Consider the following 66,347-nt stretch of genomic DNA (forward strand, 5'->3'; position numbering starts at 1 on the left):
AACTGATGCTCTGTGGTGTTATGTGCACTGCAGTACTCTGGCAGAGTTGAAGAAGCTGGGTTCAGAGAGTAGAGAGAAATACTTGTCCAGTAAGGTAAGCGTACCCATTAAGCCCACCAAAATCTAAATTTCTTTATTTTTCAATCATCTTCACATATTTTTTGGGTGAAATATTTTGTTAAATAGTAAGATTTACCTCTCTTCTCAATGTTTGTCACTGAGTTGATGGATATTTCAAAGTACAATATGAAGATTTTTTACTAGAAAAGTGAAAAGTCTGAATGGGCTTAAATGGTACCATTGGTACCATTTAAGCCCACTTGTGTTCCAAATAAGCTCATATAGTTATTTCTCTATCAAAATACCTGGTGAGGTGTGTGAATTGAGTTTAAACAGTGGAGCCTACATGGCAAAAATGGTTTCAGACCAAAAATGTAAGATTTGCTCAAAAAATAGTGCATAAAACCTAATTAAATATTACGGCATCTTTTACTTCATATACTTCATAAAATTCTTCATACAAACAGAGAAATGTATTTTTTTCTTATTGATTATTGTTAGTTCATTACATTACGCCTTTTAAACCAACAACTTGGGATTGTACAGCACTTTTTATGTCCCTCAAAGGCATTTTTCATAAGCATGCATGCAAACTTGCATGCATTTCAATGGGTGTACCATTTAAGCCCACCTTGTACCCATTAAGCCCGCCTATACAAAAAGCTATTTTATGGAAATAATCAACTCCACAAAACATTTCATGATGCATTTCTTTAAAGACCAATGCCAAACAAACTGGAATATGCTTAGAATTCATACCTAACCACCTTAAGTCTTACGGTAGAGTAAGATAAAGATGGTGTGTGGTTGTATCAAGAAAATATCGGCGTGTGCTCGCTCATAAAACACATCTTTCCATTTGAAGGGAAATGCTATAATTTAGTAAAACACTGCATGTATATATATAAAAATCATTACATTTACCTCTTAGTTTACTAAATATGAAAGTATTTTCAAAACATTTGACTTAAACTAGCTGATATTCTATGATTTCTGACATGTCCCAAAACAGCAAAGTTTTGAGGCAACTTCTTGTCAGTAGTCCTGAGACTGGATTCACTTGGACGGGAATAACTCGACGATAAAAAATGTGATTTGTTTGCAATAAAAAACATTTGGTCAGTTACTAAACCCTTTAACTCATTGGCTGCCTTAGCCGTCGAATGACGTCATTTCGAATAGTGACGCCCCCTGCCTTAGACGTCGTTCGCCGATAATTGCGTTTTTTTACAGCCACGCCTTGAGGACGGTCTGACCTATGTAGCAGTAACGTGCCCTGGTGTTTATGGCTGGTGAGGCACTGACTTTTCCAATATCAGATTTTCAAATATACAGCTACATTATTATTAAATATTTGCCAAATAGGCCTACCGATAAGTTTCATATGTCATAACATAAGGTATATTTCTTAACATAAGGTAGGCCTACACATAGGCGGCGCTACAGCAAGACTGTTGGGGAAGCTAAAAAAACATTTCCATTGCATTTCCATTGAAATTTCCCATACATTTCCATGCGCAACTGCAACACATATCCATACTGGCTATTATATGTTAAAACGGCTTGCCATATGCTCTTGCCGTGCGCCAATGGAACTCTCAAACGCGACAGGCACACACACACACACACTGAAGGCAGGGGAGGAAGACGGCTAGTTGCCAGACCATGGACTATTATCTCCCAAAAATGTCTCGAGCAATCAAATCATACACACGAATGTCCACAACTTTGTTTCTATTGACATTTTCATGCGCTATGTCACTCTACCTCCATCAGACCAGTATCAAAACTCGCAATCAAACTCGCAAAACTAATGACGAGGCAAAATGCGCACACACCGGGGGGAGACAGGAGAGCAAAGAAGCCAGCTGATTGACCATAGGTACCATGGCCAAAAATATCACATGGGTCTATCATATCCAACAGACATTTCAGATGTCAGTTTTGCAGCCCAAATAATACAAATATGCTGTGATTTTGAATTTCTAGTTGAAGTAGCTTGTAATGATGTAGTTCGCTACATTTTACAGATGGAGCTAGCTTAATATTTCTATTGGATGTAGCTTGTCTAGTGGAGCTAAATGTTAGCTTACTACTAGGTTCTACAAGTAGCTTGCGCAGCCAGACACTGTTCTCGCTGCCTCGCACTGTACACTGTTCACTCCAGTCACACGCAGATGCCCAACAAACACAAGCGAATCTACACACATCACATTAGGCCTACATATGGTAACTAAACCACCCGGGAAGCCCACCATGATTTCAGGAAAGGTGTGCATTTTTGAAAGTGGTGTTAGCTTGGTGACAGGATAGCACAGGTGCTTCCTTCTGAAGTGAGGGCTTGTTAGACGGAAGACAAGTAGACAACATCGATAACAACATTGCCACCAAACTTAGTGCTTCGGCGAGCACATCAGGGGGAAAACGGATGTCCTACCTTATTCTGTCCTGTTAATTCCTGTTACTTGAAGCTCTTAGTTTCGTTATGAAATCCACTTCCATGGTAGCAGTCAAAGTGAACAAACTAGCCAACACTAATGACACGACCGACTGAACTTCAGATTCGCTATGACGTAACTGCCAGCAAGACTCTCAATGCCAGAATGAGATTGCGGCCAGACTGCTGCTGGCCTCACCACTGTATGTTTCAGTGGGCGTTATGCCAAAGCGTTCAGAGTAAAGAAATGATAATCACACGTAGAAAATAGTAAAAAATTATCAGGAAAATGAGGGCACACCATACATATTTCTATTAAGTGTATAAAAACGTTTAATACAATATTACCACAGAACGAGCAAAATGGCGCATGCGCACAAGCTTGTTAACGAGGGATTGCGCAATCCGGCTTGAGGCAAACTAGGAGTTGCCCCAAATTCAGCGTATTGGGAGAAATTTGACATGAAATGTGCAAATATTACGATTTTGGTCACGAAAATGATTGAAAATGATTGAAACTGTTTAACTACTGCACAAATGGTAGTTATATGCTGCAGATGCTCGAAAACAAATTCTTGTTACTATTATTCATATTTACTGCATCTCATCATTCTCATAGGGTTGGTGAGGCACTGCCTCCCCTGCCGTATTGGAGCGCACGTGCCTGCTATGTTGTGTATTAATTTCACGCCTCTAGTCATGTTCTAACTGTTCCTGTAGGTGGCAGAAGTGTCCTAAGGAACAGTCAGGACAGGGCATTAGCTCACATCAAGAGGAAATGTCAAGACAAAAACATCCTTTTTTACTATTATAATCTCAAAAGCAGCATAGCAAAATAATTTTTGAAAGTAAAGCACCTGTGACAGTAGTCTACTTTCTTGCCCTTTGATTTTTTTTAACACAGGTATTCTACTGATTTTAGTGTCAGAGCCTTACAAAAAAAACTTCCTCTCATGACCAAAATACACCCCCCTGTTGCCATCTAGCTAGTAGGCATTGTAACTAGCTTGCCCAAAAATACACCATGTTCAACCAGAGATGATCTGTGTGGCAACCAGGGGCGGAGCTATAGGGAGGGCGAGCAGGGCACTTGCCCCTGGGCCCAGGGCCCTCCCGTATTGGTGGTGGGGGCCCTATTGTGAGCTTGGCAAGCTGTATAGGGGGCCCTATAAGTGTCCTGCCCAGGGGGCCTGTGTGCAATTATTCCGCCACTGGTGGCAACTGTTTCATTTTGGATAATGTGATCAGCCTACACAACATCAGGATGATGCGTGCAAAAGATCATCTAACAGGAAAATGCACAGGATAGTGGTCACCTCAGTTGGGAATGTTTGGCTATTGTTTGCTACGCTAGCTAGCTAGCACGAAATCGCTAACAACTTACAACTAAGCCTAAATAAAGGAGCCTTGGTAAGTCAACTATTTTTACTCATTCTACAGTTGCAGTTATGGATCTGTATAGTATGATCAGCTTACTGTATCATCAAAAAGACAGGGGGGTTGCAGATTCTTGGAACAGAGAAGGCTAGCCTTTGTGTCTGATTGTGTCAGATACATTCAGCTCACATGAGAAAGCATTGCACTTAGCCTCAGACCAGCTAGCCTTCCCCACTCCAATCGGCTTGTGAAATGTTGGATATGTGATCAGTACTTTATCAAAAGAAAATTCATTGAACAATATATGACAAGATCACTATAGCAGAAACATGATGACAGTAATCATCAATCTGCAAATTGTCCGCTCTGCCAAAGAAGCAGCAGTAAGCTAAGTTGTGCTGCCTGCCTGCCTGCCTCCCAGTTCACACGGTACAGGAGGAAACAAATCAGCTGTGATTTGTAACGAGAGGACTACAGGCTAAACAGAGGGACTATATTTAGAGACAGTATTTCTGTGAGTTTAGTATTTCACATGAGTTACATGCACCTGCAGTCATGATCCATTGTGCGCGCCAGCAACAAACCAAAACACTCTTGTTTTCAAGCCCACCCGTTATATTTCAGTACATTATTAGGTTGAAAAGACCATACAAACGATCTTTTGTTCTGGCTACAGATGACAGGAGACTCTGTAATAGCATCTGATAGGTTTGGAGTTGTTAGGACGGTGTCATTATGAGCAAAAACACTTGCAATTATAGGTCAACTTCAAATGGCGTTTTCTCAGCTTTTTGGCTAGAAAGCAGCATTTTGGCGAATTCCACTTATTTTCAACAGATGATTATGAAAGAACGGAAAGGGGTAGAGAGACACCGTTTTTTTCTGATGACAGATGAGCGTCTAATCTGTGTTTTGATAGGTATGGTGTTGACATAGACACAGAACTCAATTTTCTGTGAGCCTCCAAAAAACACCCAAAATGCTGAAAAATCTCTGGCACTCTGGGTTACTCTTTTATGAAAATGGCTGGCAGCCAATGAGTTAATTGCATAGGGTGATGAACAACAAAATCCACATTTTCCCTTTTATTAAGTTGACCTACAAGTTCAAAGTGGGATTAAAGGGTACATGGGCTTAATGGGTACGCTTACCTTATCCCCTTTATTACCATGCCCATTTCAGCCTGCATGGCGTGCTACCACAGGATATCCTGTCTGCTAGTTCAGCCAAGTTCAAGGCGAGAACTGTACAATAACAGTTATTTAGTATGTATAAATGGGAATATGGGTGAAAACGGGTGTATGGGAACGAGGGTAATAAACCCATGCAGAGACTAGTGTGGTATTTTGAGTTATGAAAAAGGCAGCAGTCAGCTGTATACTAGGTGTTGGATCCTTTTCGTGTTAGATATGTGGTCAGTAAACTGAGGGCCTCCGCACACTTGTTCTGACAGCACTGCGGAGCACTATCGGTTATGACAATTTCCGTTAGACCTGTACACTGGTGCAGACATTATGTCAGTGTAATCACAGCACAGCATGGATAAACAAGGGGCAGCTCAGACAAACTAGAGATCTGCTGTAATCGGCAGCTGACATCCGCAGATATTTGGGGACCTCTGCGCTAGTGTGCAGGGTTGTATTGAAAACAGTGGAATCGAACGTTGGCAGAGCAGTGCTCCGCACTTTGTTGGAACTGGTGTGTGGTGGCCCTGACACAGACTGGCGATCTGATGCTGGCATCGGCTGAATATCAATAGATTCCTTGCTAAATACACAATAAAAATGACCCTGTGGCACAACAGGAAATGTAGTGGTAGCAATGAGGCCGCCCTTGCAATCATGGATAATAAGGTGGATACCATCTGCATGGTTGACTTTTACTGTCTTAAGGTGGTAACACAGCTCTATTTATGACCTTTTGGAGTTCTCCGCAAAAAATCTGACGAGCATGTTTTTGAGAGACAATGAACTTGTCTTCTTCACACCTTATAGTCTTTGAGTAGAGCCCAATTACTTGTTTTCATCTCTGCTTCAAACGGAATTTGGTCTTAAATGCATTGTCAAAAGCTGAAACGAGATGCAAAATATACAAATGCTAAAACAATCATTTCAATTGCAAATTAATAGCCTAAAACGGCGTGCGTGTGTGCAATTTGACCATAACAAACATGTTGTTATGTGCGTGTGCAAAGCTATGCCCTGGGCACCTCTCTGCACGTTGAATTTATTTAAACCAGGGGTGAATTTCTCGAATCCAAAGTTGCTTACTACATTAGCTACTTCGTTGCTTTCAATGCATTTTCCCATTGGCAACTACCAAAGTTGCTAACAGGCTAACAACTTCCCTTTTGAGAAACTCACCCCTGGCATGTAGGCTTGGTGAGTGAGTTTTTTTTTTAAAGGATGGAGACCCCCAAAGTTATAGTTCGAACCCGGAGTAGAGGTAGCCTGTGTGTTAACTTGCACACTATTGCAGCTCATATTTTGCAGTACAGCCAAGCAGAGCAGACCTCCCTCTGCTAGCAATACAATATAGGGAAATGTCAGTCAGTGCAGCAGTGGGTTTTAAAAAGCTCCCCTTCCTCCAAAAGCCATCCTACCCCTCCTTATAATGACCTCAGACAATTCCCTTTCACTTAATCAACTGACAACAATGTGTCAGGTTTGTATGTATATGCAGTTTAATTGTTAATAAATGTGTAGTTATCTTTAAGTGAATTATACTGTATCAATCATTACATGTTTGACATGTAAGGTGGTGAGGGCTGTGGCCTAATGTTTAGGAAGTTTGTCTTGGAATTGGAAGATTGCTGTTTCGATTTCCATACCATCTATGGGAGTGAAGTTCCTTTGAGCAAGGCACCTAGTTCCACATTGCTCCAGGGACTGTAAACAAAACACTGTAAAATCTAGAAGTCGCTTTGGATAAGTGCTTCAGCTAAGTGTAATGTAATGTGTAGTGCTCATTGCTGTCTCACTCAGTACATTGTTGACTTGTGTTATGCTCATTACTGAGATGATCATTGTTTGATAGGACATATCATTCTGAATTAACTTCATTTAACTCCAAATAAAACTTAATATTACTTTGAAAACATCGTACTGTATAAGCACTTCACAATTCTTCGGATTTAAAGTTATTTGGAATTAAACTTTATTAGAAGTGGATGGTTTATTCCTCTTAATTCTGAATAACTTTATTCCAGTCGTATACATGTTAATTCCACTTTAAAACAATTCTGGTCGTTAAACGCATGGTCGTTGCTATGAGATGACACAAGAGGCAACGACGCAGGCCCAGACTCAGCACAGGCATCCTCTGTGCAATCAAAATACTTTCAGGTCCCAAGACGTTTATTCAGAATTAAATGAAAGTGCTTCATGCAAACTCTGCAGAGAATAATTTAACTTCCAAACTATTTAATTTGTAATGATTAATCATAAGTAAAACTCAATGTAATAAACAATGTAATAGTATAATAAACATGGCCAATGTTGTGTGTTTTGCAGTGAGGCCTCGGCGGTGTCAACGAAGCGGGCGGTGAGCCCCGCAGCCCCCATGAAGCCCCTGGAGCTGTCTAAAGACCAGCCGTACCTATGATGGCCAAGCCAGTCACTATGGCAACACCCTCCAGCTGTTCCAGTCGTGCTGTTTCTGTAAAGTTATACTATTCCGCTGTAAGATAATAATAAAAGCCACAAATGTATTAGAACGATTGCTTTCTGCTTGCCTTTTTGGTGTGGAACATTTGGTTTGTTCTGTTCTGCTCAGACTATGTGCGAGTTCTTGCCATTCAAATATTTTGAGAACATATTTTTTAAACCTATATGAAATGCATTTTGCAATGCCCAATACAAAAATGACAATTTTCCAAAATGGATAGAGGTACTTTTGCAACAAAGCTCTTCAAATGCAAGTGTCTATAATGGATCTTCATTGTAAATGTAATGTGGCAGGTATGTGTGCTGAGAGGGGGGACAAATGGGTGAGTTGTCCTGGGCCCAAGCAGAGAGGAGGCTCAGGCCACTGTTGGCAGGACATTTGCCGCCTTTCAAGGTCTTTTGGGGAGCCAAGTGTGTAAAGCCCACATCAAATTATTGAGAGAATCAGCCAAGGTCTGCTGATTTTCTAGATTTAGATTGGTTCACAATTAAGTGGAAGTATACAGAACTACAGCTGCACCCCTTTCTCCACTAGAAAACTGACTTGAAATAAGAATATAGAGGATTGGAGAATATAAACACATTTAAACATACTTAAGTGCTGTCTATATAAATTGTTATTGGGGCTTAATGGTTTTTTTTATGCCAAGTCTATTTAATGTTTTTGCCACTGACTGCACGGCACAGCACAAATCCCACAATCCACCAAATGTTCTAAGTAGGAGTGCAAAGTCTTTATGTCCAGCAGGTGAATTAGTACTGTGATAAAGTGACTGGCTGTCCATTTAGCTGGAAAGGATTAAATAGAGGTAGTAACTATGGCTACTAAATACAAAGAATGTATAGCCTATGCAGCAGAGGCGATTCCTCATTGAGTACAAGGGAGGCGCCGCCTCCTGTCCAAAATCACGAGAATAGTATGTAAACTAATGCTTTACACGACTTAATAACATTGCTATTTCAGACCCAGCTCCATATAAAATGCATGTGCTCAATTTAGAGATTTAACCAATCTGTAATAAGATCCCGAGGCTCGCACGAGTTTTTTTCTCCGCTCATGACAACGCAAGCGAGTCGAGTCTCAATGGACTTCAATGGCATGTGGAATTGTACGCATTTTCAATGGCAAAATGCTAAACGGTCATTGGCTATTGCCGTGAACATTTTTTTGATTTTGAGACTGAGCCTCACTGGGAGTGAATGGAGAAGAGAGAGCGGGGGGGAGGGACCGGAGACTGAGGCTCCGACTTGTGATTGGGTGAACCCCGTGTCAGTAGGCTACAGTAGTTGAAAAGCGGATATGTTATTAATTTGACTGAGAAGAAGTTTCGTCGTGGTAACCAGTGAGGAAGCTATTCATTGCGGTGAACTCCAGTTTTGTGTACATATTCTTGTAAACCTAGTGTTGCGAATAAAGTCTTAATAGTGGCAAGTCCTTATCCTTTTTAATCTCCCAATTCAAAAGTTGAGGTTGCCTACTTTTTATTAGAGCTAGCTTGCAAGAAAGCTAGAGAGCTATGCAAAATGCCAAGCATTGTGGATTAAATTCTGGCGAATTCCAGTCGTCCTTATGAGGAGAAAATTAATATCAAGGAGCAGAGCAGAGCACTGCCTAATATTGACTTGGTGAAAAAGGTAGGGAAGAACAACCGTTTCTTTTGAGCTTTCGTGGTGTCTGATCAACTGGTTAACTGTCAAGTCCCGTTTCCTACTGTGTATTGCAGTATTGGCAATGTCTGGTAGCCTAAATAATTAAAGATTTTGCGACCTCTAGTGGTAAGTTAAGCCGTGCACCAAGTAATGAACAACGAAGGCAAACTCAATCACATCATTATGTGGCGGAGGTAGGCCTAATGATGATAATAATAATTAAAAAAAAAAAATCCCTATTTGAATAGGCTACAAGGGGGATAATGATTAATGATTAGCAAATTTGTTTCAACAAGAGTCATTTAGTGTGTGAGGCCATATGTGGCTCAGGACCAATGTAAGATGTGTGTCAAAATTGACACCCCCCCCCCCCCCTTTTTTTTTTTTGCGTTCTGGACATATTGTAATTGAACAGCCTCCCCTGTTTGACAGACTACCAGCCGCCACTGCTATGCAGAAGGTTATGTAAAAGGCAATATTTGAAGAGAGCGCAATTTTTAGAAAAAAAAGTTTAATAGTTACTATTGCCATTTAATGTAATATGTGTATCAACATGAACATTGCACAACTCAGGCATGTGGAATTCATGATGCCCCCCACTGTCATCCCAAGTTCACCTGAGTTCATTTCAGAATCTCAAGTTTCTACGCTCAGCATTACGTCACATAAACGCGCCACCGGCCGCTGTTGCAAAACTGTTATGGTGAAGCATGGGACACCTTGGTACTACTTTCGTACTGATTCATATTTTATCTTGGACCATTTGCAGTGGTAAGGAACCTATCTGTGACTCTGTGTACTCTGTGTGTTCTGCACGTTGTTTCTATAAAAGAGAAGACTATCTTAAAACAGAAAGCTACGTTCATTCATTCAATGGGGTCGACAGCCAACTAGTACACCGACTGATGCTGAGCTCATGTCAAACTGTATTTCATGCTCAGCGTCTGTATTTGATCTAAACGTACCGTACTGTTACTGATCAAGTAGTCTTTCCACAAGACGTAGGGAAATCAATCGTTATTGCTATCAGTGAATGCATCATAGCCGTTGAACTATGAATCTACAGCTAGCATACTAGCGTGCCCTTGACTGCATGTTGCATGCGAGGACCCTCTGGTTGGCTGTCTGTTTTGTTACCACTGACAGTGGTCACCTTCTGATGATGCGTTGTTGTCATAGATAAGAAAATGTCCACTTCTGCTGTGTTTTGCACGTCTGCATGGGTATAGTAGTTATGACCTTGGCGACATGCAAACCTTTGGACTCTGCCCATTGGAAAATATTAGAAGAAACTGGGGCACTTAGATACTGAAATAATTGGTGAAAAACAACACTAGGACATACTCCAGTCCACAAATGCAAATTCCAGTGTGCATTATATTAAGCCCAACCTGAACGGCATGTGAATGGGGATTTTTACCTTTCTTTTTCAAAAATAGGCAGTGACAACCAAACCTGTACAAAGTCGCAGTTCACTTGCACGAGCAAAGAGTGCATCCCACGCATCTGGGTGTGTGACGGCCATCAGGACTGCGAGGACGCCAGCGACGAAACCCTCTGCAGTAAGATGAATAATAAGATTCATAATCATTACTTTGTCTAAAGTAGTATACTTGACAACAGTTAAGCTTTTTTGTAATGCAATCAAATGACTTAAAACGTAAATCACATTGTTTGCATGCAGGTTATTTATTTCACCCCTACTTAAAGTCCCCAAGAAATAATATTTGTTTCAGCATGAGATGTTCTCAAAAACTCCTATGAAAACTTTCTACACACACTGTTTAATTGCTAACAATGACCACTAGGGGGAGGCAAAGTGTGAAAATAACAGCTCATAGTGAAGACCCATGCAACCCAATCATAACTTGCTTCTCCGTTCCCACCCACCCCCTGCAAACTGGAGTACACCAACCAGCCCTAAATCAGCTGGTGACACACAGTTGTTCAAAATGGGACAATCACTACATTTACATGATGTTTTAAATTCCCAATTAGATAGTTCCGTCGAGTTTACTTTGATCTTTCATTTAATTCCGAATTAAGAAGTGTTTACATGACGTTTTCGAAGTGGGAAAGTAGCCACTGATACACAATTCTGACCTTGGCGCTCCATTTTGACCATTGTTATTTTACCTCTACATTTTAAATCAATATATACATTGAAGCTGGGGTTCTTTTTAGAGACCGAATACCCAATGTCATCTATCCCTGAGGTCATTAAATTCTTTGTGTTATCGTCTGGACTTCCTGCAAATCCAGGAAACGGTGAACAACACTGACTGTTCGCTTTTCAGGGATGGGCTTAAGAACAAGTGTGATATCCTCCTAAAGTTTGCAATACGTTTGTGCTCCAGGACACAGGCCATGCTCGGGATTTGTCTGCACAGATGGCCAGTGCGTCACTCTGAGTGCTATGTGCGATGGTCATGACGACTGTGGTGACGGCTCAGATGAGATTCCAGAATCTTGTGGTAAGAATTCAAGACTCTTCTGTAACCATTCTGCAGTCCTGTGGGTAGAACTTTGAAGATTGTTGACATTCTAGAATCTTATGGCAAGTACTTAAATTCCTCTCTGCATTGTTGTAATCACATTCCTCAATCTTGGAACTGTTCAAACTTATTGAACAAGTGCCATAGTACCCCTGATTGATCGAAATTCTGTATATTGCTGTCGAGCATAGACAAACAGTATGTCACTCACCACACATACAAGTTGTTTAATTAGGCCAATGGGGTTTTAATTATTTGGGCATTACACTGTGATGAAATTATATCATACATTTTGTCGATTGACCAAACCTCTATCCTTACGTGTTCTGTCCATACATGATAAATGCTGTTACTAGCATGTGGTGTAGACATCCAGATGAGCCTTTTCATCACAGAACTGATTTAGCTTCCAAATTTCTTACACGACCTTACTGAAAATAGCCTTTCTTATGCTATTGCACATATCTGCCTTCCTCAGGTGGGCCCAAGTGCAAGCATGACGAGTATGTCTGTGCCAATCAGCGCTGTGTGTCCTCCGTTTTCCTCTGTGACAACATGGACGACTGTGGTGACGGGAGCGATGAGGTGTCGTGTGAGGCACCCCACCATGACCCAGCGTCCCCCAGCACCCCCACGCTACGACCCCCTCATGACCTCTGTGCCCCCGCCGAGTTCAGGTGCGGGGACGGGGAGTGCATCCCGCACGCCTTCCGCTGTGATCACTCGGAGGACTGTGGGGATGGGAGCGACGAACGGGACTGTGGTGAGACATCAGTTTGTTAGAAACTTTATTGTCCCCAATGGGGAATTTTTTGTCGGCAAGTGAGGTAAACACCAGGCAAGTTGTATTGCCTGTGACATGAGAACAAAGATTTAACACATTACATTATACATTTACTCAGATATAACAAGACATTTACATGACAATAGGCTGGACAGGACAAACTATTCAACAGTTCCACTCACACTTCACTGGCATCAGTACATAATGACCAAAATGCACTGGTGTGCAAAAACGCTGGCTATGAATCAGTACTCTGAGTGTGTACACTTTGGTGTACATGTGAATCACACTTGCAGACTCACACAAGTAACTGAAGGAAACTATCTTTGACAATAATTATTGGCATCATCCCATCCAGCTGTTCTTGTCTCTTTGAGTGAGGGAAACTCTTAAAAACAAATGTCAATGAAAGAAGATGTAGTACATTATGTTTAAATGAGAAGAAACATTTTTGTTAAGATTTATGTAAAGGATTATATGTCAAATATCCTGTGGTGTGACTGTAACATTAATGAAACCTGGAATATAATATATAAATTAACCAACAACATTTTGAATAATGTATGAAGCATTTGGCATGATTGCATAAATATTAACTTTATATTAAGATACGTGAATGTGAAAAAAAAACTCAAGACAGTAATATTAACTACAAGTTCAATTTCGTAACACAAATTGCGTCCTTTAGGGTGATATGTATGTCAATGTTTGTGAACTGGCAGCTGCAAGGCCAACTACAAAGGTCTTAAAGACAGACTCCTAACCAGTCAGTACCTCAGTTATTGGAGAGTGGTTTGGAAGTTTAAGGTGACTTTTCACCTCTGCAATGTTTCTGTCACGCAATGCTTAGGTTTCATTTTATGGTGTCCTGTGGTGTGACTGCTCTTATAGATGGAATTTTTTTTTTTTTTAAATAAATGAAAACACATATTAAGATTAAACACAATATCATTATCTAGTTAGCATGAGCTCAGAGGTCAATCATGTATGCAAAATTATTAGAATGGCCACAATGCAGTGAATTTCCTGTGGTGTGACTTCATGTCCTGCGGTGTGACATGCTTATGCAATGTGTTACTCAATCCTTACTTGTTTTTCATGTATCATGCAAGGATATAAGGATACCAGGAGGTTTATTTGTCTTTTACATTATTACATTAATGTAATGTAATGTAATTTGTCACATTCACACACTTATTACAAGTAAAACAGTGACACCATGCAGTGAAATCACAGTTGTCTGTAGTACAAAGAGCATGGGGGATATGTTTGTGCTGAATATTAATCATTTTATTGTGTCTTACAGAAATGTCACACCAAGGATGTCACACCACAGGGCACATTTTCCCAAAAATAGCAAAAATTAGGCGAAATTCCATGGACCACTAAGAGCTTTATTTTTTTCCCCAATTTTTTTCCATCATTTTTTTCAGGAATTGGAAAAACTTTTTTTTTTTTTTTGCGTTACGCCCTTAAACATCAACCACCCATCTCCCAAGAACAACCCAGAGTTCTAACTTACCTTATTTCATTGTCTTATATTGCTGTCTGTCTGGCGAGAGCTTGTGGGAATTAATCGTACATGTACTGTACATAGTTCTAAGGTACTACATTTTTAGTATTATTTTTTTTTTTTACTTTATTTATGATAGTATAGTGAAGATTGTGACAGGAAGCGTGTGGGGAGAGAGAGACAGGGAAGGGCCAGCAAAAGACCAGAGCCGGAATCGAAGCTGGGTCAGCCGCATAGCAGTCTAGTGCCCTACCGTTAGGCCATGGTAGGGCTACTACATTACATTTTTTGTTACAATAATTTTCATTATCCTCCTATGCTGCTATTACTGTCTATTTAAGTGAGCAACGGGATACCGTACCTCTCAAGGCACCTCCAACTTGCCTTATTTAATAGCTCATTTGTACACCTGCAATGCAATCTAATTTATTGCATGGTGTTGTACTTGTCATTTCAGTCTCTCCGTGGGGCGCTGTGGCCCAGTGCGCTAAGCCGCCCCCCCCCACTTAGGGCTTACATGTCCATGGTTAAACTCCTGCCTGTGTTCCAAGCTCCACCCCATATCTCTTCCTACTGATTTCATGTCTCCATCTTCAACTCTCCTGTCTCAATGAATGTCTAAAATGCCCCCAAAAACATTTAAATGAAGTCATTTCCATCTCTCCAACAGATAAGAACGAGTGTCTGGAGAATAACGGGGGGTGCTCCCACCTCTGTATAGACCAGCCAATGGGCTTCCTCTGCGACTGCCCACCCGGCATGAGGCTGGTGGCTGATGGGAACTGTGAAGGTGAGTACTCCAGCTGTTTATTTTAAGTCATGGGGATCTAAATGTATCTGGTGACCAGTGAGACCTTTTAGGGTGAAGACTGCTGTTTCTGGAAGGCGTCGTTGCTAGCCAGTTAGCTATTTTATTTTATTTTTATTTTATTTTATTAAAGGATCCCCATTAGCTTATGCCGTAGCAGTTCGCTAGTCTTCCTGGGGTCCTATTCCAAATACATGTAACACATCACATTTCAGATTAATAACAATACAGATAAACATGCCTTGCAAAAAATAAAGAGTCTTTCAAAGATTCAAGTAAAAAACATACAAGAAGATCTCAGAAGGTCAGCAACAAGTCTAGCAAACTAAGCTATGGGATAATGCATTGCAAACAACAAAGTAGCTAACATAGTTTGCAACTATGGTTTCGAGCAATGCACCCCAGTTTTGTGGGGGGTTTTGTAGTTAGAAGAAACGCGCGCATGTAAATGTATCGGCTGGTGACTGGAGAGGGTGTTGCCGGGGGGGGAATGTTTCCTGGGGTGCCAATCATTGTAGGATCTACACTGGGTAGGAAATTGGAAAATGTTTGAGGAGGACTGTGATCTTTTTTCAGTTAGAGAAAGTTGTGTGTGTGTGTGCGTGTGTGTGTGTTAGTGTTAGTGTTGCACCGATACCATATTTTGGCCCCGATACGATACCCGATACCCGATACCGATACCGATACCACTATTTGAAATATATATATATGAAGGGCTGTAATGCATACTACTTAGATGCAAAATTATTGCATGGCTTTGTCAGGTTGCTGCCTACCTTTGTGAAACAAGAAAAGACTAATACAAAGTGAATCCAGCAAAACGTTTTATACTTTTTAAAATACCTCTATGAAATAACTAATTTCAAGGCTGTTTAAGTGTCATACAAGCACCTGTAAATGGTATCGTGCCCTATTTGTTGGTACTCGCCGATACCGATACCACCATTGTAGTGCCGATCTACCGATCCACCGATACTGGTATCGGTGCAACACGTGTGTGTGTGTGTGTGTGTGTGTGTGTGTGTGTGTCCAGTGGGACCTGTTGGGCAGAGGAGTGGATTGCCTCTGAGGCGGTTCATTTACTGAAAAAGTCATATGGCCATGAATGTATCTTTGGGGGCAGGGCCATTGATGAAACAAAAAAGTCAAGCTGATGGTTTGCACATCACCAGCACCTGTGACCTGGAAAGTGGTTGTGCACAGGGAAGCTACTTTTAGTACTGACGGTTTTTCTGTTGTCGTGCTATATATCTCTGAGAAAAACCCAAAACAAAATAAATACACAAATAAATAAGGTGTAATTATGATGTAAGTTCTAGATGTCAAACAGTTAATCAGTAAATATGAGCTGTTCCACTTCCTGTCTGAAGCTCCTTTTATACAGGGTGTGCAGAATTACGAGGCAAGACAAAGCTGCCTAATAATTATGCACACCTGATATTGGGTGTTGGGCCCCTTAGATCGCACCCTCTTTTTTTGTTATACAAATATGCATGACTTGTAATGCTTAAATCCAATAGGTTTTCATGTTTGTACAGGTTGATGCTGGAAAATATGCATGAAATAGACGATGTGGTCAGAAAACTTGTTAACATAACAATTTTGTACATTCTGTCCAGTAATTGAAAAGGAAACAAACTGTCAGTCAACTGTTAAAATGAACATGACCACAAAACCACCAGCTTCCGCTCAGAAGTAGGCCACATTTGTTCACATTGTTGACAATTCACATGAATGATTGAAACTACTCCGAACTATGAACTACCTCTTCAACCAAAAGCGTGAAGCTCAATCTTTTGAAAATCTGCCATTTGGATTGATTTGAATTGAAGGTAGTTAATTTGGTATTTGATGACAACGCTGCGAATGAGGATATTGTGACAAATAAGCATTTCCAGTAGGTGGCAGTATGTGCCAATTGGGGAACAATCAACGGCGGGACAGTTCTATAACACTCAGTTGATTTATGTGCAAAATCAAGTTACAAACCTGGCCATAAAGAGATTTTTGAGCAGCAGTTAAGGCAAATGTTGTACTGAATAGTTTTGTTCCACATATTTCTTGAGACAGTGGGGTGCAGGAATGAAAGCAAGTTGTAGTAGAAAACTGGCCTGCAAATCAAAAGGCAGTAACTGTGCATCGCTGTTAACCCTTTAAATATAATAATTGTGATTTTAATGCCATATATATCAAAATGGAAAGGAAAATAAAATGATTGCTCTACAAAGAATACTGCTCTATAATAAAAGACAGCATTATTACACATGTAAACACTTGGCAGTTTTATCTGTGAAAAATAACAAGACTGTTAAACTGCCTTTGCTTTTTCTTGACTGATGAATTGATATACAGTGGTAATGTGGTAGAATGTGGAAGTACCAAAACTGCCATTTATCAATAATCTGATTAAGTGACTTTATTATTGACTATGCAAGAAGGAAGAACAGAACAATTGTCAATTGTTCTGTTCTTCCTTGTTGCAGTCAGCAATACATTTAATAAAACAATTATTGACCTTCTGTATGCAAATGTGAAGGACAAATACAGTGCCACTTCCCTCCCCTCACCGGGCCTCTCTGACCACAATCTGATCTGTCTTCAGCCACAGTACGTCCCAAAAACACAAAGGCTCCCAGCTACCACATGCACCTTTAGAGAATTGACACCAGAGGCAGAGGAGGCATAGCCTGGCTCTCGCAAGACCCCTAGTGCTTCGTGCATCTTCGTTACACTTCGTGAGCTCGGGGATGAAAATCCATCTGCGTGAGAACCAGGTTAGAGGAGGCACTGGGTGGATTCCAATATGCGGACTCCCATCCTCCCTTGCTCACTTGCCTCCTCGTGATGACGTCACCGACAACAGCGTTGTATTTCATTATCTCAAAAGCTCAATTCTAATGTCATTTTCTCATTTGCGAACACAATGGTGAATGAAGAATAGTCGCCCAAAAATGTTGTGGCTAGGCTAGCAGCGGAGAAACGTAATTGTTTTCTCCAGTTGGACGAGGCGTCAGCGAAATTTTAGGCCACAAGCACAGACCGAGGAAGGAGTTCGCATATTGGAATCCACCTACTGAGAGACTGCTTCGAGACAACAAGATCTTTCCAAAGTCATTGTTCTCAGTTTAGAGCTCTTCATAGTTACTGCAGTTTTACTTTGTAGGACACAGTAGTATACTGCCCTACAAAGGCAAAGTGCATTAACTACGCCAACATGGAAACTGAGAAGAATGTCTTCAAAGCCTTGGTTATTAGGTTGGATATTGACTGCAAAATTGTCAAAGCAATATCTCTAAATCGAGACAAACTTGGATCATAAGATTATGTCACAAGATAAAGGAGGTGTAATGAAGACATTTTCAGTCTAAACTCCAATTTTGACAAAAAATCTAGTTACTGCACTTTTACTTTGTAGGATAGATTAGTACTATAGTAGAAAGGTACAACAGTTTTATATAGATGAATACATTTTCTGTATTGATCCTAAAGAGGGAATAATTTACAGTGACTGCTAACAAGCAGTAATGAATAGGCACCAGTACCATATCAACTTATTGATGAACACCATGCCATTCAAATTCAACCGTTTTTTTTAATTGAGATATGTACAGTTAACTGAATCGTTCTCTTGCAGAAATTGACGAGTGCCTGAGCGGTGACGTGTGCAGTCAGATCTGCGTCCACACCAACGGCACTTTAACGTGTGCGTGCCGGGAAGGATACACACAAGGCCCCCACACAGGGGAGTGCATAGCTGCCGGTAAGATCTTTAAAAAAAAAAAAAAAAAAAACATTTATTACCCAGGCGGGAATCAACCCGTGTTGCCAGCATAGTGGCCCAGCACCCTACCGTTTGGCCCTGGTAGGGGCACCGGTAAGATCTGGTCAAGTCAAGTCAAAGTACCCTTTACTGTCAACTTCTCGGTGGGTGGGTTCTTGTGACTTATCTAAATCAGGACAAAACGTCGCCTATGACCCTAAGCACACAGTGACTTCTGGGAAAGTGACAGCTATGCCAACCACGGATCCATCTAGATCCTGTTTCGTGTCCAGGATTTGGGTTTAGTGCTCATGTTATAACTTGGCTGTGTGTGTCCGTATGTGTGTGCGCGTGATTTTGCACGTGTGTGTCTGTGTGTGTTGGGCGCGCTAAAGTAGAAGGAATGAATGTGGCTCCAACACTAGGGCACTGGGCTGCTACGCTGGTGACTTGGTTTCGTTTCCTGCTCGGGTCATTTGCCATCCTTCCCCATCTCTCTCTCCCCTCACTGGTTTCCTGTCTCTCTTCTTTGTACTATTAAAAATAAAAAGGCTTAAAAAAGAATAACAAAAAAGAGGAATGAATGTGGCCATTTTCACTGACACGCTTCACAGTGGCAGAATTAGGCTACTGGCATATACTGTATATATGTATATTTGTCAAACATGAAAACACTAACAGTTAACATATGAAAACGGTTAAAAAAACCACCAGAATAGGGACAGGAATTAAATTTCAGGAAACGTCGCACACTGATTACTGTTCTTTTTCTTCTTTTTTTCTTGGATTGAACACCCAGTACGTGTGAGGTGGAAAACCCTGAAGAGCAAACCTGAGGATGTATTGGGTGAAACGCATTGTTTGCTTCAAGAAATGAAATAAGAAAAAGAACTGTAATCTGTGTGCGGTGTTTTCTGAACTTTCATGCTTGATCACGTGTTCCTGCCTCACACATACACCTGTATTACTGAAAGCTTGTGCTCAAGGGCTTTGAGGACCATGAACTTAAGACAGATATGAGTCTTCAGCTGTATTTTAAAAAAGTCACAGGGGCAGCAGTGTTTTGAATTGTATTGTAATGTAGTGGTGTGTGTGTGTGTGTGTGTGTGTGTGTGTGTGTGTGCCTGCCTGCCTGCCTGTGCCTGTGTGCATGCGTGTACGTATGCGTGTTTGTGTGTCTGTGCGTGTGTGTGTGTGTGCGTGCATGCGTGTGCATGCCTGTGTGTGTGTGCCTGTGTGTGTGTGTGCACAGGGGATGCAGCTGTGATTGCGTTCAGCAGTTCTGCTGGCCTGCGCTCCATTGACCCATTGGGGCGAGAGTACCGGCAGGTCACTGGATCCCCCTCTGCCCCGGGTCCAGTTGCGGCGCTGGTGGCCAACAGAAGCCTTTACTGGGCTGCCTCCGAGCACGGCGCCATCTACAGGTGGGAGGCTCAAATATCCATTAGCTAAATACATCATATTATATTACAAGACAGTGAAGAAAATTCGGAAGACACGCACACTCTCTCTCTCTAGGTCGTCCTTCCGTTGTTGCTTCCAGTCACCCCGATTCCCGCACACTGCTTACAGTTGTTTTTTCGTGCTTTATTTTTTGGGAGCGAACAACGCGTTTCGCCCAGTGCGTCATCATGTTTGCCCAAAGAGCGAAACTGATGACGCACTGGGCGACACGCGTTGTTCACCACCAAAAAATAAAGTAAGAAAAAACACCAGTAAGCAGTGTGCGGTGTCTTCCTAATTTTCTTCGTTGTTCACCTTTTCCTGCCTCACACCTTCACCTGCATTACTGAAGGCTTGTGCACAAGGGGTGCATTCCAATATGCGACCTTCGTCCTCCACTTGTGCTTGTGGCCTCATAACAGGAAGTAAAACGTCATGATGACATCACTGACAACAGCATTATATTTCAATATCTTACAAAAGCTCAATTGTAAAGTTATTTTCTCATTTGCAAACTGGATGGTGAATGAATAATAGTCCCCCAAAAAAATGTTGTGGCTAGGTTGACAACGGGGAAACTTAATTGTTTTCTCCATGGAGGCAGGGCCAGGAGGCGGAGCGAGGCCACAAGCACAAGTGGAGGACGCAAGGTCACATATTGGGAATGCACCCAAGGACTGTCTTGAACTCTTACATTACAAGACATTGAATTACACACCACAGACACTGATCATGCGGAAACACAATTTGATTTATTATTGTACTACAAAACACTACATCACACATTAGGCATTTTTTTATCCAGAAACAATAATACCACTCTATAATAAAAGACAGCATTATTACACATTGTAAACACTTTTATTTGTGAAAAATAACAAGACTCTGTTAAACTGCCTTTGCTTTTTTTCTTGACCAGTGAATAGATATACAGTTGTAGGATTTATGTTCTGTGCAGGGCTGCTGACAGCTTTGGCTGGGCCCTGGACAAAGTCATCTGAAAGGGCCCCTCAGCCCAATATATATTCTTCCCAATTCTTCCCCCCCTCTCTCCCTGGACTGGGGACAACTGTCCCCTTTGTCCCCCCCTGTCAGCATACCTGGTTCTGTGTATTTGTGTAAGTACTGGTACGCTGGCTGTACACACAGATATTAATGCCCAGTGTGGTTGATGGGATGCTGTGGTAAACAACAGTGTGTGTGTGTGTGTATATGTGTGTGTGTGTGTGTGTGTGTGTGTGTGTGTGTGTGTGTGTATATATATGTGTGTGTGTGTGTGTGTGTGTGTGTGTGCGGGGTTGAGCGTGTGTAATATGTGAAGTGTGCGTCACTGGGAGGGAGGGGCTGCCCCGTCACCCTCTCTTGGGCCCGGTGGGACTCATTAAAACGGCAGAAGGCAACACCCACACATTACCCGCACATCACACCCATCTCATCGCATCGCCTCTTGGGCTCAGTTGTTTTCATTGCTTCAGCTGGCCGAACAGCTCACACAGTTTCATTTAATCAGGCGTCATGCATCTCTCTTTCTCACGCATACATAAAGGGGACATCCGGGTTGGTGGCCACAGTGATCATATCTGTGCATGTGATCATAATTTCAAAAACTTGGTATCACTGGAATCTGTGGGGAGTCGTTCAGGTCATTGCACCCGATAATGTCATTTCCGAGGGATAGATTTTCTCTACACACAATGTTTCACAATTTCTCTTGAAAAGTTGTACACATGATCTTTGGACCACCCCTCACATAAATCTTATGGGGTTTTTTGATTTTCTCATTTGCGGCAGCCCTTTGACAATTTGGAACCAAACTTGGCGCACATGACCATCACTACCTCCAAAGGATGTGATTGTTCACCAAAATTGTTGATATTTGGTCCATATGGGGCACTGTGAATGGCAAAATCGCAATCAAGTTTTGACTGATTACTATCAGTCAAAAGACTACTCAAACAATGTTTCCCAATTTCTCTCAAAGTTGTATACATGATCATTGGACCAAACCTCACATAAATCTCCTGGGTAGGTTATTTATTTATTTAATAAAAAAAAAAAATTATGTTCAATCGTTTGCCCACGGCTGCCAATTGAATGAGGTGGCGAAGGCGCCAAACAGGAAATGAGCTCATATCTCGGCAGGTCTTCAAAGGATTGGAAACAATCCTGGTACACATGTTCAGCATCATCTCCAAAGGATGCACACCAAAGTTGTTGATATTTGGCATACAGGCGGCGCTGTGATCAGAAAAATCTGTTGACTGATCACAACCACTCTTACCACAAATTTTCACCGTTTTCCATTAAACCCGGAGTTCGTTGCAATATGCGACCTTGCCTCCTCCACTTGCTTCTCTCCTCGTACCAGGAAGTAATATGTCATAATGACATCACTGACAACAGCATTATATTTCAATATCTTGCAAAAGCTCAATTGTAGAGTCTTTGCAGTTGGGATGGTGAACGAAAAACAGTCCCTCAAAAATTGTTGTGGCTAGGCTGACAGCTGGGAAACCTTATCGTTTTCTCCACGGAGGAGGGGCCAGGAGTCGGGACGAGGAGACAAGCGCAAGTGGAGGAGTCAAGGTCGCATATTGCAACGCACTCCCGGTATGATATCTCCTTAGAAGGCTTCTCTGTCCATTTCTCTCTGTCTCGCTCTCTCTCTCTCTTTCCGTGTCCTTGATGTAAGGCAGGAAGGAAGAGGGAGGTAACCATTCATGCCTGTACCATACATGTATAGCTGAATGCATACAATACATACAATACGAAACATAAGCAAACGGAAGAGGACATGGGTGAGGTTTCCCTGCTCTGACAATGTAGTTTTGATGTGGTTCATGAGATCGCATGTTTTTTTCCCCCATGTCCTCATTTTTAAATCACTTTGTTACAGTACATTACAGTTAACTTAACAGGCCAATGTACAGTTACAATTACAGTTATCCAATGTGTCTCTACGTGAATAGGACTACGCTGGAAGTGACAAAACAGTGTCATGGTGTGACAGAGTGTACGACCCACTAAGTAAAAACACATTGTCGGGTGTAACCTGGTGTGTCTCTCCTCATCAGGGCTGAAGTGTTATACTGTAAATGGTATTGTGGTGTAAGCAACATTGAGAACAGTAGCATGCAAACAGTATTCTGGAACTTGTTTTAAAGGTGCTCTGTTTAGGATGGTGGCATTGCAACTATGCTGCTCATTGAAACGGTAATGCCTATTGCCAAATTGATCTTTCCATGAATATTTACTAAATAATAAACTAATATTTACTAGTATGACCAAAGTACATTTTGCCAATCATAATGAATGCTTGGAATTTGGTGGTATTGGTAAGCGTTCGTGTGAATGGGCAGCATGAATACTGGAAAGAAAGTGCTAACCTTTCTTTAAAAATGTTACATAGTACACCTTTAAACTGAACGCTACAATTTTCCAATATTCATATACAACAATATTCCATTTGAAACAGGAATACTCTGGCATATAACTGCAATCAGTATCTTGGTGTTGAGATGTAAGTATTAGTTGTTTGTCTTCAGGGCACTAAATTATTTTTTTCATCACTATCCAAAATGACTAGTTGATGTTAATCTTTTAGCCAAGCACACACTCACAAATGGGTCAAAGTGTCTACTGGCTAGTAAGTTTTCTTTTCTACCAGCCAAGCTGAATATTTACCAGTATTTGGCTGGTTGTCGGATGTTAATTAAGAGACCTATTTGTCTCTTTCCTGTAGGACATCCTTGGAAGGCATAGCAACAGCTGTCAGACTTTAAAATGAGCACTAACAATATTCCATTCGAAGCAGGAATAGTCCGTGCATATAACAGTGCTGCTCAGTATCTTGTTTCAAGTTCTGTTAATAACAGTGTTGATGTAAACAGGGCACTAATTTAACTTTTTTTTCATCACCAGCCAAAATGGCAGTAAATGTTTATCTTACTAGCCAAACATAGTAAGATAGTTAGTCTTTTCCACCTGCCAAACTGAAATGCCACCAGCATTTGGCCAGTTGGCCGGTGTTAATTTAGAGCTTTGGATGTAAGTAATATTGTTGTTTGTCTCTACGCTGTAGGACAACCTTGGAAGGCAACAGGCGTCAGACAGAGGCGATCCTGCGGAGCCATGGGACCATCCTGGGCCTGGCCGTAGACTGGCTCCATCATCTCCTCTACTGGACCAACGCCAACAGCCACTCCCTGAATGTCGCCTCGCTGGACGGGGCCCAGAAGAGAGTTCTGGTGGGGGGTCTGTCCAAGCCAACAGGGGTGGCGGTGGAGCCTTTGGAGGGGTGAGTGGGACTGGGGGTCAGGGGTGGGGGTGGGATCCCTGTAATTTTGTTACAATACGTCTGCATAGAATCTCGTTCATCCAGGCCATGTTATCCAGAGTTCGGCTGTAAGCGAAGAGCTGAAACTATATTATGTATTACCGTATATACAGTGCCCTCCATAATTATTGGCACCCCTGGTTGAGATGTGTTAAAAGCCTTAAAATAAATTCAGTGTTTATTGCAGAAGAATACTGTCACACTGAAAATTGTAGGAAAATGTAGCCTTCAACTCAAATGAATTGTAAGAAAATAAAAAAATCCCTGACTAAAAAATAATTATTTTTCATTAAATCACCTGTTCCACAATTATTGGCACCCTTAACAATTCCCAGGAAATAAATATAATTGAAGCATTTCTGTCATTTCTACAGTAGTTTACAAAGTTTACCAGAGTATGTAGGAACATTTAATTAGTAATTCATCACTTCCTGTTTCCCTGGGGTATAAATATGACGTGACACGAGGCCATTTCTCTTATCCACTCTTAAACATGGGAAAGACAAAGGAACACAGCATACAAGTGAGGCAGATGTGCGTCGACCTTCACAGGTCAGGCAGAGGCTACAAGAAGATTGCCACTCAACTGCAGCTGCCCATATCCACTGTGAGAGGAATAATTAAGAAGTTCAAAACAACTGGAACAGTGGTAAACAAGCCTGGACGAGGACCCAAGTTTATTTTGCCACCACGCACAGTGAGGAGGATGGTAAGAGAAATCAAAAGATCTCCAAAGCTCACTGTTACAGAATTACACCAAATGGTAGTATCCTGGGGTCACAAAGTCTCCAAATCAACCATCAGGCGCTGTCTACACGCCAACAAGCTGTTTGGGAGGCATGCACGGAGAAAACCTTTCCTCACTCACAATCATAAACGCAAGCGTCTGGAGTTCGCCAAGCGGTATTGGGGCTTCAACTGGGACCGTTTGCTTTGGTCAGATGAGACCAAGATTGAGCTTTTTGGCAACAAACACTCTAAGTGGGTCTGGCGTACCACGAAAGATGCGCATGCTGAAAAGCACCTCATACCCACTGTGAAGTATGGGGGTGGGTCAGTGATGCTGTGGGGCTGTTTCGCTTCCAAAGGCCCTGGGAATCTTGTTAGGGTGCATGGCATCATGAATGCTTTGAAATACCAGGACATTTTAAATCAAAATCTGTTGCCCTCTGCCCGAAAGCTGAAGCTGGGTCGTCACTGGGTCTTTCAGCAAGACAATGACCCTAAACATATGGCCAAATCTACACAGAAATGGTTCACCAGACACAAAATCAAGCTCCTCCCATGGCCATCTCAGTCCCCTGACCTCAACCCCATTGAGAACCTGTGGGGTGAGCTGAAGAGGAGAGTACAGAGGAGAGGACCCAGGTCTCTGGATGATTTAGAGAGATTCTGCAAAGAGGAATGGCTGAAGATCCCTCTTTCTGTCTTTTCCCATCTTGTGAAACATTATAGGAGAAGATTAGGTGCTTTTTTGTTGGCAAAAGGGGGTTGTACAAAATATTAACACCAGGGGTGCTAATAATTGTGACACACATTATTTGATGTCAAATAATTATTTCTTTATGTGGGATTTTTTCCCCACTGAATAAATGCACTTGTATTGAAGGTTGGATTTTTCTCTTTTTTTCCATTAAGGTCCCATATTATTTAGAAAAAAAATAAAATAATTGGAAGCTAAAAAACACATCTCAACCAGGGGTGCCAATAATTATGGAGGGCACTGTATATATATATCCCTTTCAAACATTCGGCAAACTGCTGAAGGTTTTCGGATGAGGAGGGAATCCTCATTAAAGCTCCAAGAAGAAGTGTAGTTGCATACAACTGAACTCTTTGGATATTTTTATGGAAGTTGTATAGTTTCCCCTTCCTTTCAGTGATTTGTCAGCCTGTGACTGGATCTTTGAAAAATGAACCGATTTATTTTATTTTATTTTTAAAGCATTGGGTTCTGGTGCTTTACAGCGTATGACTAATGAAACTGTTACTTCCCCTCCTACGGACCATCTTACCCTTGGTCAGTACGGTGCTCATGTTAGGGAAGGCCATGTGTGTTGAGTTGATTTGTATTAATACTTACAAGACCACTGCTGAATGCCAACATACGGCTCCATAAACAGAAATCGGATGTTTTTTTTTAATTGTCATCATTTTTGTTTCACTAAAGGTGCGTTTATGTGTGACCTCTTTTTTGAACTCTTTGTCCGTCTCTTGGCGTCTTGAAATGTGTCCTTTTCAAGATCAGGAACTACCTGGAGGAGGTAGCCAAACCAGACAAATAATTTACATTGAATTGACATGGCTTTATACAATTAATTGTTTTGACTGACCTATAGAGGAAGCTCATCCCTCTTCACATGAATAGGTGGAAGTTTGTCCCACTTCGTGTAAACTTCCTGACTGGAACAAATCTCTGAAGCCAAGTACAGTATGTTATTTGTAGGACTTTTGTGTGTTTCGGAATGCTTCAGAGTCACCACTCTACATAATTTCTATCCTGCAGTGCACCGGAAGGCTACTTTTACTTCTTTTACGATCAAGCAGCGATCCTTGGGATTTAGCACTCTCACTCCCTCCATTCATGTGTTCCATTCATTCTTGTGGGAGGCAACCGAAGGGGGTGAACGTAAACATTGACAAATGAAGAGACAAAAATAGACAAAAGTGTGGTGCAGTTCCAATTTCAGTGGCAGTGGTGGTAAATCTATTCAACAGCAATACTGTAGCAGCTACTTCTAGTATGTTTACCTGGATTTGACTCACTTGTGTATTCATGTTTAAAGGCCTTAAGCAGGGCTAGAACATTATTAACAGAGGATGAGGGATGACTTGTAAAGATGTTGAGCAATGCCTTAACGTCAGGTGTGCCTGTAAGGAATCTGTCTGGGCCTCTTTCAAGGATGTTCAAAGGCCGTGTTTGCTCTAAGCCTTTTACAGAAAGGTATATGACCCTGTTCTCTTTGCCCTTGCCTGTTCAGCAAACAGGCCCACCTGGCCATATGTTTCCATAACCATTTGCCACATTAACTGGGCTGGAATTCTGCACACATTTTTTCAGTTAGTCCATTTGCATATGTTTTCATTTGTAATGCACTGCTGTTTTCCAGGCTGCTGTTCTGGGCAGATGCCGGCACCAAGCCCAGGATCGAGCGCTCCTCCCTGGATGGACGGGGCAGGACGGCCCTGGTCACCTCTGCACTGCAGGTCCCAGTGGCCATTGCTGTAGGTCGGTGAAGATGGAGCCTAATGAATGAATGATTGAAAGAATGAATGAATGAATGAATGAAGTTTCAAGTTTAAGTTTATTTGTCCCCCAAGGGGGAAATTACGTTCATAGCAGGTATTTTAAAAAACATTAAGAACAGACAACAAATAGGCTAATAAAAACAACATAAAGACAGGTACCTGGGGTCAACACAGCACAAGGACATAAGACTGGGACCAATACACAGAATTAAAAAACAATAAAATAAAAACAATATGAAGTGAGAGGATAAAAGAAGAGACAAAGAGAATAAAAGAAAGATAAAAGGTCAGATCAAGATATGGAGATTAAAATACCAGTCCAATGTGCAAATGAATGAATCAGGACTTTGTGGACTATCTAAGAAGCATATTCATCATTGCAGCATATCAACCACCAATTGCTAATTGATTTATGGGCATTAGATGCCGTTGCGGCACCCGACATTTGAGCTCCCCAAAAAAAACGTCTTTGACCCACACTTGGGTGTGTGTGCCTGTGCTCGTTCCCTGCAGATCTGCCCCGCGGGCTCCTGTACTGGGCTGACGCCGGGACTCGTTCGGTTTCACGGGTCCGCTTCGACGGCCAGCAGCGCAAGACGGTCCTGGAGTCCAATGGCTACCTGGACCGACCCTCTGGTCTAGTTGTGTTTGAGGTACAAAGGTTACACACATTTCACATGATGCACCTTCTGTTTATGATTCTCATCCAATAATGGAGGAGCAAGGAAAGGCTGAAGTGCTGAAGTGCCCGTGAGCAAGGCACCTAACCCCATATTGCTGCAAGGCCTGTAACTAATACCCTGTACCTGAATAACTGTAAGTCGCTTCGGATTTTTTGTTAAAAAGCGTCAGCTAAGTGTAATGTAAATGTAAAAGAAGAAGAGGAGATGACTTTTAACTTGTATAGGTATTATGTTTGCTATCACTCGTTTTGACCTACGTTATTGACTTAGTGTTGCAGACACCGTAATTGAGGTCCTTAATTCCTATTTCACAAAGGTTGGGGTGGAGTGGCGAACGGAGAGCTTCCTTTGTCACTGGTATTAATAGCTTGCATGTCAGAGCGAGTTCATTGAATTATAACAGGTGTGGCTGTGGCGTGTGTTGTCTTTGGTCACACTTGACTACATGTACAGTACATTCTCTAGTGGATGTGGAGATAAACACATACCTAGGTATATGGAACATTGTAGACTAGTGTTTCTCAACGTGGGCTCTACAGCCCCCCAGGGGTTGTGTTGAGTAGAGTAGAGTTGGGGAATCACTTGCAAATGTGGGGGCAATAGTGTGTACATTTAATACTAAAGGGGTCGTTCAGCAGGCTTATGATGAGTGTTTGTTCCACTGATGTAGACAGACGTCTATGGGCCCCATGGCTGTTGGGCATGCACTAGAAAGGAGTATGAGTTTGAACTTGGCACTGTTGTCAAGACCAGAACCGGGTGTGACACTGTCTGTCAAGCCTGAGTACATGTGACGCTTAGCTATGGCATGCACAGTGGCAGAACACTTGCACATAGTGCCCCAGGGAAAAATAGTCAAGTCGGTTTTATTGTCAATTTCTTTACATGCGCTGGTCATACAAAGAATTGAAATTACGTTTCTTACTTTCCCATGCAGACAGACATCTATATACTATATACTGATAAGCCCCACACATATGGCTTTGTAAGAACATAATAATGCCCCCAACACCAATACTGTTGGGCCCTGGGCCTAGGAGCAAATAACCCGGTGTCCCCCCTAACAGCCCCACCCCTGGGCATGCATGTGCCAAGATATACATCATGTCAATGTAGTAGAGTCACAACAAAGAATGTAGGGTATGGAATGTTCTGTCATAGCTGGAGTATTCTGCTGCAGTATTCTGCTCTACAAAGTACAAAGGCAGAAACCATGTATGGGAAGGATGATATTTATCAGGGCTTTTGCATGTGTGTGCGTGCGTGCACACGTGTAGGCTATATGTGCGATTGCATGTGTGTGTCGGTGTGCGTGTTTGCTTGTTTGTGCGTGTTGAGTTACGTTAGCAGCTATGGTGACAGTATCTGTGATGTCTTTTTGTATAGGGCCGTGTGTTCTGGACAGACCAGGCCAGCGGTACGCTGTGTGGCTCCGATAGGGACGCTGGCAGCTCCCCCCTCCTGCGTCTCGGCCAGGGGACGACCCCTGGGGGGCTGGCTATCCTACACCCAGTCCTGCAGCCCCAAGGTATGTGTGTGCGTGTGCTACTGGACACATGACCGTAGAGGTGAGGTGAGGAGAGGTTGACGCTGACTCAGCGGAAATCATCCCAATCCGCTCTCCACAGACACCAGATCCCATCACACCACGACAATGACAATGCAGCTCCACTCCAGTCCAGCTCCCTCACGTCACGCATGCCCCAAGCCCCATGCGAAGTGTCTCTCCTTGGGGCAGATTAGGCAGTCTCCTGTGGGGTGGAGGATTGGGGATGGAGGAAGGGATGGGGATGGGGATGGGGAGTGGCAGAGAGAACCGGTGTACAGGTCAGATCAGGCCTCCTCCTACAACTGCTTCTGTCTGTGTGTGTGTCTGTGTCTGTCTCTGTGTCTGTGTCTGTCTCTGTGTCTGTCTGTGTCTGTGTGTGTGTTTGTAAGTCTACACTTGTGTCTGTTTGTATGGGGGACAGGCTGTATATATACATGTTTGTGTTTAGGAGAATGGCTGTCCCATTACCACGAGGAGTAGAGTATCATTTATTAATCCCGAGGAAAATTAAGGTGCCCAGTAGCATACATGCATAAATACAGAATATACATTAGAATTAGAATTGGACATTACACATATCATTTCACATATATTAACTTTATCACCCAGTGAGCAGACGGAACGTCTTCTGATTGGCTGAGCAGGTGTCCTTTAAGGGTGGTTTATGCCTCGAGATCAGCGTCCCTGCGTCGTGATGCAGTGAGCCGCGCAGTTAACGGAGTGAAGCCCCCCCATCACGCAGGTACTCTAGGGAACCTCCCCAAAATTGTGTCTCGACGCAGGGAGTGATGCAGACAGCGACGGAGTGAAGGGCGAAAATAGGTCTCTGATTGGTCCTCTCGACCAGCCTGCTCTGTCCTCGAGTCGAGAACAAGCTACTTCCTTGTTCTAACCTTCGTCGGTCTACGGACTGTGAGCTCTTCATTAAATAAGTTGCCCGTGCTTTGTCGTTTCATTTATTTACACGAACCAAAGACGACACGTGCGCTTGCAAGTTACGACGCTGAAGTTATTTGGACAGTTGAACAGTGTTTCCGAGGTCGAGGAAACCTTCTGCTTCGTCCTCAAATGAGCCACTTCTTTGTTCCAAACTACCACGGTGGCTGCCAGTGCGATCAAACATGCACGTGATATAAAGATTTAATGTGAAGCTAAAAAACAACCGACACGTCTAGGTTACTCTTTGTATTGAAGGCAGTTTGAGCGTAGAATGACATCGCGCAGACCGTGCTTCAAAACAGGGCATAAATCAAAATTAACTATTTATATTAAATTATTCCCCGCTAGCAGGACACCTATGATGTCATGCGGGCGTCCAAGGTTGCTTCTTTTCTAACTTACTGGCGAAGTGCCGTTACTAAGTCTATCGCATCTGGTTGTCTAGTCAAGACCGCGTCGTTAGTTCTATCGCATCTGGTTGTCTAGTCAAGACCCCGTTACTAATTCTACCGCATCTGGTTGTCAAGTCAAAAACCCAGTCGTCAATTCTATCGCATTTGGTTGTCAAGTCACCCCAATGTTCTGCGCGCATCCTTACATGCCTCCGATAGAGGCGCGTCTCACTAGATTAGGAAGTGGTGCCCATAGCAACGTACCAAGCGCAGTGGTTAATCTACTTTCTCACGAAACCTTAGATCAACATATTAATACATTAATACTTTAATGCTGGTAACCGGGTGATAAGCGGAATAGTGGCCTTCAAGGTGTCCCGATATCAAGGGAAAATGGACTGGGCGAAGCGAACAGCCCTTCGGCTGCGCAGTCGGGCTGTAGAACGCTCCGCCTCGTCCATTATTTCCCTTGATATCGGGACACCTCGTCGGCCGCTATTCCATACATATAGTACACACACACACACACGCACACACACACGTACAGTAAGCCAAAGGCAGATCAAAGACACACACACACACACACACACACACACTTCAAAGGCAATACAGTTGCACACGACGCACACGGCCCACTACTAGCCTTTCCCATTCCTTTTATTTCTGACTGACTTTTTCTGACTTTACTGACTTGTTTGGAAGACAGATAACCAATAAGAAGTCCCCATTTCTCTGTGTGTCTTTGTAAAGAAGACAGGACAGCACTCCTAGTTTTTCACTGTCTGTGCTGATGCTGTCCTGTTTTTCTTCATTTTGAATAGTTCTTGCAGAATGAGCACCCAGTTGCTGTTTACTTGTGTTGACTTGAGCGCATTGTAAAGCTTATGTCTGTGTCCTTTGTGCCTGATGTGATTTGAACTTGTAGGTAAGACACAGTGTGGCTCCTGCACGTCGGCATGTGTGGCGGATTTCTTCAACACAGAAGCACCGCCCCGATTCACCTGCTCCTCACCTTCAGATGCCACAGGTAAATTACCTGGGTTTGGCTTGCTGCTGTTGTAAACAAAGGTGTTACGGAGGGATATTGTAGTTGCATGTAGACTAGTCAGCACACTACCACATCCACACCACATGGGGGCACCGACTACCTTTTGGGGCTCAGTGCCTATAAGAACAGTGGAAGCCATTTTGATAGGGGAGTGGGAGAACACCGGCAAAGAAGGTGGATCTAACAAGAAGCGTCATTTTGTTTCTTTTCCGGTATCCACTTTATGTCGGGTGAACGCCCCTTTAGGAGACCTTCGGTTAGGAGACCTTCGGAGTCCTGAGGTTGAGAATCAATGAAGTCCCCTTAGCACTGTAGATGGCGGTAGCGCACGTCTTGCGCAAACACCTCAAAAAGAGAAGAAGAAGTAGGGGACAACGCCCCCTTAGGAGACCCAACTTGAGCACACGCTTTTGCATTGAGTGGGCGTGTTTTGCGATCTTGGTTTGATTCAGTATTTTTGACACCGGGGAGTTAGCTGGTGAACTGGGGAGCAAGAGGCACCTGCTCGCACGCTGGAGCTGGTTTGGCCAGCGTTGGAGCCAGCGGTACCCGGCTCAGAAGATCTCCCAGATATATGGACCCTGATCGTGCTTGGGCCTTTAGTGTGTATTATGGAACTTTGTATTTTATGGAAGATCGTGGGGTTTCCCTCACAATGATGAACGCTGGCGGAGAGCTAGCTGGAGAAAGGCTCTGGAGACTGAGCTGTACGATATAGACGTCCATGCTTGTGTTTGCCCTGGATCTCAGGTACTGTATATTTGGTCACCCCTTTACACCACATCCATGCACTTAGTATCATACATCACTGACTAACACGTCTTAATGCACACATAATGTTAGGAGAGTTAACAGGGAGATAATTAACTATCATAATAAGGGTCAAATATAATGTTATTATAATCTTGAAACAAAATATTGATCCCGTCATTTAATTTCATCTTCATTCATGGGATAGGAAAATATGTGTTGAGAATAGGATGGGTTTCGTCAAATGGACTCAGCGCTGACGCACAGGCAGAGCTTTAGTGCAACATTTAAGCGATAGAGTTGGTCTGGTCGTGCAATGAGATTTGAAAGTACTGTGTGTCAACATAACCGCAGAAATACACCAGCGGCGATCTGAGCGAGTCGAGCGACGGAAGTAATTGACTTTGTATTGAGTCGAGAGACAAAAGCGATTCTGGAGACTAGAGCGATTTGCGCGACGAGCGCGACAATTTGAAGTTGAAATCTTTTCAACTTTCTATGACGCGGTTCGGCGACAAGCCGCGACAGCCAATGACTGTATAGAGGTCAGTGACCACAGCCAATGGGAATGCTTGAATGCTTTGCCTTCTGCCTGTACGGACATACTCTTGTCTCCTCAATCGCTCTTATCGCTTGCTGCTGCACTCTGTCGCTTGAATCGCGTCGCCGCTGGTGTATCTCTGCGGTAATATTGCCTCATTTAATTTTCCATAACTGGTGATCTTCATAACATAAGCAAATAAATAAGCCCAACGTCATAGTAGCTGTATCTCAAAGTCAAGGATCCTGGCCTTGTTCGGACATAAAACGACCAGTGATTGGATAATCTTTGGTGAACTCCGCGGAGTATCCAACCACTGGGCTTTTCACGCCCTACCAAGGCCAGGATCCTTGATTTTGAGATACAGCCAGTGTGTACTGTGCAGTGTGCGTTAGGTCTGCAAAGGTAGCATCCTCTACTTTTGGCAGTTAACAAAGCGATATGTTCATTGCCACCACCACCAAATTCCTGTTGTTCTCAGGAAATCACAGGTTTAATAAAGTCTGTGGTCTGACAGTTACTCCAGGGTCAACGTTTTCTCAGAATTATGCACCCTTTTCTTTTGATAAATTGTGACTTTGGTGGTGAAGGGAACGTGGCAACGTTTGCGCAACATTCAGTGTTTTGAGACCATTACGAATAAGTCCTGTGTGAAGTCAGCTTATGTGAAGTATGTCCTTGTTAAAGTGTTAGTTTCACCCACAGTAACTGATGAGCTGCTGTACTCTTTTGATCAGTTCACCAAACTAGCTTGTCTTGTTTTTCATGAGACAGTTGTCTGAAAGAATGTTTCAACATGTTTTTTAAACCCAAATCACCTGCAAAAAACACCTGCTGAACCTGCTGGTCATTCATGTCCTGAGGCAGCGAAACAGCCCTAAAGTATAAAACTCTTAACCTGGGCGAAAGCAGACTGTTGACTCCGTCAAGCAAAAGGTTGAACTTTTGTTACATCTGTCAAATATTTTTCCTCAGAAGCTTGGTATGCATTGTCAATATGTTTTAAGCGAAATTGAGACAAGCCTTGATGCTCTCCTTGTCAGAGGTGGCTTTGGCCTTGCGTGCATGCACTCTGACTCTGACATGCATGCAATGTTTGCCTAGTCTTATCCTTATGGTTGAGTCATGAGCACTTCCATGTTATGGGGTATTCAACACCTCCAGTTGGTAAGAAGTTGTTCTGTATTCCTTTCTGAACTCTTGGATCCACCATCACTGTCTTCTTGGGGTAATTTTAGTGTGGCAGACAGCCAGTCTTAGAAATGTTCACCACTAGATCATGCTTTCTCCAATTGTAGATAATGGCTCTCACCATGGTTTGGAGCTCAAACTATTGTTTTAAATAAAGGCTTTTTGTACTTTTTTGGACAAAAAGAGTGCCTTGGACTCCCTCCATTTTGATGACATTTGCAGAGTATTTGCTATTCCGAGTTGAGCTGATGGTTGAGCCTTAGCGGTGTTAGGGTGTAACCTGTATGACACTGTCCGTGACCGTGCTTGAGAGCTGACGCAGTAAGTGTTGCCACATGCCTACGTTTTTCCAGAGTTGTCCCGGTTTGTTTATGGTCTGTCCAGGAAAATTGAATAACTGGTTTTTCCTAACGCACTTCCTCATATTACCCCATTGAAATAAGCACATATAATTAATGTTTGTCAAGGTAGTAGGTGTTTGTTGTCAAGGTGTTAGGTGCTTGTTGTCAAGGAGGCTGCCTGAAAAATACTGTGGACCACTCATTGTTTTGGATCAAGATGTCAGAAGCTCTGAGGAATCGTTTCAGCATTGCCTAAAGACCCTCAGTTATATACAGTACATGTTATCTACAAGCCATGCATTGCAACGTGCTGAGATACGTTCTGATTAGCTGATGCCCTGATAGAAACAACAGACATGATGACACGCACAGTGCACAGCAATAATGAGTACACCCCTGTTGAAAAGTAACATTCTGAACAATATTTTAATAAACACACGTTATTCCTGAAATGCTCATAGAGTAAGTGTAAACAACATCTGTTGAGCATAGGCCTACGACAGAAAATTAAGGTCAATAGTATAACTTAACTGACATATTTGTCCATTTTTGTGAAATTATGCTGGTGCAAAAGTGAATACTTATTATTGCTGTGCAGTGTATGACAGAATGACCTTTGAATGGATAAAAGCAGCATGGAAGTGTAACGTAATGTCATGTAAACGCTTGTGTTTCAGGGAAAGCCCTGCCCCTCCCCAGTTTGACAGCAGACCTGTCTGATGCCAGCTTTGCCTGGCTTGTGTCAAGCATAGGTGAGTACTGAACCCTGAGGTATGCCTTTCTCTATACGCCTATCAACATTCCTGAGGTAAACCTAACCTCCGGTTATTAATGTTAGTCTGTCAAGCTTGGCATTGACAATTTTCATAAATTTGTATACATACACTTTGGGTTGCCAACTATCAATGAGAAAAATACGGGACACTTCATTGTCGTGGGAGGTCTGGGGGTCCTCCTCCAGAGAAAATTGTATTTCTTAGATGTAATTTCCTGCATTTTAACGTCCAGTTTCAGTTCAATACGGAACCCGTACTTATATTTCTAAATACGGGACGATTCCGTATTCAAGGGACAGTTGGCAACCCTTTTTCTCATTCTCTGACATCAAATCAGATTAAACCTGTCCAATGTAGGTAAATTAGGATTATTAAAGGGGCTCTAGGTAGGATTAAACGTTTAATTAATCACTGTCCCGAGTCAGCCGATGCTTATTTGAGTCATTAGTACGGTAAGTGAAGGATGACTCTCGCAACCTCTTTCATGGTCCACTGTCGGAGAACACGAAGATTTCACACCCTGACCTTTTGCAGTGTCAGGAAGGATGGGTGGGCTCCTTCTTATCATGCAGCACAATCTTTCACTCAAAATCTTTCACTTTCGCTTCCTGTCTCTGAGTCCTTACAGATTGGCTTTTGTCGAAACAAAGGGCGACAATGCTCCACGAATCATGTTGCACATTCGCAGAGCGGATAGTGCAGCCTTGCGTGGTGCGCTTCTGCAGAGTGGATAGTGCAGAAATAGAATGGTGTACTTACAGGGTGTATGTCGCCCTACACACACGCATGCCATTTCCGCTTTGCCCATGAAAGCTCAATGTAATTTAGATCTGATCAAACTCCTTATGAACCGTGTTCTCCTCGTCTCGGCACATTCTTTTGTGCCCACGCAATGTTTATAAATAGGCCCCCGCCTGCCACCTCTTTGCTGATGTTGCAGCCTTGCTATACAGTATAATCAGGGCTCTATATTAACTTTTCCCACCACCAGCCAATTTGGCTAGTAGACATTTTTCTTACTAGCCAAATGGAAGGTCAACTAGCCATTTTTTCTCACCAAAATAAACCATGCGTTAATTATGTTGCTTTTAATTATTTTATTAAACTAGGCTATGTCCTCAACACCGATAAACAATATAAATATTATACTCAATATAATTCAATTCTATAATTATTTAGTAATTATATTTTTATTACCTGCATTTCATCGTCGCTAGATTTTGTTATCTTTTTTTTCACTTACTAATATATCCATGTCAAACTCGTGCAGGGTCTTTGCGATGGCGTGGGCGTTATGTAAGGGTTAATGTTCGGCGAGAAGGTTGCTACCGTGGAATAGCAGCACGACAGAGAGAATCTTTAGACCCCGACGCGGAGCGGAGGGGTCTTGTTCTCTCTGAAGTGCTGCTATTCCACAAAGCGACCGACTCGCCGAAAGTTAACCCGCTTATTATATGGATATACTTGAGTGATTCACACATGGCTGGGACATTTCTTTAGGCCTATTTAATGTTAAGATTGTTGCTGCGCAAAACAAAACAGTGCCGTTGTGGAACACCGCTAGGCAACAGCTAGGTAGCCAGGACAACAGGTGTTGTCTATCACAGCAGCTGATTAGAGTCTTGTTGAAAAGTCGCTTTAGCAGTGAAAAGTCTTGTTGCCATTGACAGCGGTCTGTTATAGACCAACCCGTCCGTTATCGAAAAATAACAGACGTGCGAACGTTGGGGAGCCCCGTTGAAATGAATGGAGAATTCGACCGATGACGTCACACCATATAATAATAGGAAACGACAACTCCATCGTTGGTAGTTGCGAGGACCTCGCAAATATCAGACGGCTTCTGACGGCAACTACACTGTTTTGACAGACAGCTGTCCTGTTCCTCCATTCACTCACGCCGTTTTCGCTCCACCAATACTCTATTTCACCGTCACAACAGTTACGCTGCTATTACTTGCATTCATCGACGCATAACCTTGCTTTAACCACTGCCACATTATTTTTCATCTGACCACAACCTACAAAACCGAAGTAATCCGCGCTAGTCTGCTCATTGAAAATATTTTATCAACACTAGTTCCAACGCGCGGGTATCAAACACGCAGCCAATGGATTTGAGGCTGCCTTATTGTGATTAACGGTCAGCCAATGGGTGTGGGCTACATCATGATGGTAGGACTAATTTTCATGGGTAATGTAGGCAACGTTTTAACGTTCATCAGACGGCAGCTACAGATCTGTGCGAGCAGCTGTTTAACGTTCAGTCGGGCGTGCGCTACCGGTCAATTTGGCTAGTGGATGATTTTTTTCTACCAGCCAAAATGATTTTTCATCCGCATTTGGCGTGTTGGCGGGCGTTCATTTAGAGCCCTGAGTATAACTCACCACTACATCTACCTAGAGCATCCAGGGTTGCACGACACTTAATAGTGAACAAGACTGTTTGAGAAGTAGTCTTGATGTATTCATTTCTGCTTCTGAGCTTTGGTTAAGCTTGTATTTATTGAAATATTCTTCAACGTGACACTGAAGAAGGCTCTGTGCAGCCGAAACGTCTGTCATGTCAGTCCCTGCAAAGTTAAAATAAAATAAAACCACAAGAAAGAAGAAAAATTGAGTGCGATCCATTCCCTACTACTAGATTACTTCAGAGACGCACCAACAAGACGGAAGAGCGCGGTGTGTGAAAGATAACCTTGAAATATTCTTCAAAAATGCAATTTCCAAATGGGGTGTACACATTTTAGCACTGTGTATGATTGCAATATAGGAACTTGCTGAACGATATTGCTGTGAATGATCACATACAGAGCGATATTTCTGAACTATAAAATGATTTCATCCAATCTAAGCTCTTTAGAATGTACAGACGTTGCCTTTTCCTTGTTGATGTTCCTGAGAAACGGGCGTTATGGTAAGCCAGTGTGAACAGGAATATCTTTATAGTTAGCTTTATACAGCTTTTCCTAGTACACCCCCCTCTGCTTCTTACTGTACCTCTTACTCCAGATAGGCCCGTCGACTCAACTACATCATAACAACATTGCTATGAGAATGCAGTGTGTCCTCAGAAGTCCCCTGCTTCTTACCCTTGGAAACCTCCTTAAAACCCCTGCTTCTTACCATTTGAAGCCCCTTAAACCCCTGATTCTTACCGTTGGAAACCCCTAAAAAAACCCTGCTTCTTACCGTTGGAAACCCCTAAAAAAAACCCTGCTTCTTACCGTTGGAAACCCCTAAAAAAAACCCTGCTTCTTACCGTTGGAAACCCCTAAAAAAACCCTGCTTCTTACCGTTGGAAACCCCTAAAAAAACCCTGCTTCTTACCGTTGGCAACCCCTAAAAAAAACCCTGTTTCTTATCGTTGGAAAACCCTAAACAAACCCGACTTCTTACCGTTGTCTCACCCCTGTGTCCTCTCCTGTTTTCTCTTCTGTGTGCCAGTGTTGTTGAGCCTGCTGTTGGTGGGTCTGCTGTGGTGGTGGAGGCGGTTGACGCCACCCTCCGCTCCCCACTCCGCCACGTCCACCCTCGGGGAGTCATGCGACCCGCTCATGCCCACTGTCGCGCTCAAGGTGAGGCCCCAGGACTCCACTCCTGCCCTCCTGTGCACACACCTGTATGTGGACAGGAACACGCACGCACACACAGACACATTTATGCCGTGTACAGACCAGGAGCGAACGGAGCGAACGAAGCGACGGAAGTCATTATTTCTCTATGGAGGGTACGCGACCTGCGCTACCAAAGCGAATTCGCCAGGAGCGAAGCTTCTTGCGCGACCAGAGCGAATTTTGACGATTAAACTAAATCTAATCGCAGGCGAATTCGCTCTGACGCTGTTCGGCGAAAACCAATCGGAACGTTCATATCTCCGAATGTCCCAGGCTGTCAAGCCAGAGCCGTTATGTGATTAGCTGAATCAAACATGTCAATGCTGCGTCTGCAGCGAATACAGCGAATTCAAGGCGAAACTTCTTCTGCTACCCACGCTACCAGGCAGCGTAGTTCACTCTTGGTCTGGACACGGCATTATGCATACACACCCTCAGAGAGTCATGCAACCTGCTCATTCCCACTGTACACACACCTGAACATGGACAGAAACACACACATGTACACACACGACATATTTGTGCACACACACTTGGATGTGATGTTCTATCCCACCACGCAGACCGACCTACAAATCCTTGTGCATACTGCACATGCACACACACACATACACACACACACACACACACGCACACGCACACACCAACAGTGGCAGGCAGGACCTATATTGTATTGTATTGTAATCGGATGGTAATGTGAGTCAAGGCGGGTGAGCGAATACTTTTGGTAATGTAGTGCTGAAATTTGCAGTAACCGCAATGTCCAACCTAATTCCAATACCTTGAAGGCCCTTTTCTCAATTTCAATGTTGGCGTATTTACTGCGCTTTGCCTTTGTAGGGTAGTACACACACACACACACACACACACACACACACACACACACACACACACACACACACACACACACACACACACACACACACACGCCCACACACACACACACACGCTCATTTGCATCCTAATGAGTTGACTGCCACGTCAGTCTTGGCTGGCTCCAGTCGCAGCCTGGCCTGACCCATTAGTTAGTACAACACCGTCTCAGCTGACCTCAACACACACACACACACACACACACACACACTCAAGCCCAGCCAGCCTAACTAAGAAGCAGTTGTAGGAGGAGGCCTGATCTGACTTGTACACCGGTTCTCTCTGCCACTCCCCATCCCCATCCCTTCCTCCATCCCCAATCCTCCACCCCACAGGAGACTGCCTAATCTGCCCCAAGGAGAGACACTTCGCATGGGGCTTGGGGCATGCGTGAGGGAGCTGGAGTGGAGTGGAGCTGCATTGTCATTGTCGTGGTGTGATGGGATCTAGTGTCTGTGGAGAGCGGATTGGATGATTTCCGCTGAGTCGGCGTCAACCTCTCCTCACCTCACCTCTACGGTCATGTGTCTAGTAGCGTCCTCATACTAGTCTCTCTGCTGACCTTTCCGCTTCCTAACCACCCAGAGGGGAGGGAGGGAGAGAGGTAGAGACACAGAGACAGAGACTGAGACAGAGAGACGTTTCCCAGTGGCTGACTTCCTTAGATTGAGGGGTTTTTTTTTGCTTGCTCAGTATCTGGCCGGGGAAAGAGAAAGGGTTGGTGTAAGGTTAAACACAAACCTGGTGGAGGAGATGATTGAACTCACTGGTTCACACAAGTTCTGAGAGTCTATTTGCAGGTTAATTGCTTCTTATCCCGGACAGATAATAACCGGCACTACTGTTGGTAGTCTCTTTGATCACTGTCCTTCAAACAAAATGTGAAAATGAGGATTCATAGGATGTTTGGATATGATTGGGGTTTTTTGTGTGTGTGTGTCTTTGTGTTTTTCTACTGATTTCTTCTATGAAAGCTTTCCAAAAAAAACAAAAAACAATGATTCCAGTCGGGGGCCTTTTTCTGTTGAAAAAGAACTTTGGCTCTAGTAGTAGCTGATACACGCACAACAGCCTTATGGCACCGTGGTCTGTCTAGGAAACATAGTGAGCCAGTGAAACACGCACGCTATGAAGCAAGTGTGTGAGTCACCTTTTACATATGCTTGAATGACTTCCAGAAGATTAATTAAGGATTAACGAGGCAAGAACAAGGATACCATTATCGTTAACGTGGTTGCGCAAGACTTTAATTAGAGGGCTTGGCTTCTTCAGTTCTTATAAACCATGGCGCGCCTGCTTCCTTGGTATACTGCACACCTTTTACTATCTGAGTGTTTGCCATTGATAAGAAAGCTACTGTGTATCTGATATGGGAGATGAGCTATTGGGGATGGGTTATTCTCCATTTGTATTGAAATGGTTCGCTGTGAATCACCAGTGTAACATGGAATATGATGCCTCCTTGGTACCAAGGTTACCACAAAATATTTGTCATACTGTACTACCTGATCATAGAAAGGTTATGATGTATGCATTGATTGTGCCTTACTGTCAGTAGAGCACATTTTTGGCACTTTTGTCTTCCTTTCTGTTCTCGAATTCTAACATGTTTTGTTTTAGTGTCATTAATTTAAACCTTAGAGACCTAGAGATTTGAGAGGTACTGTACAATGAGTATGGCACATATTGGTAACATATTTGTAGTGTTTTATTTGTTCTATTTTGAGTTTGTAAATCTTTATTTATTTTTGAAATTTGTGGCCTTGATGATTCTGCCTTTATGTTTGTGGTTATATGGTTAGTAGCACCGTTAGATTGTACATTTTCAGAATGCAGAGGATTGCAAAACTTTGATTTAAAAAGATGTATTGTTTATTTAATAAACTATTTAATAGATTTGAATCAAAGATTCTGTAGCATTCCTCTTATAATGTCAGTGTAGTTCAAGCAGCTTTTGAATAAAATAAAAAAATAAATCAAAACCTTAACACTTTACCAGTTGTTCTTTCTTCAACATAACCCTGTATTCAGTAAAATTGTGCACATTAATTTCAGTTAGGGGATAATTAATTGTGAAAATATATAATAAGTAATTGTGAAAATATACATACATACAGATATATACAGTAGAGAGAAATATTTCCCAGTTGAGAAGAAAATCCAGTTTCAAAGCCACGCTATCATTGTCCAAGGTTGCAATCCCTAAATCAACTTGTGCCTTTAATCCCTGGCCACTGTATTTAGACCTGTGCTTAAGGAGGACAGGAAGGATGGGAAATAAGATTAAATGCGAGCGAACGGAGAAAGCGATGAGGGGAGGGGAGGGGAGTGGAGGAGGAGGAGGAGGAGGAAAGGGGGGGGGGGGTGTGCTCTGTAACAGATAGCGTTGATCTTGATGGGATAGCGTGGCAGAATGAGCCCTGTCTACACACATGGATTTCCGAGCCGGTAGCAACAGCGGAGGTTAGAAGCATGGGGAACTGAAGGAGATGTTTAGGGCTGCAGGAGGGCACGCTGCCTGGTATCAGGCTTTGGACAGTGGTAGCCTACATTTACTAACAATAACTAGTGGAGTTGAGTTGGAATAGCTTTTTGAAATGTTTTGCTTTCTTGTCCGGGGATGCAGTCTCTTGCTGCTTTATCTCCTTCATGCCATTGGTGCTGAAGTTTCACCTTAACCTTGGACACCTTTCAGGTTGCTCTGGGGTCAACTCGGGCCTTCAACTGTGTTGCTGCCAGTAGGTTTTGTGGGAATTTAATCGCCGATCCATTCAGTCTGGGGACTGGGAAGAAAGGACAGGCTGGGGGGAAAAGGACAGACGATTCGCAATGGCACAGACACACCTTGTCTGCTGGTAAGATATCTGGCAATGAAGTCACCTTTCATTGATCTATTCATTCATACGGACAATAAGACGGTGCTTTCATTGGGAAGCTTTGCAGAAATGTCTGGGAATTAATTCATCATTCATCCATTAATTAATTTGTACTGACAAAAAGATGGTGCTTTCAAGATGGCAGCAGCCCAATTGGACCGCTAGAAAGCTGTGTGGGAATTAAGTCACCATTCTTTAATTAATTCACCCATAACTGAGAAGGAGGCTTCTCAGCTTCCTTCCAGGATGGCGGCCACACACATGGGGAGGAAGCTCTCGAAGAGGCGCTCCACAATGTTCTCCAACCTGAAGCTCATGGACAACTTCTCCCGCACCGTGGACGACGAAGTCCCCTTTTCCCAAGACCGCATGATCAAGGCCTGGAATTCCATGGAGAACCTGGAGAAGGAGGAGCCTGAGACCCTGCAGAAGAAGACTCGCCACACAACAACCACAACAACAACGACAACAACAACAACAAGAAAGCCCTTGGGGAAAATAGCCCACGCGCCAGCGAGGAAACCTTCATCTCACATCATGAACATCAATGTGGGCGGCCGCACGTTCCTGATCCCCAAGAGCCTGGCGGCGAGGCACCCCAAGACGCGCATCGGCTCGCTGGCTCTCTGCACCAACCGCGTGGAGCAGCTGACTCTCTGCGACGACTACTCCGTCCGCAAGAACGAGTTCTTCTTCGACCGCGACCCCGTGTTCTTCAACTACGTCTTCCGGTTCTACCACAGCGGCGTGCTGTGGGTGATGCAGGAGCTGTGCCCCATCAACTTCGAGGAGGAGATCAAGTACTGGGGCGTGGGCCTGAAGGACACCCAGCGCTGCTGCCGCATCCTCTTCGAAGAGAAGGTGGACGAGCTGCGTGACTACCTGAAGGTAGGGGTGGGCAATATGATGACGATATAAATCGTGAATCGTGATATTATATCGAGTACAAGTGTAACCCGACGTATTACTGCGCACTGCATCCCCCTCCGGGGTGCGAACTCGCCACCACGTCTATGGGAGTCACAGTACGATACCGCTGGACCAAGAGATTAGTCTCCCGGTCCAACGGCATCGGCACTGTATGAGGCTTTGGGAGGGAGGTTTTACCAAGGTTCTACGCCAACTCTGCTAGTTAGCCTCCGTTACACTAGATCGTCTCGAATCTGCCAAAGTTAAGAAATCGTATACATCGTCTTGCAGTGAGGATGTTAACCATCATCAGTATCAAAGTGATGTTTACTTACTTGTGTTGTTGTCTTCTCTTTTATTCTTAACATTATTGTATTCTAATTGTCCACTTTATGAGTGTCATCAGTGTGTTAACATTTTATTAACTGCAAATTACAAATCGCAAGCATATAAAAATTAATGTTTGTTGTTTTTATTTTTTGGATGGAAGATCGTGATTTAAAAAAAATCGAAATCGAGATTTCATGACATTTTTGCTATATCGCCCCCCACCCCTACCCGAAGGTGGAGCGCGAGCTCATGGCTCAGATCGAGCACCATATCGACGAGGACGGCTTCAAAACCATGTTCCTGGGCGGCGTGCGCAAGGCCCTCTGGGACCTGATGGAGAATCCGTACTCGTCCCTCCCCGCCAAGGCCTTCGCCGTCTTCTCCAGCCTCTTCGTGCTCATCTCCATCGTGGCCATGACGCTCAACACGGTCAAGGAGCTGAAGTGCGAGGCGGTGTACGGCAAGACCTACTTCGAGTGCATAGAGATCTTCTCCATCCTCTTCTTCACCGCCGAGTACTTCCTGCGGCTGCTGACCACCTGCGACGTGGGACACTTCCTGCGGAGCGCGCTGAACTTTGTTGACTTGGTGGCCGTCATGCCGTACTTCATCCAGCTGGTCTTCGAGGCCTTCAGCGACCCGGAGGACGTCAGCGCGCAGGACGACCTCAAGACCATGGCAAGGGTCAGCAAGGTCAGCAAGATCCTCAAGATCGTCAAGCTCATGCGCATCTTCCGCATTCTCAAGCTGGCGCGCCACTCCACGGGCATGCGGGCCTTCGGTTTCACCCTGCGCCAATGCTACCAGCAGGTACCTTTTTTTGCATCGTTTACTTTACAGTATTATTTATTGTTTTGAATATTACAACTGATGTGCAATTCACTGTTTATTATTATTAGTAGTAGTAGTGTTATTAATGTTTACTATTTTGTTTAAATATATAACCTAACTATTAAAGGAGAAGTCCAGTTTTTTTAACATTAAGGCCATTTTCTGGGTGGTCTGCAATGTTTTAGAGTCCCCCTCACCGTTTATTTCATGTTTGCTGCAGTCTCTGTTATTTGGCTGATTTGGATTTGATCTCAACCAGCTTTAGAATGGCCGTCTATGAGCACCTGCAACTCTGTTCTTAAAATCACCTTAAACATTTGTTTTCGAAAGTCTACAGCTCACAAAGTGGTTAGGGGTGTTCACTAGCAGTCCCAAACAAGTTTCAAGGCGAAATATGGCTTCTGTCATTTTTTATTTGCCATTTTGTGAAAGAAAGTGAAAGTGAAAGTGAAACTTAATTTACAAATTGCTACATAAAACACACATAAAACACGACAGATGCCATATTTCGCTACAAAAATTCTTAAGGAACAACAGTGAATACTGCTGAACACTTGGTGAGTTGCATATTCTTGAAAACAAATGTTAAAGGTGATTTTAAGAACGGAGTTGCAGGTGCCCATAGACGGCCATTCTAAAGCTGGTTGAGATGAAATCCAAATCAGCCAAATAACAGAGACTGCAGCAAACATGAAATAAACGGCGAGGGGGACTCTAAAACATTGCAGACCACTCAGAAAATGGCCTTAATGTTAAAAAAACTGGACTCCTCCTTTAATGTACAACCTATATTATTTGAACGTGGTTCACATCATTTGGTCTACTTTTTTGTGTTGTGCTTTGGACAGTAAAAAGTTATTTGCTGTAAATACTACAGAATACTCTCTAGAGTGCATATTATGGTTAGGCTTTTTACTTCATGTTTTGGTGTTGTTTATATTTTCCAAACTACTCTGCCAAAAAAATACATGGATGCTATTCCATTATATTCAATTCTATTCTCTTCTATTCTGGTCTGGTCTGGTCTATTCTATTCTACTCTTCTCTGTTCTACACCGCATTCCACATTATTACGCAAATGACATTTTTCGCTGTTTCCCCAAATAATCAATATAAATGACAGTCGTCATAATTTTCAAGTCATCAGCCATTAGAGTACAATTAAAAAGTTTTTGAATGAACCTTCCAATGATAACGGTATTTTTTTAAATAATAAAAAACTTAAAATGCCCAAAATGCTCTGTTCCAAATTATTACGCAAAACAGTTTTGTAGTGTTGTAATTCAAATGTCTTTCTTTTTTCCCATTTACATCAAAACAGTTGGCATTTGATACCTTCTAAATTACATTTCAATTTTCAAAACTTGATTATAAGCTGTAACTAGAATGCTGCATTTAACATTGAAGTCAATGGCAGGGCATTGCATGGGAGTTATGGAAGCCCAGATATCCTTGATGCTTAACTCTCAGCTGTTTTTGTTTGTTTGGTCTGGTGACCCACACTTTATTCTTCAATATACCAGTAGGTTTCCATGCCACGTTCAGGTGCTTTGGTGGTATCGACATTCTAACTAACCAGACATAAACCCCATTGAAAATGAATGGGATGTTATGTCTGGTGAGTTAGAATGTCGATACCACCAAAGCACCTAAAGGTGGCATGGAAATCTACTGGTATATTGAAGAGTGAACACTACACTACAAACTACAACACTGCAAAACTGCTTTGCGTAATAATTTGGAACAGAGCATTTTGGGCATTTTAAGTTTTTCATTATTTAAAAAAATACCGTTATCATTGGAAGGTTCATTCAAAAACGTTTTAATTGTACTCTAATGGCTGATGACTTGAAAATTATGACGGCTGTCATTTATATTGATTATTTGGGGAAACAGCGAAAAATGTCATTTGCATAATAATGTGGAATGCGGTGTATTCTGAATGTGCCATAACTCTCCTGTCTGTGTCAGGTGTGCTGCCTGTTCCTCTTCATCGCCATGGGCATCTTCACCTTCTCTGCCCTGCTGCACTCTGTGGAGAGGGATGTGCAGGGCACGCCCTTCAGCAGCATACCCGACGCCTGGTGGTGGGCAGCGGTGAGTGACTGACTGGTACCTGGGCATTGCTCCCATACCTTCTAATCCATTTGTCTCTGTGTGTGTGTTGCGTGTGTTGCATTGTCTTGGCTACTCTTAATCCCAGTAGCCTAAATGACATTCATTTTGTTAAGCCTTTAGATATGCATTAACGTGTGCGTGTGCATGGCGTATGTAGGATATGTATGCATGTATTCACTTGTTGGTAATATTAAACATTGCTTTGTGGTAGCAAAGCCCTTTTAGGGTAAGTACTGTTGATGATGGAGGAAATTGAAAAAAAAAGTCAGATTTGACTTGAGTGGGAACAATAAAGATGTGCATGTCCTCAGAGCAGGACAGGAGTTTGCATGTCAGTAATCAGATTGTGTTTTGATTAATCCTTTTGTGTATGATGCTTTAGTGGAGTTTTTGCACACCATATGGATGGGGTCAGATTACATGCTCCGGAGATGACGGCGGGGACAGATGTCAAGTCCCCTAGCATTTGGGCCAAGTGCTTTTTTAAAGCAAAGTGTTTTTGTTTTTGTTTGTTTGTTTGTTTGTAATTTCTAGTTTCATGCTGCTTCAGATAGTTATAATGTCCAGTGTTTTCCACAGAGGAAGTTGCTACAGACAAAAAACATTGGGTCAGTGCATGTTTTATGCGTTTACCCGCACTGATATATACTGTATGTACTGTATGTGCGCATCTGTTGATCAATTTGGGGTGCTCTGTTTTTATTCTGTGGTGCTGGGCCAGGGTCCAGAGTCCGTATTTTCATGGTGAGTTATATATATTATATTATACTCATTTCAGAGAGATATTTATAGACCCTTTCCAACTCTAACTCCTCCCACACATGATGCAGGAAGTATTATCTTTCCTGCACACTCACTTGCATTGTCCAAAAAAAAAACACTGCCTTGCATAGTCTAGAAGCCGGGATATTTTAAGGGACTCGTGGGCATCAGGAAGTAGCTATGAATACCAAGGAGACTACATTACATTACATTACATCACACTTAGCTGAGACTTGTATCCAAAGCGACTTACAGTTAAGTACTTACTGGGTATTGGTTATAGTCCCTGGAGCAGTGTAGGGTTAGGTGCCTTGCTCAAGAGCACTTCAGCCATGGATGGAGGTGTGGGAAGAGCTAAGGGTAGGATTAGAACCCGCAACCCTCTGCAATCCACGTCCCTAACCATTAGGACACAGCTGCCCTGAGCTTCCGGGAGACTTGGGATGTCTGAACTATCTGAGTTCTGTTTCTGCTCCTCCAGATCAGTATCTCCACGGTGGGTTATGCTGCCGTGGTGTCAGTGTCTGTAATAATCTGAGCGGTATTTATAAGTATCTCCACTGTAATAATGTAATAATGGGCTGTCTTGGGAAAGCTGTTAGGGCGTCAGACTTGTAACCCAAATGTTTCTGGTTTGACTCCTGACCCTCCAGGTTGGTGAGGGGAGTAATTAATTGGTGCTCTCCCCCACACTGCGCCATGTGGGGCTGCCTTCTTGCACGGGTGACGCATAAATGCAATTTCGTTGTGTGCAGTGTGCTGTGTGCACTTGTGTGCTGTGGAGTCCTATGTCATAATGACAATGGGAGTAGGAGTTTCCCATTTGGGCTTCACAATGGGAGTAGGAGTTTCCCATTTGGGCTTTCATGATCTGAGTGGTATTTCTAGGTATCTCCATTGTCAGAACCTGAGTTTTCTTTCTGCTTCTCCAGGTCAGTATCTCCACAGTGGGCTATGGTGACGTGGTGCCGGTGTCGGTGCTGGGCCGGCTGGTGGCGTTCGCCTGCATCTCCTTCGGCATCATCCTGAACGGCATGCCCATCTCCATCCTCTTCAACAAGTTCTCCGACTACTACGCCAAGCTGAAGGCGCAGGAGTATACACAGGTGCGGTCCAAAACTTAAGACCCTCGCCTGCACTGTCAACTACACTTAGTAGGCTACTTCCGGGCGCCATTGGGGGCTGCCCCCTTTGCATGAGTGAGACATAAATGCAGTGGAGTGCTGTGTGTCACAATGAAAATGGGAGTTGGAGTTTCCCAGTTTGGCTTTCTCTTCACTACTATGAAAGTGTGAAGAAATAATCAGACTACTCACATGTTGTAACAAACGTACTATATGCATGGAATGGCAGAGCATTCCTTTGAAATGAGTGAACTGACAAACCGCAGTCCATCTGGTTTACCGTACCATTTTATGTACCGGTATGTCTGAGGCGTTTAAAATGTAGCATCAGCCAATCCGTTTTTTGTGTATGCTTCTAAATGTTATGTCATGGTGGCTTTTCGTCGCATATAGTAGTTTTATTTTATTTCATTCTGCTCACATTGGTAAGGAGTGGGAACTTCTCAAAATGACTAAAATATCATGTATAGGGCCTTTAATACTCTCACAGGTAACTGAGGTGGGCGTACTGTAGTTTATTCTAGGTGCTAGAGATACAAAAACTTTTTCAGATCAGGGTTTGAGAATGTTTGGCTTAAAGGTGCACTGTGCAGGAAATGGTCAAAAAGGTATTGAAACTATGCTGCTCATTGAAACTGGGTTGCCTATTGCCAAATTTGATCTTTTCATGAAGGTTTACTCAGTAATAAACTAATATTTTCTAGTATGGCCCAAGTACAGTCATTTTTTTCAGCTAAAACTTCTGGAACTTAAAAATGTCGGTTCATGGAGAAGATCCCCTTTTCATGTATGATCATGAATACTTACTCATAATGAATACTTACAATTTGATGGTGGTGGTAAGTATTCATGAAAAAGGTAACATTAATGAATCGGTAGCATGAACTCTGGAAATAAACAACTAAAAATCTTACACAGTGCACTTTTAAGGTTCTTGCTACCTCCAGGCGTTGAGCAAGCACAGATAATTCTGACATGGAAGCTATTCCGAAAATGACTGTGAGAGGCCTGGGGTCAATGTGGGATTTAAGGCATCTTAGAGTATTAAACACTGCTGTCCAAAACTCTGATAGTTTGGGGCAGGACCAAAACATATTGACATGGTCTGCTGGTGAGGCCTTGCATCTGTTACAGACCTCACTTCTGTCTCAAAATATTTGTTGCTAATTTTACATATATGAAAGGCATTCTGTGAAGAATTTTTGATCGCAAAAGTCCATGCCTAGCTCATATGGAGATTGAGTGGACAAGGGAAAGCACCTGTTGCCACTGTGTATCAGAGATGGTTAGAGCTAATGTGGACGGAGGTGTTCCTGCACAGTTTGTCCCCCTCAGGGTGCGAACCTGCTACCTCGTCAACTACATTGGTTCGGCAATGGGAGTCACAGTGTGAGCGCGCTGAGCTAAAGGGCCGGTCCGCTATCCCAACGCTACCGCACTGTATTGAGGCTTCGGGAGGGAGGTTTACTAACCACGCCGAACTCTGCTAGTTGACCTCCGTTACACTAAGTCCTGTTCTCATGTCTGTTTAAAGGACGCAATGGGGTCCTAGTGGGAAAATTAAATAGAACTATAAATAAGAGAAGTTAGACCTTTTCTGCGAGATTAAGAGAATATATTCCAGTTCTGGGGGGCACTCTTTAAAATTGGGGAGGTTTGTAGCTTTTAATAGTAATTTTAGTAGTTTATTTCCCAAATGTATGCTGCCCATTCACAAATTGGTTGGTCTGGTCTGGTTTGATCAGAGTATGATTTTGTAGCCAAAGATGTCTACAGTATGCCGTCTGACTGGTGATTCAAGATGGTGGATTTACATGGGAAAGTTCTGTCGATTCATGCATGAAGAGTTTGCATTTCCAAGCCACAGTTGATGAAATGTGTGACTAGACTTGGCAGCATAACTTCTGGAAATTAACCACTAAAAACTATCCTTAATTTCTATTTCTCAGTTCATCATACAATGATTCGCCTGTATGTTGGGTGCTCTACTTAAAGGACCAGTTCAGTCAATTTCAATATGCTGTTGTATTGCTCATGCTACCCTTGACTTGTCAGTACCCGGTGATGCCACATTTTTCGGCTAGCCCTTTCTGAGATATGAGCTATTCTAATGGGGGCAGCGTTTGTTTACTTTTTTTTTTAATTAATATAGGCCTACTCTAAATATTTTCCCATAAGGTACCGCTGTTTGCTAGTTGTCTGCTGATGTTGTATAACCTTTCGGATGTTTTTGGGAATAAATACAAATGTTTTTATGAAATGTAAACAAAGAGCTGCCCCCATTACAATGACCAAGATCTCAGAAAAGGCTGAAGAAGAAAAAAAAAAAACTCAGGTACTGACAAGTCCAGGGTAGTGTGAGCATTACAACTGCATGTTGAAATTGACCAAACTGGTCCTTTAAGAAAGCAAGGGAAACAATCAACTCAATCACACCAATAATGAATAGGAAGAGTGTCTTGGATGTGTTTTTGCCTCTCTTTAATCACCAATCTGTATCTCCCACACGCCGTGCTCTTCCTTCTTGTTGGTGCGTCCCTGAAGGAATCAAGCAAGTAGGGAATAGATCGCTCTCAGTTGGTTTCTTCTTTTTCCTTTTTCTTTTTCTTTTCATTCATTCATCGCAGGGTCAGACAGACGTTTCAGCTACAAGAGTCTTCATGATGAAGGCTCTTGTAGCCAAAACGTCTGTCTGACCCTGAAATGAATGAAAGAAAAGAAAAAGGAAAAAGAAGAAACTGAGTGCAATCTATTCCCTACTTGCTCTCTCTACTCATCCCAATGTGTTGATGAAACGTGTCCTCCACAGGCCACAGGTGTGCAGAGCGGGCTGCAGGTGAAGAGGCGTCTGCGGAGGAAGATGGACATGTGTTTCCACCCCGCGCCGCGCGAGATAGAGGTGATCACCTGAGAGACCAGAGGAGACGCGGGTACACACCTGAGCGGACACGAGAGGAGACACCTGAGCAGACACGAGAGGAGACACCTGAGCAGACACAAGAGGAGACACATGAGAAGAGATGGAAGTGCTCCCCTGAGAGTAGAGTAGAGTAGAGTAGAGGAGAAGAGATGGGTGTACACCATGATCTCGGAACTGCAGTCCTCAACTCTCAATACTTCCATGATCTTCTGACCATAGAGGAGAGGAGACAGATGTGCTCACCTGGGTGAAGATGAGGCCGATTTCCCCACACGAGCTTGGGTTCTTTCCTGCTGACATGACGTGAGGCTACTAGAGCATGTCTGCTCACACGAGAGCAATGTCCATCACAACAAGGGAGCTTTTGTGGTGTGCGGATATTTATTCCTTTTTTCATTGCGTTTCTCCCACTGTGATAGCTTTTTTGGGATGTGCGCGCACCTCACAACCTTTTGAGCAATAGCCATCAGACCATCTGAGCTCTGATACTGGGCATGTATTGTATTCCCACCTTAACTCGCAGGACATGGACATGTTCACATGAGCTCAATAACTATGTTTTATGTGTCCACCTGACATCAGCAGCTGGACATTTACTCACCTCATCTCAACAGTTACATGCTCAGGTGAAATTCGTAGCTGAATGTCCTCATCTGAGGTCATTGGTTACCTGCCGAAGTGAGCTCTGCAGCTAGACATGTTTCCTTCCCAACTTAGCAGCGGTTGGACGTGTCTTTTCACCTCACGTCCAATCAGATGGATGTGCCCATCTCAGCCCAATAGCTGGAGATGTTTGTCTGCATCAGCTTAGCGTTAAAAAATGTGTTTATACCTCATGTTGAACAAGATGGTTGTGCCCTCCTGAGCTCATCAAATGGACGATGTGTTCATACATACACCTGAGCTCAATACTTACATGTTCAAGAGAGCTGAGAGGAGACAAAAATGTGCTGTTCTGAGCACAATAGCTACGTGAGCACAACAACTGAACATGTGTGTGCAGTGCACCTTGCACCCTCAAGGGTGAGTTTGTTCTATAGCTACTGTATGTGCCCACCGAAGTTCAGCAGCTGGATATGGGCTTACAGCCAGTGCTAGAGGAGACGGCTACTGTATGCCCAGAGTCGGACTTTACATTAGGCAAACCTAGGCAATTGCCTAGGGCCCTGACCAAATTTGCCCTCCATAGGGGCCCCTATCTGTCACAACAGTCGCAATAAACGCACAAAAAGTAGGCCTGGTCTTAATTTGTCACTTATGTAATTGAAGATATGCTGTTTGAGACCAAACACTAAAATAGCACCCTTGCACCTTCAATGACAATTGGTGACCTTTATTTTGTGTATGTGTTTAAAGAATGACTTTTGAGGGGCCCATGTTTATATTTTGCCTAGGGCCCCAAAATGGCTTGATGCGCCCCTGTGTATGCCAATACAGTACAAGCTCATTAGTTAAGTCCACATCAGAGAGCTATAAACGTACACGCCTGGCTCCCATGTGTCTCTTTTTACTATGTCAAGGCTGTCTTCCCTGCATACGGTATACAGTTTGTACAATGGGGCTAATACTATTATGCGAAAATTATGTTTGAAGATTATTTGAAAGGTATTGGTGGTGTTGTCTTCTGCTTCATATTGGTAAATGCTAGTATGAATACGCATGTAAACACCAATTTTTTCAGACCCATGATCAATATTACCGAATTTACGTAGAAAACAAGTGTAAAGAATGGGTGGATAAGGATGTTATACAAGTTTGCTTTTTTGAGAGTAGAAAGAAGAAAGCAACAGCACCAATATTTTTTTGCAGTTTTCTCCAAAATAGAACATTGTTGCATAATAGCATTAGCCTCACTGTATATAATGCCATTTATTTATTTGCCTTTACTTTCACTGTTTATTTTTTAACCAACCAACCTTGCACAATACGGCTCTAAATGCATCAGGCAGGCTAAACATGCCTATCTGCCCTCATGGCAGTAGAAACAGCCCCTCAGCGCTTACTGCAAACGCACACTGTTGGTAATCGTGTCTTTTTTTGCCCCTTTACCTAATTCCAGTCAGGAATTTCTGAAATGTCTTTCTAACCTATATACATGTACACAGTACATACACTACTCCAAAAAATGAAGGTGACACCAAAACAGTGCCATGCAACTCCAAATGAGTCATTCTTCTGCGGTATCAGCTTGTCCATCTTTTGGCATGTCTCCTGGTATCTCCTCTATCTTCTGGAAAATGAGCTGGGGGACACAGCAAACCTTCTTGCCACCGTGCAGATTTGATGGGCCATATTGGATTAACAACTTTACAGGGGCGATTTCAGTGTGTGATGATCAACAACGCTTCGCCGTACATCCAGAGTGGGGACACTAACAAAATATACGTGATCAAAAAATCAGCCAGTAAGGATGAAAAAAGAGAATGGTCTGTGGACACCACCTGCAGAATAACTTTTTTTTTTTTTAAATCTACCTTCCTAAGTGGACAGTGGATATCACAGAAGTATGATTAACTTGCAGTTGCATTGCGTTTTTTGGTGTTCCCATTGTTTTTTGGAGCAGTGTATATATTTTATAATTAATTTATTACTTCAGTAATTTGTGTTTAAATGCCTAATGTGAACAAACTATGCATATGATGTAAAAGAGGAGTTTTTTTGTCATCACCGTCACATTTTGTGTCTGCTTGTTCCACATGTGACTGGATTGTGCTGGTTAATGAGATTATTTACAACATTATAAGACATACACTATTAGTATTCATTGTGAGCTAAAATTATACTATAGCCTCCTCTGAGGCGCATTTGGAGGCTTTTTTTGTCACCACCGTCAGACAAAATACCTGACATTGGTGACATTTGACAGAGTGGTGACAAAAAACTACAAAATAAGTTTTACGTGATTACTGTAGTACCTCCACCAAGGAGGTTATGTTTTATTTCGGTCACATTGGATTGCTTGTCTGTCTGTCTGTTTGTCAGCAGGATAACTCAAAAAGTTGTGCACAGTTTTTTTCCCCCGAGTTTTTGGAATTGACAAAAGGAAGTGATTCAATTTTGGTGGTGATCCGGATCCAGGATTTAAAAAAAAAAGATTCTTCATCATTGCGGGACAGGGTGAATTTTGACATGTTTTAAAAATATGATTAGAATATGTATCTACAAATTATTAAAATAATTGTTCATTTTAATACAAAAAGCAAATATATACAAATATATATATTTTTTTGTTATTGTTTTATTGTGTCTGATGGTGTTAGACAAGTTAGACAAGACAGAGCCTATTTTATGAAAAAAGTAAAATATGGGGAGGTTGTTCCAGTACATTGCTGCACAACCAAGGCCTTCGTCTATGATAATATACTGCTATATTTTGCATTTGAACTACTTTTTTTCTTTCAAAATTAAAACCTGTTGTAGCCACATTCTCAAGAATCAGTGGCATATCACGAGCTCACGAGCATGAGTTCACATAACAGATGTCTGATAAGTAGTTTATGGAAAATAATCTTAAAACAAATATGCAAATGAAAGAGTTAGCCTTCTCTGTTTTGACTGGATGTTGACTAAGCTATGCACTTTGGCTGCAGTGGGTCTGCTGGACTGGTGAGATCTATCTACCCCTATCTACCCCGTAATTTATTGAATCATGTCAACTCATCATGACACATGTGCACACACACACACTCACACTCACACACGCGCACGCACGCACACACACCCATCTGATCTTATGACCACCTGCCTAACCATTAGGCCACGGCTGCCCCCCGTGGAATGAAAGTGTTCTTTACAGACATACTAGTTGTCATTTTCCTGGTTTGCAGCCTTCCTGATGTGTGTTTCTCCTTCCTTGTGGTGAAAAACATTTGGAAATGTATTCAAATTGGGTGAAAGAGGAAACTCTACAACAGGGAAGCACCAGAGGAGTTGAACAGGCATCCACATCACCAGCACCAGCACCAGCTTTTGCTGGGCCCAGAGCAAAGTCATCTGAAAGGGCCCCCCATTCCAATATCGTACATGCAATGCCATGAGAACCCAATTCTGGGGCCCCTATTCATATTTCATATATTTCATTCTCACTCTCTCTCTCTCTCTCTCTCTTTCTCTCATGCACACAGGCTTTTTCCTGATTCTTGTGAAATCATACATCTCCTCCTTGATGGTTTTAATAGACTTAATACCTACATTCTTATCTGCTTTTTTGGAGGTGCATACTACCTACTACCTACATTCTAGTACACGAGAGGGAATTAACCATTCGAAATGTTGAAAAAAAAAAAGATTTTAGATCGCCTTCCTCCCTTATGCACATTGACCAAAGGACGCACATTTTCGTTACTGGGCCCTTTCTGCTAGTTTGGAGTCTGTATCTCTGGCTAAGGATGCACTCTATCCACCTGACCTGCTCACCGGAACAGTGACTATTTAAAATGACACCTCTTACCCATCAGATGCCTGATGATGATTCTGTTGAGTCGAAACGTTGTATGACCTGAATACATTTTCAAAGCGGAACTACAGTGTGCACTGCGGACTTCTACTCTTTCCCCTTTCTGCTACCCTTCATGCTGAATGATCACTGGTCTGAGGGTTGCGTCCAACCAAGAAGGGGGCGATGACTGATGGGAAAACGCTGCGTTTAATCGGTCTGACCTTCGTCTTTATTTCCCTTGTCAAACCACATGACACATGACCGACCACTTGACAGCTGCTGTTCAGTTTCATGACACGCAGTTTCAATAGGATGCATCACAACAAGCATCTTATGTTATCTTTTGCTTTGCTTGCACTTTGTTTGGCTGTTGAAATTTCTGTTGCAGTTGAACCTCTTAACCAGCTATCTACAATACTCTAAAGTCTCGGTATATTACAGTAAAGCGCTGCTGTATCACTGTACGTGTGTTATATTGTCTTGTTGTGTCAAGCAGCTGGTATGAATAAATTCAAATCAAAAGTTTACAGCACATTTTGAGACGTCCTCACGCACATACACTCGCCAATCTTCTCTTATCCAGGGTGTGGTAGTGGCACGGCACACTCTGCTACTTCTCTCATCACTGGGGATCATCACCCAGTTTCTCAGGTTAAAGGTGCACTGTGTAAGATTTTTAGTGGTTTCCAGACTTCATGCTACCCATTCACACTTGTTACCTTTTTCATAAATACTTACCACCACCATCAAATACTGTATTCATTATGACTGGAAAAATTGCATGTTTCATACATGAAAAGGGGGATTTTCTTAATGTCCACCATTTTGAATTTCAGCCACAAAACTTAATGCACTTAAGTCATACTAGTAAGTATTAGTTTATTACTTACTAAATACCGGTATTCATGAAAAGATCGAATTTGGCAGTTAGAGAACAGTTTCTTTGAGCAGCTAGTTACAATACGTAGGCCTACTCTGGCCACTATCCTACACAGTGCACATGTAGCCTGTAGCAGATGGGGTCGCCGGCGGGCGTATTCACTATTTGCTGGAAACACTCAACTACATCATGCCACTGATGTCACTTGTGCCGAAGAGGGATGAGGTCGTTCCACCTTGATTTGGACACAGTACAGCTGTGGTTCCCAAACATTTTCTGTGGGCACCCCCTTTTGGTCCTAAGAATGTTTTCTCGACCCCCATACCCCCAATATTCTTAGGCATTTTTGTCCATTAATATTACTAGATTACCCATTAATAATTGATGGAATTATGTCAGCTGTTGACCTGTGGATTTCTCGTTTTTATGCAAAGTCCATCTGACCACAGCAGTACTGTACACTCTTCTTTTTTTATTTACAGTACAGTAGGCCCTACACACTTGACTGCAACACAGAAGAGTCAAGTTTGTTGGTGGAGTACTGTAGTCAGAGCTGTGACATTATAACTGAAACATGTAAACGGGAGGTGTTTATGGTTTGGTTTTTAATAGTTGATCATATTCTGTGTTCATAGGTTATTGGGGTCAGTTATCAGTGGCTTAAAGGATAACTTCAGTCAATTTCAACATGCAGTTGTAATGCTCACACTACCCTGGACTTGTCAGTACCTGAGGTTTTTTTTTTTCTTCCTCAGCCTTTTCCGAGATCTTGGTCATTGTAATGGGGGCAATGCTTTGTTTACATTTTTTTAAAAAACATTTTTATTTATTCCCAAAAACATCCGAAAGGTTATACAACATCAGCAGACAACTAGCAAACAGCGGTACCTTTTGGGAAAATATTTGGAGTAGGCCTATGTTTTTTTTTTTTTTTAAATGTAAACAAACTGCCCCCATTAGAATAGTTCATATCTCGGAAAGGGCTTAGCTGAAAAATGTGGCATCACCGGGTACTGACAAGTCAAGGGTAGCGTGAGCAATACAAATTATTAAAATTGACTGAACTGGTCCTGATTGAATTGGTGGCTGTGGTGACTGTATTTTTTTTTACTGGCTTAAGCCAGCTAGGTGTCCACTTGTAAGGAGCTGTTTTGTTAAATCCTACAGATATGGAATAGCCCTTCCAGTAATGCAAGAGCTGATTACCTATCTCTACTCTAATCCACATGTCTGCAGGCATGACAGCCATGCTGTCTGGTTTAATGGTTTTGTACAGAAAGGTGTTACATCCTGCTGGGCATTGCTGCCTGTCGCACCTCCTCCGGTGCCCATGGGTCAGCTGCAGGGTCATCAGTCGGGAACCACCGTTCATCAACGTTTCGCCCCTTTAATCCTGAAACGTCTACGGTGGCGGGGCAGTGACAGGGAGGTCTCCCTGTCACCCCCTGCAGCTGATAGATGTTATCCCTGCGGCTGTTTTCTGGGGGTTAGTTGTTATTCCCCCAGCTCCTGTCCTTCCTCCGCAGCCAGAGTCAAAAGCTACCTTTTTCTGCCTCCTCTGCCAGCTCCTTTGTTGCCTTCTTTAGCCTTCCTCCAGTGACTCCCACATCCTTCAGAAGGCGTATGGTCGACAGCCCCATAAAGCCTCGCCATCCAACTTCGACTGGATATATGGAAGTCTTCCAGCCCGCCTCCCAGCACTCCGCAGCAAGTTCGGCGTACTTGGCCTTTTTCCGTTCAAAGGCTGCCTCAATCCCTTCCTCCGATGGTACAGTGAGCTCTATGAGAGCTAGGCCTACCGCTGTTGCCTTTGCAGACCAAGCCACTATGTCTGGCCGGAGAGATGTGGTGGTGATCTCTGTGGGAAAGTGAAGCTTTCTATCCAAGTCAACCTTCATGCTCCACTCCTGGCCAGGAGTGAAGGGCCTTGTTGTTTCTTTTTGCCTTATGCTTCCAATTCCTCCTTCCACAATAAAGATGGTAGAGTCCTCTGCAGGCGATGGTATTCTGCTACCCTGTCTGCACTCCTCCAGCACATAATATAACTAGAATGGGCACTCGGTAGAGCGCAAACCTTCGCCTCCGCCACTTATTTTTTTCTGGCTATCTTCAGAGTGTGGGGCATAACATTCTCCAAATGTTGGTGTTAGTTTCATTTAAATCGGACCGGAATATCGTAATATTACATTTTTGGCCCAGTCTTGACCTCTTATTCAATTCCGCATGCACACGTTGTTCTGGCATATAGTGCTTGGCAAAGAAAAACGTTTTTGACCTTTTCGTGACCTTGACCTTGACCTTTGACCCAATCACTCCCAAAAACAAATCGATTGTTCCTTGGGTCATGACCAATCATCCCACCAAATTTCATAAAAATCGTCTCAGTTCTGTCTGAGTTATACGAAGTGCAAACATATTCACAAATAAATAAATAAATACTTTGTCTCGGCGAAGGTAATCAAGTGAGATGATATGAGCAAACCAGTGGAACATTTGGTACAGACATCACAATCAATCACCGCTGAGCAGACATCACAATCTATCACCATCACAACTGAGACAACCGAGAATCATGCTCAAACAAACTACATCTGGGAGGTGTTACTTCTGCTGTCTGATGAGAAAGGACATTGACAGTGTCAGGGTTATTTGAATATACTTCAACTCACACTTTCACGTCATCTACAAAGGAAGGTGTGAGTGAGAGCTGCTGCAATGTTACGTGGGTTAGGAGGACATGCATTGGTTGGATGTGTGACATTCTGACGGGGTCATCCCTATGTTCCCCGGGTCCTATGTTCCCCGGGTCCTATGTTCCCCGCAACCGTGGAACTTAGGACCCTTTTTTCAAAAAAGGGTTCTATGTTCCCTGCTGCTTCAAAGTAGACTGCTGCCGCATGGCAAAGTGCAGGTTGTTGTTGCACCTCTGACAGGTTAGGTTTAGGGATGGTTTTGGGAAGGGCACAATTTGAAAACTCGAAAACATACAATACAGGGAACTTAGGACCCTTTTTTCAAGGGGGGATGGCAGGGGTGGGCACTGACCCCCCAGGAACAAGTCCTGCCCCCCAGAGAAATGTCCTGTCCATCAAAAGAAAACTGGCCTGAAAAAAGGCCACCATTTATTATCTGCTTGTGTCTTGTATTGATAAAATAAATGCAGGTGGTGATTTAAAACAAAAAAAAGTATCATTAGGTTTGTAACTTGCCCTGTTCATGTTACTCTGAGTCCTGGCGAGGGAGCGTAGTCAGCGTAGTCTGTAGTCATCTAGGCCTAACTGTCACAACATCATCATGCAACGTGTCTGCAACGAGTCTGTTATTCTTTTATTGGACATAGTAAAATCAGTCCCAGGGTTAACCAGGCACATTTTGACGGGCAAGCCTTATCGTCAAAGTAATTCAAAGTTATAGGAAATGAGTTTTGTTGGCTCCAATGTATTTTGTTTAATTTCTAAATAAATGTAGACTATGATGGATAGAACAATTATATGATTTCAAATGGTAAAATGATTTACTTAACCATGAGATTGTAGGCCCATGTCTCATTGTGAAGCTAGTACCAATGCCATTTATTTTTTCTCTTTTGAAAAAATCTGCCCCCTGACACCGGCATCACTGCTATAGATGTTGGTTAATGCCCAACAGGTTGCTGCCATTGTGCAACGTATGCACCTAAGCACCAAGAAACATGCTATAAAATGTTAAATGGTCACTCATTACATGCCAGGTGAAGGCTTTTTTTGTAAGCCTATAATTTCCAAAACAGCTTTTATTCCAAATTTCCAATACAGCATTTGAAGTGCATACAATACACTCTACCAATTTTCACATCTGCTTGCTCTGGTAGTTTGACCTGTCAAAAAAGGCTGCAAACATGCATGCCCCTCGCGAAAAAAATAAAATAAAATGAAAAGACAAACAGTGTGATCATGGCAAACAGGAACGCTTAGCTTACAGCTTTGGCTGGGCCCAGGACACGACAATGTCATTAAAAAGGGTCCCTTACCCAATAATAATGGGCCCCCTCTCTCCCTGGGCACAGAACAAGCTACCTGTTCGTTCTCTCTCTCTTGTCAGCTTCCCTCATGATGAGATCCAAAAGAACTGTTATTCCAATGCAGCATTTGCAGAACATACTGTATAGCACACACCCGACACTACCTATACCCATACCTGCTTGCTCTGCTACTATGTCCTGACTTATCTGCTACTTTGTCCTGATTTAAAATGATTACAAACATGTCCCCTCCCCAAAAAATAAAATGAAAATACAAACAAACAGTGTGATCATGGTAACCAGAGACGCTTGCAGCTTACAGCTTTGGCTGGGCCCAGGACATGACAACGTCACTAAAAAGGGCCCCCTACCCAAGGGACCCCCTCTCTACCTGGGCACAGAACAAGTTACCTGTTCTTTCTCTATCCCTTGTCAGTTCCCCTGATGGTGAGATCTCCTTTATAATGTAAAAGGTTAAAGGGTCCAAGGGTGTCAGCTGACCCAATACTACACAGAGGCACCGTAGGACACAAAAAAAGGTAATGCGGAGCGTTTTAAAAAAGCAAAGTAAAAGCAAAACAAATAGCATAATAAAAAGCATACAAAGCACAATAATACCCAAATTATACAATCAGATTGTTCTGCAAAATAGCATGTGTGCATTCTGTAGAACCGTATGCTAAACTTGAGCAAAATTTCAAGGTAGGTTTTTTTTTTTTTTGGGTGACACTCATACCAGGGCACAGCAGATCCATACCCAGGCACGTGCCCCTATAAAATAGGTTTGGCGACGTCTCTGAAAGGGTCAGTTCAAGGCTTGTTTGTATATAAACATATTTGTATTTCCAAAACAACTTTTATTCCACAGCAACAGGATCTGGGTGAATACAAATCTCCATATCTAAAAACAAACCCTCACATGCATTCTTGGCATTGAGTACATGCTGTATGTGTACAACACACACAGTACTTCCACCTGCTTGCTCTGCTAGTTTGTCCTGTCAAGCATGACTGCAAACTTGGATGTGATTACGACCCCTCCCCTCACGCACACGCATGCATGCTTGCACACGCACACGCGCACACGCACAAACACACACACACACACATCTTTGTGGGGCCCTCTCATTGACTTGCACTCATATTAACCATAACAATAGCTAAACAGCTCTCTGACCATGAATCAAGTATCTACGTACTTGAAGCTGAACCAAAACCATGCACAGCACATGGCCTTGACCGTGGTTCAGCGGATAAGTCAGGGCTGGATTGGACATCTGGCATAGCAGACATTTTCCCAGTGGGCCCTGCACCCTCATGGGCCCCTATTTTCAGACATTAAAAAATAAAATTAAATAAAGTTTCTGAAAATAGGGGCCACAAGGGTGCGGGGCCCACCGATGACTCAGCGTTGCGCCGCAAATTATGAGGGGCCCCTTCAAGCCAAAAGTGCCGGGCCCTATTTCTCCTCCCAGTCTAGCCCTGGGCTATAAGGTACTGTACTGTTACACCATGGGGATCTGGGATCGATTCTGGCCCAAGGTCCTTTTCCAACTCCACCCCACCTCTCTACCCCAACCAATTTCCTGTTGCCTCTTCACTGTCACTATCAAAATAAAAAAGGATAAAAAAAAGGCCCCACAACTACTAAAAAAAACATTGCGTTATCAGAAGGCATATTCACTGTTACATCAACCAAACTGTTGAAGTGGTTTGGATGAAGAACGAAATGTTTTTCAAGCTCAATGGAGTTCAGTTGCTTAGGCTGCAGGTGAACTCTTCTGGATAACATGATGACTTGGATGGATGAAAATCTTCAGACGTGTTTGTTCACTCACTGATATGCATCCAGGGCCTTGATAGTTTGAGATAAAACATCAGTTTGTAGAGAAGGGGTAGGCTATTGTTACTCAGGCTAGTTCCGCTACTATACACGCCTTGCTCCATTGGCATGTTTACTTGAGATTGATGTCCTGTATCCTTCCATTGAGGGAGGCCTTGGTTTACACAGGAAACTAACAATTATTTCCACATAAGATTAGATTACCAAAGTATAGGCCACAGTTTCTATAGCTGATAAATAAAATAGGCCTATGTGACCTTGTACAATTATGACTTACCACATTCACTCTTTTTTCAATCAAACAATTTGTAATATGTGGACTACCAAGTTCAATTCTGTTCATCTTTTTTATATATATATACCATGGAGACTGATGGTACTTCCTTAATGTGTAGGCTATGGGGCTGCTTTGGCCCACGGTGGATGCTGGTGGTAGGTAGATTGTAGTCTACATTTATAGGGTTTGGCAGTGGAGAGCTGAGGCAAGAAGGTGCATAATTAATCTAGCAACAGGGTCTGAAAACCGCAATAAACGTGGCAAGACTGCTAAACAAATTTAACTCTGTTGAATGATCACCTCCAGTGCGAGCGTACATCTCTGTAGGCTAGAAACATCGTTATATCATTCCTCCACGAAACGAAATAAAATGTTGTGGTTTTGGAAATAAAAAAGAGTTGGCATCCTTGTCACCAACCGAATGCAATATTCCTTCAGACCTTCATAAAATAAAGGCATGAAAGGCGGTGTACGAGGACTAGGAACACAAGCTCATGGAGTTGGAAACTGAATTTTCACTACACCCAAGGACATAAAAAAGAAGAAAAAATGTTTTGGTAATACTAATGTATTTTAATATCATGGCAATTTACGTAGTAGGAAGATATACTGCGAAACCATATTGTAAGCTCTTTATACTACTGCTTAATAACCCCACCCCCTCTGTTGAACGTTTTAAATTTTGTGCGTCTACGCTGTTGCGCACTGCACGCGCCTGGGAATTCTTGGGTTGCAGTTACGTCAGAATGCCCCTTCACTGGAGCGCGCGAATTTGAAATGGTGGACAACCCTGGCTTGGAGCCATTGAAACCCATTCAAAAGTACATTTGTTCGATGTTCGACAGAATATTTTTAATTAGACCTTAAGACACACCATGGTCTTGTTTAAAAGCTGAGAACCTCAGCTTTCCATACCTGAAAACGGTATTTTCCTAGCATCTACCAATCCGAAGGTAGCCTACTTTAAGTGCAGAATTACTTTTCTAAAGATAGCGTTTTGTTTCCTTGGAAACGGACGCGGTTTATGTGTTACGCATACGCTATTTGACTCGGGTTTGCATTATTATGGATGCATTTCTAATCTTGACATTCTAATGGACAATCTGTGCGAGTTTCAAAATGCGTTTTTATGTAACATGGGAGTAAAATGTGTTAACAGTACGCCCGTCTGGGATTTGTTAGCTAGTTCGCTAGTTAGCTAGCAAGTAAGTAATAGCAGAAATAAACTCTCTCTGGTAATAGATATTAGAATCGATCTGTCTCAATGGCCCAAGCATAAACAAAGAAACACCAGGATTTGGATGTAATGCTATAATATCAGCAATTTGTCAAAGCAAAACATTCTGAGAACATTCACAGAACCAGTTCATTATATCCACAGCCTTGAGTGTCGGCAAATCTTTCCACTTTTGACATGATGTAGTGTAGAGACCTAGCACTTGCTAGCTAACTAGCGGGCCAGCTAGTTTAACAAATCCCAGACGGGATGTAAACACATTTACTCCCATATCACATAAAAACACATTATGAAATTCGCATAGATTGTCCATTAACATGTCAAGATTAGAAATTCATCCATAATAGTGCAAAACCGAGTCAAATAGCGTATGCGTAACACATAAACCGCGTCCGTTTCCAAGGAAACAAAACGCTATCTTTAGAAAAGTAATTCCGCACTTAAAGTGGGCTACCTTCGGATTGGTAGATGCTAGGAAAATACCGCTTTCAGTTATGGAAAGCTGAGGTTCTCACCTTTAAACAAGACCCATGGTGTGTCTTAAAGTCTAATTAAAAATATTCTGTGTCAGATCGAAAAAATGAAGTTTTGAATGGGTTTCAATGGCTCCAAGCCCAGGTTGTCCACCAGCAGCGGTAGATCACCACCAGGGGGCAGCACTATGACGTCAGCAGCAACCCAAGAATTGGGGGTCGGCGCTGCAACCAGGAACATGACAACTTCGTTGGCAACACGGATTACAAGCATGATACACAAAACACTCCTGGATTTTATCAAACCAAGTCATAATTTCAATTCATTTTAACTGGAAATCCATTCATTTTACCGACTATTTCTTCAATTCCAACGGGAAATCCTGGAGGCGCTCTCAACATTGCCAAAACAGGTAGGCTGAGTTTAAGCTTGCTGTCTTACACAAACGACTCATTTTTTAATGGAAAGTCCATAGGTTATAGATCATTTAGACGAACCACAAACGAACAGTTGAAGGTTATAGGCTAGTTCTATGTTTGCCAGAGAACAAAGAGAACCAAGCAAGAAAATAAAACAAAAGAATAATTAAAAATCTATTTAAAGTTGTGCTGAAAGCACTACAATATACATAACCTGAATAAATGATAATCAAAGTCTTTCACAGAGCTTTTACAAATCTGACATGTTATATGCACTTTACGTGCTACTTAGGCTTTTCACGTGGTTACAGGCGCGTCCGGCTTTTCATCTGAGATCATTGATGTTTACCTGTCAAACGGTAATGTCATAATGTGCGTTTCCATGAGCGGATTAATTCATTCGAAACTAAATTTCACTTTAACAAATGTTAAATCGAGCTAATTGTCTCCGGTGTTCTTGATGTGAATCGTTGGGACCGACGCAGAGACGTGCATTCACGTCCCAAAATCCAAGCATGTAGCCTAATTCATACCATTTAGGCCAAGGCTACCTTTGAGCATTATTTTGTCAGGTGGGGACACAGCACATGCAGTATATGCGAGGGCCATGTCCATGCCATATGGCGCAAAGA

The 66,347-nt window shown here is 42.7% G+C and overlaps 4 protein-coding genes across 4 annotated transcripts in view; all 4 read left to right on the plus strand.

Moving 5' to 3' along the window:
- Positions 1-7,589, plus strand: part of ndufa7 (NADH:ubiquinone oxidoreductase subunit A7) — an 8,958-nt gene extending 1,369 nt beyond the window's left edge. Inside the window, exon 4 of the mRNA XM_063201070.1 lies at positions 7,387-7,589. Within this exon, the coding sequence (XP_063057140.1) occupies positions 7,387-7,477 (91 nt within the window). The 3' untranslated portion in view covers positions 7,478-7,589. The remainder of the gene's footprint in view (positions 1-7,386) is intronic.
- Positions 7,590-9,867: 2,278 nt separating this feature from the next.
- LOC134450991 (very low-density lipoprotein receptor-like) lies at positions 9,868-42,265 on the plus strand. Its single transcript, XM_063201072.1, has 15 exons — positions 9,868-9,960; positions 10,629-10,751; positions 11,547-11,663; positions 12,163-12,447; positions 14,652-14,771; positions 18,424-18,549; positions 19,802-19,973; positions 24,074-24,289; positions 27,439-27,557; positions 28,091-28,230; positions 29,647-29,788; positions 32,066-32,167; positions 35,689-35,763; positions 39,235-39,365; positions 40,613-42,265. Exons 1-15 carry the CDS (start codon positions 9,900-9,902, stop codon positions 40,622-40,624), a joined length of 1,941 nt encoding a protein of 646 aa, XP_063057142.1. The 5' UTR covers positions 9,868-9,899; the 3' UTR covers positions 40,625-42,265.
- Positions 42,266-43,411: 1,146 nt separating this feature from the next.
- On the plus strand, positions 43,412-53,438 carry LOC134450299 (potassium voltage-gated channel subfamily V member 2-like). The gene is made up of 5 exons (XM_063200144.1): positions 43,412-44,041; positions 44,627-45,202; positions 47,195-47,320; positions 49,036-49,209; positions 52,037-53,438. Exons 1-5 carry the CDS (start codon positions 43,415-43,417, stop codon positions 52,136-52,138), a joined length of 1,605 nt encoding a protein of 534 aa, XP_063056214.1. The 5' UTR covers positions 43,412-43,414; the 3' UTR covers positions 52,139-53,438.
- An 11,956-nt stretch (positions 53,439-65,394) lies between these two features.
- LOC134450300 (N-acetyllactosaminide beta-1,3-N-acetylglucosaminyltransferase 3-like) overlaps positions 65,395-66,347 on the plus strand; it is a 5,470-nt gene continuing 4,517 nt past the window's right edge. Inside the window, exon 1 of the mRNA XM_063200145.1 lies at positions 65,395-65,708. The gene's annotated coding sequence lies outside the window, so the exon portion shown is untranslated. The remainder of the gene's footprint in view (positions 65,709-66,347) is intronic.

Source organism: Engraulis encrasicolus, chromosome 6, assembly GCF_034702125.1.
Source record: "Engraulis encrasicolus isolate BLACKSEA-1 chromosome 6, IST_EnEncr_1.0, whole genome shotgun sequence".
Lineage (NCBI taxonomy): Eukaryota > Metazoa > Chordata > Actinopteri > Clupeiformes > Engraulidae > Engraulis > Engraulis encrasicolus.

Coding starts and splice junctions, on each gene's coding strand:
- LOC134450299 (XM_063200144.1), top strand. CDS start 43,415: ATGGGGAGGAAGCTCTCGAAGAGGCGCTCCACAATGTTCTCCAACCTG. Junction 44,042..44,626: donor AGCTGCGTGACTACCTGAAG/GTAGGGGTGGGC, acceptor CCCTACCCGAAG/GTGGAGCGCGAGCTCATGGC. Junction 47,321..49,035: donor ACGCCTGGTGGTGGGCAGCG/GTGAGTGACTGA, acceptor CTGCTTCTCCAG/GTCAGTATCTCCACAGTGGG.
- LOC134450991 (XM_063201072.1), top strand. CDS start 9,900: ATGGGACACCTTGGTACTACTTTCGTACTGATTCATATTTTATCTTGG. Junction 14,772..18,423: donor GGCTGATGGGAACTGTGAAG/GTGAGTACTCCA, acceptor GTTCTCTTGCAG/AAATTGACGAGTGCCTGAGC. Junction 27,558..28,090: donor CCCAGTGGCCATTGCTGTAG/GTCGGTGAAGAT, acceptor CGTTCCCTGCAG/ATCTGCCCCGCGGGCTCCTG.